The 62815-nt window shown below is 40.5% G+C and overlaps 1 long non-coding RNA gene across 1 annotated transcript; it reads right to left on the reverse strand.

Moving 5' to 3' along the window:
• Positions 1–446: 446 nt before the first annotated feature.
• LOC118170419 lies at positions 447–30392 on the reverse strand. Its single transcript, XR_004752705.1, has 3 exons — positions 30289–30392; positions 19602–19698; positions 447–1816 (listed from the first exon to the last, which is right to left on the reverse strand). It is a non-coding gene; the product is annotated as an uncharacterized LOC118170419 (long non-coding RNA).
• Positions 30393–62815: the final 32423 nt, after the last annotated feature.

Raw genomic sequence — 62815 nt, forward strand, 5'->3', positions numbered from 1 at the left:
CTAAAACTGCAGAAGTGTCATAATCCTGCTCTGGATCAGAGGTTTATATGGTGAGACTTCAGGGTTAAAAGCTGAAATGGTTTGAATTAATGCAAAATCAGAATGAATGGGAACAGCCCATTGAGCCACGGAGCCCAGTCTGCAGCTACAGCATGCAGACATGGTGCTGAATCCCTCGGACAAACCCATTTCCATCACAGAATTAGTCAGAGGGGTTCTCACCACTGCTCCTGTTGAAGACTTTTCCAGAAACTCATATCTTTCATTAGTAACCCTTCTAAAATACAGGGTAAATTACTGTTGAGCAGTTTGCACTTATTTGTTTATGTAACAATATTGTCAAAGCTTAAAATGTTCCTCTTCACTCCTGTCATGTTTATGGCTGTTTCTCTGAAGCCTTCAGTATGCTAAGGCACAATCCATGAACGCACCAAACTATTCACCTGTCTAGCTGAATTTCTTTCAAACAGAGGTGGTCACAGTTAGTCACCATATTCCTGGAGAAGTCTTACCAAAGCTTTCTTCACGTCACTAATTCTTCCCTATCTCGACTAGAAATCCCTCTTTTGAAATAGTGCCAAAATATATGCTATATTCTCCTGTATCAGTTCAACCGACAAGCCTTACCTTATATTAGAAATTGTCATCAGTCCCAAGCTACATGACCTTGGTACTTGAACCGTTCAACCATTCAACCATTTATATTTCCCCAATCCTTGAAGATATTCTATTTTTCTGTATGCTCTGAGCCTCCTTGCTATTGACAATCCCTCCCAACTTCAACCATCAGCACATTTCTCTAGCAGGTTCTTATTCTTTTTGTGCCTAGTTGATTAATGAAAATATTAATGGATATAGGTCCCCAGACTGTGCCTTCAGAAACTCCATTTTTATCTCCCTCTAACTTGGTATTTCTTCTTTCAGCATCATCTGTTATCTGCTTTAGCCAGTTCCTACCCACTTTACAATTCTAGGCCTAATCTTCATCTTTTCCAGTCAAATGATTCTCCGTGTAGCTCTGTGTCAGATGCTTCTCTCACAGTGTATATACATCACATCTATTGCCATTTTATTTGTCTAAAAAGATCAGGATAATCTAAAGAGAGATTATCAAGATAATCCAGTAAATCTGCTTTTGGTAAACCGATACTGTGTTATCCCACTTCGTCCATTTGCTGTGTTTTCTATTGCTCTTCTTTCCAAAATCACTGCAATGCCTTGCATGCTACTGATGTCACGCTAATATGCCTATGCTTAACTAGATGACAGTTTTCTCCTACCTTAAATATAGGAATCATGCCTGAAATTTCACATACCACTCCCACTTTAACATATTCCTAAATATCCTTCAAGCAGAAATGCAGTTTCAAATGCCAATTCCTTCAGACTACAGTGACGCAGATCCCCTGAAACAGCACTCCTTGATTTTGATTTTTACTTCTACCTCAAAAGGCATCATTTCCATCCTTCCAAATTCACTCCCATAAAGCCAATTTTCTGCCATCCAAGTTCAGAGTCATTGTCCAAATTGAACACTGAGGCACAAAATCATCTAATTTTTTGAAAGCATTTATGCTATCCTTAAACTCATCCTCCCTCTAGCCAATGACACGGTGACTTTCCTCACTCTCATCTAGTTTTGATGGCTAAGAAACTCTACTGTTTGTTTCAACTTCTTTTGCAAGGTCTAAGCTGGCATCGATTCTCGTTTTACCTCTGCAGTTTGGGATCTTACGCTTCCTCCCGACCAATGTATTTCCACTTCTTGAAGACTCCGCCATTCTGAAATTTCAGAATTTTCTTTCAGTAGAAATACCTGCAATGGAACAATATCAGAAGAACATTTATTCTAAAGCATTGCCAAAATTTGTTATTACCCATTATATGGTATAACGCAATTTCTTTATACTTACTGACTTCAATAGTGCCTTATATTTGAAAGTGTTGCTTCACAGATTCAGTACAGTAGATTTACTGAAGCCTAACATGCATGTCTGATTGGAAAGCAAACTTCTAACCCTGTAAGCAGTTGATATCGTGGATTCTGCATGGCCCACCCGCTATGCATATTGATTGGGCAAAAATGTAACCGTGCAAAGTGTAGCTGCAGCTGGAAATGTCCCTCAATCAAAACAAAGCTACTGGATCCAGATTTAATCTTTCTCTGACTCTGTATCAACTTTGCAAGTCAAAAGAGGGTTTCTCTAATTGTCACCTTTGAAAGCTCACTTTCAGATCTGCAGTCAAACTCAGCCTTTATTTTCTTCTCCCTAATCACCAGCACCACAGACTGTATAATTAGCAAGTGAATGACAATTCAGGACCTGCTGCAAAGCCCGAAGAGTGAGTTCATTTGATGATCAGGCCTTTTAATTGAAACTGCAGAAGGGATATGGCAATCCATCTCCTTCTCCATAGCAATTTTGATTTTGTATGGCTTTGAGCATAAAAGTATATTATGGGGTTGACTGAAGGAAAAACAACCCTTTAAAATATACACTTGTCAAAGATTCAAGTTAAACCATGAGGCTGCACATTTGTAAGGCCCTTTTTTCAGTCATCTTTAGAAAGGTTCTGGAGCTTTACAGGCTTTCAGATCCCATGAATTCCCAGTTTATTTGTATCACAACAAAGGCTAGACCTTAAAACTTTCAAGTGGTCTTAACTGCAGTACAGATCTCGTTTCAAAGGAAAACTAATGTATTTCCAATATAGCTATTCATAATACTGGTTCATTCTGTTCCTGATATTGGGTATGTATTAGATATGCTCTGAGGTATGATATGCTCTCATTTGCCACCCATTCTTTTGCACTATATATGAAAAAATGCATCCTATTGTACCTGTACTAGGAGGAAAAGCACTTGACTTAAGCTTCTACTTAAATGCAAATCCACCACTGAACTCACATGTTAAACTGAGGATTAAATACTGTGACAAACCAGGGTCTAAACTCCAAATTCTATGTAAAAAGTAAGACTGTAGCTGTTGTGGTCTGTAGTGTCAGACTATATGGAACAGCTATTCACAGTTATCTCCCCCATTAGTTTCTATATGAGTACTGGTGTCACAATAAAGTCACTTTTAGTTATAACTATATTATTTTGGTGTAGCATTTTCATATTTACATAGTATACTGGAATACCTGTGTAATTCAATTTCGTACAGATGATATCTGACTATAACTGTTAGTACCTGTTGGAAGATCATACCCAGGTTTTGTATACAGGAATTCAAACTTACGGGATAAATGATTTATTTCATGATGTAATCAAGACATAGCTGCCAAGTCAAAACCAAGTTCACCCTTCCAGCCTCATGCATGTGGTCAACTCATGTCAATATGATGTATTTAACTCATTTAAAAACTTTAACCGAAGTACTACTCCCTTGGAAATTTAGATTGTAGATTATCTGCACAGTAGATATTAATTAACATATTAAATATAGCTCCAATCATAATTTGAAGTATCTTACAAGTAGTACACAGCAATATCCCTGCTTTGATACCACTGAAAAGGCAATTCCTGTCTTAACTTGTAGAAAAGATTATTAATGTCCTGTATCCCCGGTCCTGCGGTATTGATTTGCTGCTCCAGTTAACAGGAATATGTTACTAAGGTAAGTGACTTATCCCTTTCTTTATTGAAGTATTCTCTAGGTGAAGAAATGTGGCTTTCCTATACTGATAAATATCTTGTTTCCACCAGCAAGATGGCAAAAAATAATACATTATCCCCTGCTTCAACATTTCAAATAAACCTGTTTGTTTTGTTCATTGGCTCAGAAAGTGGAACCTTTATTCAGATAACCAGAAGGCCATATATAATGAACAGAATATTTTTAAATTACAAAATACTGCTTGGATAATGCAAGTTTCAGCAATAACTTTTTTTCTGTCATGGATTTTGCTTTGATTCTCATCTTCTGTTTCATTTAGAATTCCCAGCCCTTCATTATTAAATTATAGCCTACAAACTATTAAAATTTACCAATTAGAACTGACAGATACTTTTTCAAAGTGAAAAGATAAGTGTTGATTTATTGCAAAAAGTATTCACATCCCTACCCTTCACACGCCACCAGCATCTGCCCAGCTTACTCAGAGTTGCTGCCGAATTTACCAGCCCATGCTCCCCCATGATTGTGGATACCGTGAGGTGTCATTGCAATGCACTTGTCAACAAGACAAATGCAGCTTCAGGATGTATCCAGGAAGGTATTTCCAAATGCAAAGAATTACCGTCATTGCACAAGGAACTCCTATCACCTCCTCTCAAATATTGTGAGTAATTCTGCTCCTCTGATTCAAGAACGAAAAACTCAAACAGGTGCAAAGAACAACAAGGACAGGAGAGATGAGGGGGGGAAATAGAGGAAGAGAGGGGAAATTACGGCAGTCAATGAACAGTTTATCATTAGAAACACCTTGGAAAGAACAAAAATCTGTGCTACAGGTCAACATTGCCACTAAAAAAAAAAAAAAAAAGTATAAATGGGATAAGTTTAGGCTAGATATTGGAAGGTTTCTAATCAGAAGAGCAGAGACGTTCCAGAACAACTTTCCAGTAAGAGTAGTGGGGAAATAAAATCCAACTGCTTGTAAAATGGAGCTTAATATAAATGTACAGGATTATATGATTTGAGCACCAGTAACAACAGGGGATTGAACTTCCTGCCTGTTTCCATTGTGAATTAACAAAGCAACAATCAGACTTTTACTTGAACTCTGTTATCAATAACAATGTGTAATTTTACATGGTTTATGTATTGCTAGAGCTGAAGGCCTCTTCCAAACTCCACAAAATAAATGCAATGAACACAAAAGCTGCTAACAAGCTGGTGAGTTTTAAAATGTGGTAAAAGTGGAATATGTTAAGCAGAATGAGGTGGAAAGCAACTCAACAACAGCTCAGTTGAGGTCCAAGTTACAGCAGGTCCAAGCTTGGGGGAATGCAAGAAGCACCAACTACTGCAAAGTAAAATGCTCTCATGGAGAGAACGAGATGGCTCCTAATTTAAAAAGAGCAAATAAAACTATCTTTACACATCATCAAAAGGAAGGCAGAGAGCTTTTCAGCATAACTACCACAGTACTGGGCTGAGAAAGACAGAAGTCCTTGGTCATGAAGCACCTGACTGGGTGGAGACTGCTAGTGACATCAGGTACCTGGGAGGGAGAAAGGGAAGTATTGGAGTTGTGAAATAGGGTTTGCTACTAGTCCTTACAAATGAGTCTAGGTTAGCAGTCTGAGGGAGGAAGGAAACAAGAGGCTTAATCTACAGATCATTACTTGTAGCTCTCTGTGGTGGCTATGTAACTACTGTCACCTAAACGTGAGTGTGGCTTTTTAGAATAAGCATGCAATAACTCTGGAAAGGAACCAGCACCTGTATTTATCTTCTAAAGTTACAGCTGAACTTTTTGAAATAATGACAGCGACCCAGAAAGCCCCTCCCAGTTCTAGGCTTATTTCTACAATTAGATTCTTATACACAAAGATGGAAAAGGCTCTGCTTCTCTCGTTGTATAGGTATGGAAAATGAGAAGGAGTTTGTGACTGAGATCATGTGTATTTCAGTCAATGAAACTGCAAAAGCAGTATAATTAGGAGGGCTGTACTGATGCAACAACCTCATGGTAGTGAGCAGCATCAGTTCCCACTGGATCAAGCCAACATGTCAGAAGTACATTAGAAGGAAGCTGCTTCTTGCTCCTTATTTCCATGCACAAGCTTCTTCTCCATCCTGCTACCAAATTAAAGGAGCCATTCCGGGGTTAGGTTTTTTCACATATCAAAAACGTTTTGTTTTTCCTAATATATATATATATATATATTTCTGTTGTCAACCACTCTGTTTAATGCCAATGAAAAAAAAAAAAAAAAATCTAGAGGAAGGTCACTTCTGCAGCCATTTCTGTGTGGGAGATAGAAGCTTCCTCTCATTTCAGAGGCATTACAGTACTCCACAATGCCCAACAAGTACAGACAGAGCAGTCAATGAGCCAAATCTTAGCAAAATTGCCATCTAGAAGATTGTTATTAATGAATTATTTTGAGAGAATCCACTAGGACAAAAGAAAATCCATATATAAAAACTATTTCTTATGCCAGGCATGAATTTTCTAACTAAAGGTGACAATCCTCATACTCCACTAAAGGTGCACAGAAGTAATAAATCCAGCATTAAATAATAAGTTCACTATGCCTTTGGCTATACAACAGCTTCAGCTGGCTTTCTTTTCCACATTATAACCAGTCACTGATACATATTCTTTAGATCTGTAATGATAGCACAGAGTTAAATTTAGGAAATATAAGGAGTAGTTCTTTGTGATACTTTTTTTGACTAGAAACAGAGCATAAAGGAACTTATATTTCATTGTGACAATGTTTTTCTATCATTTCACTCAAATTATCATTCATGTAGAGTATTTATTTTTAATTTAAAATTAAAACACTGAATAATTAAGTACCATAGAGAATACTAATGTGTGGAACAAAGTGGGACAAATAGACTCTGTCTACAAGATTTCTATGATCCTCTCCCCATTAACATAAGCATGAGTTCTACTGGGTATTTACATATTAGATTTGGCAAGCAATAATACAATGAGAAGTAATTTCTGCATTAATATTTTCTCTTTGAAATAAGACAAGTTCCTGAACTTGTCAAACATAAATGCAAAATTATGAAAAACAATCTTAAGCAAAAACTCTTGTTATTAAAATTCATGGCAACTAATTATTGATCTGATGCTATTCTGCATAAAGAAGACATGCTTGACTGAACAGAAATATTTTTAAATCATTAATATACATGTGTTTATTTTACTGAGTCTAAATTGGAAGTGGTAGATTATTCTTATTGTCTAACGAATTAGGAAGTGTGACAATATGCTGTACCGTGCTGATGTATGATATCTTTCTCCTTATACTTATTAATTTCTGTCAAATTAAAACTAAAACACTACTGGAAACCTTGAACAGCCATAATATGAAAATCAAATGTGAATTGCTATTAGAAAAGCCATAGTACCTTAGATTGCTCCAGGCAAACACACAGAGATACAATACTAAACACTGTCTTTGTATAAGAAAGGAGAGGAAAAAATCTCTTATGGGACGTGCTGCCAGTTGAAGCTGAAGCCCTGTCAAAACTGCAGTTCTTCTGTGGGAACATGGTGAAATCGAAAATCTTTGTGCAGCTGGGGTTTCTCTTCCCTTCAGTTTTCCACTTAAAACAAAAACCTAAGTGAAAATCAGTTCACAGCAGATTTGCCAATGCATCATTTCACTCTAAGGACAGATTAATAATTTCTGAACTTATTTCAACTGAATTTCATGGCCAAGATATCCTGTAATTGTACACCTCCTCACAATGACCTTTATACTATACTTTTTTTACAAAATATCACTGGCAACATTTTTTCCATTCCAACAAGCTTCAGAATACATATATCTTGATATTACTCTGGAATTATTATGGTGTAGAGTGCTCTGTAAATAATCAATGACATGTACTTCATTCACTGTAAAATTCTGAAGAGCATAACACTGAAGACTGTTCATCTTTAATGCACTTTGTACAAGTCAAAGTTAACCTTTATGGAAGGTACAAGCTCATTTTGATGAATCCCTTAATCAGCCACACCAATCTAACTCTGGATAATCACAAATATATATTGTAGCAATATCTGGGTACCTGCTGCACAATGTGACTTCTCCCCAAGGAAGTGCTGTGACAGAACAACTCACCTTTACAGCCTGAACAACCCAAAAGTTCTTTAGTAGCTTCTTTACATGGGGACTCAGAAACCACTTCTTGTAGCATCCTTAGCATGTTTCCCTTCAGTGAATCACGGAGGCAAAGTAGCAAAGTGCTTTCGCAGATGAAATGTTTTATAAGTTTATATCCCACTGCCAGAACACACAAGACACCCAAATGATATGTGATGCACCCAGAGGCATCAAGTAGTTTAACATACTCCCCAGAGTGTTCTCTTCCAGAGAGTATTAACACATTGATACACTGCTTGCATACAGATATCCTATCTGAAAGTGAATTATTATGTCACTGGAGATGTTTTCAACATTGAGACTCCTGTGTACTGCTGACATCTGGGAGAACTAGATACCAGCTAGAAGTTTATGCTGTATAACTCTGAAGATGATTAGGACAGTTATAACAATTTGTTCTTCTAGAAAGTAAAATACATTCTTAGTTATGCTGGTGATCCAGGGGTCAGCTAGGTGAAATATCATCTCTCTCTGTGACACTTGCCTTCACTGCCTCCCTTTTACGAGTGTGCAATGCTGCTCTGGAGAATGAGTAATGATTACCCTAAAGAAAACATACAATGTATGTGATTCATTTGATCTTAACACTTCTTTTGGCAAGGTATTTATAGCTCTAAAACTGGCTCCTCTTTGCAAATCAGGCCTTTTCTCATACTCTGTACCCTATTCTCTGGGGACAGACTGGGGGACTAGAGGCTGAAGAACGGCCCTGTGGAATGAGATTTGGAGGTTTTAGTAGACGTCAAGTTGCATATGAGTCAACACCATGCCCTCGTAGCCAAAAGGACAAAACATGTCCTGGGGTGTGAGGCACAGCACTGCTACCTGATCAAAGGAAGTGATTGTCCCACTCTGCTCTGCAATGGTGCGGCCTCACTTCAAGTGGTCTGTGCAGTTTTGGTCGCCACAGTATAAAAAAGGGCATAAAACTGTTAGATGGTGTCCAAATGAGGGCTAGAAAGATGGTGAAGGGCAAGACGTACCAGGAGTGGCTGAGGTCTCTTGGTTTGTTCAGCCCTGAGCAGAGCAGGCTGAGGGGAGGCCTCATGGCGGCCCGCAGCTCCTTCATGAGGGGAGGCCTCATGGCGGCCTGCAGCTCCCTCACAGGGGGAGCGGAGGGGCAGGCGCTGAGCTCTGCTCCCTGGGGACAGCAACAGGACCTGAGGGAACGGCATGGAGCTGGGACAGGGGAAGGTCAGGCTGGGGGTTAGAGAAAGGTTCTGCACCCAGAGGGTGGTCAGGCTCAGGGACAGGCTCACCAGGGAGTTGTCACAGCACCGAGCCCGTCAGAGCTCAAGAAGCGTTTGGACACTGCTCTCAGACAGGTGGTTTGGTTTTGGGGTGGCCCTGTGTGGAGCCACAGTTTGGACTCGATGATCCTTGTGAGTCCCTTCCAATTCAGCAATTCTATTATTCTTTTCTACGATTCTCTGGTCCTTTGTGCTCTGTCAGTGTTGGGTGTGCAATACTGTGCCACTGTGATTCACTGTGCCTTAGCAAGATTTCTATTGCTCTAGGCTCTCCTGACAGGGGCAAATCACTCTTGAATTGTACTTTTGCACTTGCTGTTCTTCTGTTGAGGTGTTTTATTGTTTTTGTAGATATTGATCTGCTTTTGGAGTTGCTGGACCCAAACATTGCTTTCCATGAAAATGGAATTTCTGTAGGAATGAAAAACTCCAAAACTCTTATCTTACAAACTTCTCCTAAGCTGTGTTTTTCAGAAGCAAAGGAATGATTCATATGGAACATGGTACCAATAAAGACTGGAACAAGCAGTAGTTCCTCACTGAAAACAGGATGAAAAAGGATATACAAAGGTCTAAACCAATATTTTTACAGCCCTTAGCCTCTAGGATATCTCCAGGACCACTATTCACATGTGCAAATATTAAAGCTCTATTAGAGTTCGGGTGAGGCAGGCAGGACAATGATTTTATTTTGGTGAAATCACTTTGCCATGTCAAACATAAAATCAGATTTCCCTGAAAACTGCTTACTAAATCTGAGCACAATTTTATATCTTTTGGTTAAAGTAAACAAGACAGTCAGTGAATAAAGCTGTGGGTAACACCAACCACCTTGGAAGGAATTGCTTCATTTCACTTACCCAGCAAGACTACATTAAGGTTTTCCAGTTTTCACAGTAGAATATACTTTTGGTTTTGCCAAATACAGTTTATTTAAAGTATATCCAAAACTCCATTACAAACAAAAGTAATACAAAGTAATCAACAAAAGATGGTTGATGCAAACATGTCACCTTAGCCTTCAGGGATTTGGGTGAACGATTGCCTGAATTCTTTCTCTTTTCTTTCTCCCCTGGATAATTATTTTTACATCTTTATTCCCTGTTGCTGCTAGATGGGAAAAGTGAGTATATTATTTGTGTCATGGTAGTACATAAAAGCTCATCTTGTAAACAGACCCCACTGTGTTATGTTTTATACACCTTGCAGTTATACATTATTTCTACCAATGAAAACAGTTAAAATTTTAACAATTGTTCTCACATTGATCCACTCCTTCATCTCAGCCTTTCCCATCACTGAAGATTGACTAGGATATAAAAATGCAGAAGCAGAAATAAAGATTTTTAATAGGTCAGATCTCTATGACTTAGAGTAGCTTGGATGAGGTCAATGGAGCTGTACTGATTTACAGCAGTTGGAGATGCATCTCCCATGGCATATTAGTCCCATATCTATATTTGGGAAGAAAAATTACTACCGGAAAAAAAAAAAAAAATGCTTTTACAATGTTTTACATGAATCCTCAATAGCAGCTCAACAACTATTTTGAACCTCCTCACTAAGAACATATTGAATTGTGAAAAATGTGCTGTTCTTTTGATGTAGTAAGTTGAGAGCTCTTAGTGAATCAACTTAGTAATGAATTCTTTCAGATACTGATGAAAATGGTTCACTTACTAAGGAACTTAGCTTGATTTTGAAATTAATGTGGTAATTTAAAACTACTTTGGTAAAAAAGGTTTAATGACAGCTGAAACCGGAAAAGGATAAAAAATGGAGGTTCAATGAATAAAGCATTTGCTGTTTCTGCTCTCCAGGTTTAGTTGATGACTAACATCAGTGTCGTTTTCCAGGACCATTATTTGTTATCACATAACAAATAGTTCATGTCCAGCTCCTCTTATGGCGGACAGACACAACATGAAATCTCCCAAGTAAATTCTGGCTGCATTGAAACTGGTAGCAGAACATTATTTCTATGGTCTCAGCTTGCTTCTAACCTTCATAAAATAACCTTAATGAAACATATTGAGCAACAGAAATTGCAGTAAGCTGTGGATCACCAGTTCTTTGTCATCGTATATCCTGCAATCACACAAAACTACAGTTTTCACCCATGATGCCTAAAATTATCATCTCTAAAGACATATTCCTGATACAATGTAAGAGATGAGGACAAGCAAAGGCTTATTTTCAGTGGCTTGGATTTGGTCATCAATGAAAAGCTGTTCACATGACCAGGAACAGACTAATCTTATTTTCTCAATGCATTAGGAAATGATTCATTATCTAATCTTATTTACATCATAGTCGTCCAAGTCATTCTCTTACTCTTTTTTTTTTTTTTTTTAATCCTTAAATCCCAGCTAAATGATTATGTCAGTTCAAGTTCTGTTTCAAAATCCTACCTCTGATTGCCTTCTGGTCAAAAAATATATACCATCATAGGTATTCAGTCTACACACTGGAGTCTAGTCATCATCTGGAGTAAATGGTCATTTCTTGTTCAGAGGTGTAATCAGTTGCATCCATTTTTGGCGTTCACATCTATTGAAATATTAGCTAATATTCTGGGCAGAGAGAATTTCAGGAATCATCAGGTATCTTCTAAAGTGAATGTGGTTAAGCACCATATTGCATCAATTGGTCCATAACTTTAATACCACGCATTAAAAACAGTTCATAGTGACACTGTGTTGGCACCTGTGCCAAAATAAAAGTAGTATGTGCAGTTTGAACAGCATAAAGGGGCAGAAGAAGGCCGTAGATGGACAGTACAAAAACTTACCTGTTCCAGGATATTTTTTCTCATTAATTTTCCCAGCTTCTTTAAGTAACCAAAGAACCTGTAACATTTCAAGATGCCATATTTTTTCCAAAAATTTTAGTAATAGTTTTGTTCTCAGTGCACAGGGGATATTTCTTCAGATATTCTGTGAATTCTGGCCCACATTTTTAGCCCTTGTAAATCTGGGCTATATATTCTGGCCATAAATGTTTCCAAGGATTCTTGAGAAATCTGGATGTCACATTTTCCTTACCATTAACTGCAGAAGGCAAACTAATTGACCAATGTGTGGCTGTTCCACATCTCTCTACTTTCCCTCAGCACATTCAAAGCCAATCAGAAACCCACCAGGGCTAATGACCAAATCCTCTACCTTTTCTCTAAGTCTAGGTGCTGCATAAAGGCATTGTCTTTGCTGTAAAACAGGGTTAAGATGTTTTGCTGCTTCTCTTGAGACCTTTATATATAGTCTCTATGACCACAGTTTCCAGCGCATCCAGCATTTACAGAGAATTGCTCATCAATGAGAAACTGAGGCAAAGAAAAATTACATGACTTGCCCTGAGACTGAACTCAATCGAACTGAAATTGAACTCAAATTTCCTATGTCCCAAACTGATACTCTAACTACTGAAACCATCTGTCACTGAAATAATAAAAAATTTAAAAGAAAATGGTATGCTGTGCCCATCCTCCTCTATATTATTATAGCATGATTCTCTTGCTTTATTCTGTTACTAAAAATGCACAAGACACTGATCCAAAGGAGGCTTTTTCTTGATTTATGATAAGGCTCATAATTCTAAATCTGTCTAAATATAAGGTTGCATGAAATCCTAGGAAGATTATAGGACAAAATATTGGAGAAAAAAAAAAAAAAAAATCCTAGCTTTGCCCAGAAAATAGGATCATCCATATTTTTTCCTGAACAGAATGTTATTATTTAATTTTGGATTATTCTTTGATTGAGGGGGAGAGGGGAGGGAAGGTGGTTGTTGGTTTTGCTTGTTTGTTTTGGGAGTATTTTGCTTTTGTTATTTTTGGTTTGGTTTGTTGTTTTTTTTCTATGTTTTTTTTTTGTTTTTTTTTGTTTTTTTAGGAAAAAGATGAGGCTGTGTCTCTGAGAAAATCAGAGCATCAAAGCAATTTAGTCAGTTTTTGCAGCATTCACTATATTGTGCAATCCTCAGACTGTCCCTTTTAGGGTTTTTCTCTGTATTTACAAATAATACAAATGACACTAAAGTAGGGCTGATCATTGGAACTCTGAAGGATATAGCTGTTTATAGAATAGCTTTGCTGGCACTAATAGATAGATGAAGGGTATAAAGGAAATGTAATATAATAAGCAGAAGAGAAAATACAACTCCCAATGTAATCATCCAAGTTTTCAAGAAAAAAATCACCGATTAGTGCTGGTATCCTCACTTCATTTTGTAATGTCTTCCTGTTCTCTCCTGTTCACACAATACTAGCATCCACATAGTAAATAATGCTGATATTAACAGAGATGCACCAAGACTAAAATAGGTAAGTTGGTAATGAGGTTCTTAATATGAGAGATGAAAATGCCCTGGGTATATTTGACTGATCCAACTCAACCACCCTCACTTCAACAGGCAGCACTAGTGAAGGTTTGTAATATGCTGGTATACATTAAGAAAGAGGTATATCTGTAACAGAGCCAATAAAATTACATTTTTACTTTATAAGACCCTGTGGTGATAGACCAAATTTGGAATATAATGTCCAATTTTGGTCATAAGAGTGGAAGACAGATGTAGATAAAATGGAGAAACACAGCAGAGGGCAACCAAAATGATTAATGTACTGGAGAAGCTAACATAGTAGCGGAGAGAATGATGAAATGGGAATTATTTAGCCTCAAGGAAAGGTGATTAGGAGGTGAACTGACTGAAATATTTAAACTACCTATGGGTTATTATAAAATTAAGCTTGAAGATCAATTTGAAGTTTCCTGACAGACCAGAAATAGGGGATGCAAGAGTCCATACACTATTCTCACAGGTCACTGTGGTACACAAGGTAGCTGCAGGAGATGCCATTGGAAACTGCAGTACAGATGTGTGAGCCAACATGTAGGTACAGACATTGAATAACCTGATGTAACTGGTGCAAGCTGAATGCTTGACGAACTACAGCATCAGCAGCAAACTCCCTCACCAGCAAAAATCTTCTGGATGAGTAGAAATTGTTCTGTCCAGATCATCTCCACTCAGAGGCTGCCTGCATCTTGTCATACCTACATAATGTCTATATGTCTGGTTCCCAGACGGAGCACCTAGTTTCTCGCCAGCAGGACTAATTTATGAGGTAACATGTTCAGCATCATCTTTGGATGCCTTGTCCTGAACCTGAGGGTGAGATTCATCTCACTTAGCTTTAGCTGGCCAAGGTAGGCAGGGCACTGACTTTAAGGTAGTCACTTCAGCTCCCACTGCAGTCACCAGAGAGAGGAAAAGGTACTGCCCAAGCAGCAGTTCATGCCTATGCTAAGTCATGTGCCTGAGATAGGTAAAATTAATTGCTCTCTGGAGGTGCCTTTCTCTTTCCATTGTCTCTACTGGCAGCCTCACATCTAACTAGGCTTGAATCCCAGTGCTAGGTACATTTTTGGCAACCATTACCTGATGCTTCTCAAGTATAAAATGAATACTGGCTTTCATGAGCCTAGAGAAGGAACACAAACTACAGAGGAGCGGGGGCCAGTCTTTAGACAAGGTAGATGACATTGAAGACAAGATTTAAGTCCCCAGGGTGAAGTGAGAGAGATGATGAGGAAAGGTAAAGAGTTCAAGCTCACTTATAGTCATTCAGGAATCTGGGAGTTAAGCAAAAATTTTTGATGAACAAACAGTTCAGGTTGTCACTGATGGATGAAGGCTGTGAATCTGCATTGAGACAGTCCTGACATGGTACTTAAACAATGCAGACTAAGAAAAATAAACTGTACCTGCACAAAGAAAGGAAGAGGATACCATGGCTATTAACAGTGAAATATGATGTGTTTAATTAGCAAATGCTAATTGTAGGACTGGATATACAGTGGAATGGGAGCATCAAATCTCAGGTGAAAGTATGTGATAGCAAAATACTATTAATCTGAAAAGGTATAATGAGGAAAACAAAGTAAGAGAAAATGGAAGGGCTGATTGTTCCTTCCAGCAAGAAAACGTTATTATCAATTAAAAAATAATGTGGAGACTATTTTTCTCTGTAGTGACATAAATTTTATACAGTGTAAGTCTGTTTGAATTATATTTTCGCATTAAGAAACCTAAAAAAGAGTGATATTTATTTTCCAAAATAATATACACCTGTGTAAATCATTGAAATTCAGCTATGTAGCAAAAAAGCTGGAAATAGTGATGGATTCCACAGCAATGATGTAAATAGGATGGAAAAGGGGAAGGAGAACATTGGAGGAAAGAACGAGGAAGAGACTTAGGTGTGTAATTTGATGTCCAGAGCAAAAGATAAACATGTAAATACATATCCACACAATAGATGTATCAAATAGAATGGCAAAGTTTTATACCTTTAACATTACTTTAGCATTAATTGGGGAAAAAAATCAATAGTGAAAATGTACTTTCTGATTAGTTCAGTTTCTTTCAAAACCTAGTGGCTTTATATACTTACTACCTGTATGAGTGAACCAACAGGGTCATAATTCTCATCGACTTTGTTTCAAAAAAATGAACCAGGGTGGTCAGTAAAGCACAATTTGCTACACAATTTGAATTCAGTGATCATATTATCAGATCTGAAATATTTGTAAGGAAAAGGCTGTAGCTTCATGTATTACTCTTACTTATTGCTCAGACTTTAAAAAATGTAGAACAAAATGTAAAAATATAAACAATATGTGTTAGACAGAAAAGAGATTACGGTATACCAGTAAAAATTAATTCCATTCAAAATTAATCAAAATTAATTCCATTGGAGCCGTCCAGATTTCAGCTAAAGGATCAAGTAGTTACATACAGTTTTGCTGAAGTATAAAAACACTGATATTCAGGAGTAGCCACAAATACTAGAAAAAACATTAACATTAGTCTCTATGCCATACCCAATATATTGATTTTTTATTTTTATTTAATTTAACATCAAATGGTTTGGTCTTCCTGAATGGAAACATAAGTTGAATGGGTAAAGAAATCGCAGATATCAGGACTGCTTACGTTAAAAAAAAAAAAAAAAAAAAATAATGAAAAAAAAAGTTTATGAAAAAAATAAAAATAAAAAAGCAGCTTAACAGTCCTACTCAGATCTTTGTGAATATGCTTGTGTTCCACTAAGGACAAAAGGCTCTCAAAATGCACTGCAGTAGACAGCATATGCAAGGTGACAGCAGTCAATAAATATTTTTTTAATTATAAAAAAAAAAAAAAAAAAAAAAAAACAGTTTTGAAATACCTTGCTTCAGAGCCTGCACCAATCTCCTCCTACCAAGTCTATTAAGAACGTATGACTGGCACCACTATGCCACAGCTCCAGAACTGCACCTTCTCCTGCAGGAACAGGCACTGATTGTTGTTAGAGGCAGGGCTGGACAGCATAAATCCATGTATTAGTCAAACTGTTCTTATTTTTCTGCTTTGTGTGTGATTTTTAGAAAATAATAAAGGACAGTTTAAAAAGGAACAAAAGAAGCCATCCATACTATAAGTACTAAACTTGTACATATGTGGAGGTTTGTAAAATGCATATACATTTGATAAGCAATTGTTTTTTATTGTGGAAACATAATTATTATGACCTTCAATACATCTAGACAGAAAGACATGACTGCTATCCTTACTTTAGCTTTCCTTTCAGAGAAGGAAGATGATTTGTCTCCTATTAATAGCTCCAGAAAAATGGCAGCATGTTTCTGCTCACACTGACAGGGATGAACTTGACTGCTTAAAAAACAGGAGTTGCCAAACGTGCTCTGAGTAAAGCTAGGGCTGGTCTTATAAAGCTGGCAGTCTAAGTGCAAGATCGAAAATAAGCCCTTGGCAATATCATGTAAGGAGCGGCTGAAAATTATTCTATGTGTTTTATCAGAAACGTTGCCTGAATATGTCAGATATCTGCAAACAGTGCAGGCTAATGATGGGGCTCTTCAAACAAAAAGACTCGTGGTTGGGTGGCCCCTGGGAGAGCCTCCGTCTTTCATCTTTCACAGGACCAAACCTGAATAAAGCATTGATTTAATAACAGTTTTCTATTCCCCAGCCCAATTGCTCTATGCCTTCTGGAGAAGCATGCAAGGGGAGGGTTCAGAACTGGAGCCATCACGTGAAATGTTGCTGTGGCTCACAAGGCTGAGCATGCTCATTCACAAAGACTCTGATGCAGGGAGGGATGGAGAGCTCCACGGGCTGTTTGTGCTTTATGTGGTGTGCCAGGCTTCAGGCACAAGCTACGGCATGGTACCAACTACTGGGCTTTGAGGTCCTGCACTGGGCCAAGAGAACACGAGGTTGCTCATTAAGGTATAAAATGGGAAATGAGATTTTTGGGACTCTCCTCCTTCCAATGCCACAAATATATAGCATGGTGGGAAACACCAGCTAAACACTCTGTGCCTCGTTTTCCTACTTACAAACAGGGTTAGTAAAGTATTCCCATTGTGCAGAGCAGGATAACCATCACTATTACAGCCTAGAGTATGCTTTAACATCTCAGGTTGGTTAATACAGCTGAACTGTACAGTATTATGAACCTTACTGATGGCAAGGAAGAATTCTGGCTGTTATGACGCCCTAATTTTTTTCCTCCTCTCTTCCCTTCCCCTCAAAATGCCTCAAACACAAGCTGAGGAGATAACAGTGTGATGGCAGCTGAGTGAGGGCCAGTGGGTACTGAAGTGTGGCTTTGTCAGTTTAATAAGCTGCTGCTCTTGCAAAAATGGCTGCAGTCTCTAAACTTAACCCCTGAGAACTTCAATTATTTTATCTACCAATCTTTTGGATTACTGACACCCTCCAAGGGAAAAGCTGTTGTCTTAGATTAGCCAAAGCAGCTACAATGCTGTCTTCCTTAGAGACGGAGGATGACTTAGCTGTCTTATCCTTGGAAAATCTATATAATCCAAAGATTAATCCAGAAGACCCTGATCTTTTTGCAGCAAAAGGCCATTCCTAACAAACTGCCTTCTCTCTAGCAAAGCTAGCTTTTCACTTTCTCTTTCAGCCTAGAGTAAGAAGAGCTGTAATTGTCCTAATAAAAGCATTTTAGCATCACGGATAGCAACTGTCATAACATAATTTCTTGCCTAGATAAAATTTATCCAGAGAGTGAAATGGTTCATGTATTCCTCACTATGAAAAGAGAGCTAATTGCTATCAGTTAAATGAAAGCACTGAGGAGACTAGATGAACCGCCTTCTCTTGGATCTCCTACAGGTATCTTAGGCTTCAAAATACTCGGTACTGTATGTGTGTTGACTTTAAAATCATTGTGGGTTACAAAATAATGCACATTGCCTCTCCGAGCTGCTTCATTAGCCTGATTTACCTCCAAGGTTCCTGTTTCAGGCAAGTCTGCTGGTCTTGCATACAAAAGGATCAGCCACAGCACTCTGCAGCGTGAGCCGAGTCTTTTGTCCTCCCTGTAAGAGGGAATACAGAAGAGTACAAAACAAAAACAAACCTTCCCTGCAAAAGTGGTCTGTCAAATTAGCAGGGCACTTCAAATACAAAGATCTTCAAATTCTCACTTTTGCTCTACTTTAGAGACAGAAGAAAAACCTCTTTTAGCAACAAAACACAGTCCTTGACATACCGCTTCTAAAATAACTAATCGATCAATCTCTCTCTCTCTCTGTCCATCTATTAAGAGAAAAGATTGCATGTAGTTTGAAAAGAAACGTCCAAGAAAGCTGGACTGTGAGACAAAGCAGAAGCCAGACCTAAAGCAGCCAGAAAAAACTGGAAATGTCCGTGCTCCTCTGAGCAAGGCAGCAAGGGAGGCAGAGTCCCAGCATCAGTGGAGCAGGGTGTGGGAGCTTTACGGGTCACTCTGAAGTCTGCTGTAAATGAAGCCACATAAGTTATCTCACCCACTCTTACCAGTGACTGTGGGACGTTTTAGAGGGTGACCTTTCGAAATGTACATAAAATACTGTAGATAGTCTCTGCTCCTGAGGGCATCTGTAGCATGAAACTAAAGGCAGCCTCACAGTTGGCAGAAGCTCTGTGGGGCTTTCTGTTTACATTTATTTGTATACAGACGCTGGCTTGTTTGCTGCTTTTTCTAAATTACTGCCCTCTGCATTTCCTTGGTTTTACATGCACTGCAGTTAAACCACTTTTTCTGATAAATATGGAAACTTGATGACTTGAAAAAAATCCTTCCATGTCAATTCTGCAGTTCATATTCATGCTGAGATTGTATCTAATTTTGAAAATCTTCACACTTGTGCCCTGCCATCATGTGTAATCTTTTATGCATGGCTACCTCCACTGCTGCTGAAGCAGTTGCTATGCGACAGATGAACCTGCTCCGTGGGGCCCTGACATTAGTAAAAGCAAATTGACCACAGGAGCACTAATCTAGCATGAAAAGCAGTTGGTGCCGTGCATTTCCTAGAGAAGGATTACCTAATCAACAAGCAAAACCTCCTTTTAAACGTGAGCTGAATTACCTGGGTCTGGATTTCCCTGTTTCACACCTTTTTGCTACACCAAATCATCCTGAAGAGTGAAGTCTGTGAAGGTGCATTACTCGGGAGGAACAGGGACTCACCTCAGATCAGATCCTCCCGCCTGCACCCTGGCCTGCTTGCAAATTTGTCGCCTGGGCTGATGGTTGCTGTAACTTGTTTCTCCAAGGTTACCAAAACCTGGTAATGAAGACAAATAAAGATAAAAGATGGCCACACATCAGTGAATGTCACTCTCTTATCACCTCCCTGATATGAACTTTAAGTGTAAAAAAAGGGTTAGATGCGAAAGTGATCACCTAATCCACATGAAACCGGAGTATAATGCCTTCCTCACAAAAAGCACCACAGCACACAGCTGCCTTTCTTGGAGAAAGTGATCCCAGGGGAATTATACTTCACCAGCCGGATCACTACTAACATCATTATTAGTGATTTAACCCTGCAAGTACTGGGCAATTTTCTTTGAATCCATCTCCAAACATATGATTATATTAGAGAAAATGAGTCCTGACTCGCATAAAGGTTCAGCTGACCTGTGTCCTGGGTGTTTCTGAGAAGGATAAAGGCTGATAATCTACTGTTTTCTCCTAGTGGTAGAAAGGCTTTTTAACCCTTATCTTGTCACAGATGACCAGACTTGCTAGAAAAAGTGACTTCAAACGCTACTTTTGAAGTGGTGATAGTTTTATGATGTGAAGCATTTCCTGGAGGTTATAGCTGCTCTGCTCTTGGAGGACTCGTTTGCCCAGGCAAGGGTCTCTGCAACTTCACCACATCCCTGGGAGATACAATGAAAGACAGGTTTCCCCTGCCCTCCAGTTTTGTGCTGTGGTGCACCAGAAAGAAACCTAACAGCCCAGTGTGCAGTATTACTCGTTTCAGAATAGTTTGCACCCAGATATTACAGAGACATCTCATGTCCAGGACCTCAGAGTAGTACCTCTGGGTTAAAGCCATAGCTTGGCTGCCTTTGCGCTACAGCCCAGTTTGTGCCAAGTGCTCAGCGTGTTTAGCTCTCAGTGTAGATAAGGTGGCTCAAATTTCTCAGGAGATATTTGGAACATAACAGGATGAGAATTTGATGACATCTTCATGGGGCTGATACTGAAAACTGATGTATCATAAGGCTCAAAAGGATCTCAGGAAAACAGAAGTCACTTCTTACAAAACCCTAATCTCTTCCTTAACTCTTTGTATGTCTCAGTTTCTGAACATAATAGCAACGGCAACAGAACTTGCTGTCCTTCAAATGATCAGTTCATTTGGCTCATCAGGCAATTTTTATTTCTGGTGCTGCTCCTGTTTATGACAAAATTCCTGTCAAGGCATACAGTACAAGGGTTACTGACTATTCAAAGCGACATGAAGGGACTTAGTGGTACAACTTCCATTAACCTTGAAAGGATCCAGGCAGCTAAATCCCCACCCTGAATATTTAACCTCCACTGTCTCTGTCTCTTCTAGTCCATATAAATTGCCTTGAAGAGTGAAACAAACAGATGCATAGATGCTGCCTTTGGCATCATGCTTAAGCATACAGTGCATAAATTCAGCGTACCTTCACACCGACCTCAGAAGGGTCCTGCCCCCAAGGACTGATCGTTGCCTTGCGCACATCAGCGCAGCAGTGGCTGGCTCACCTTATGGGCCTTGCCCTACACACAGATACAAAGATCTTTGCAGCTGAGCTTCAGCGCTTTGTGGTGTTATACTAACAGCCCTTTGTGCAGGGGTAGCTCCTGCCACAGCTAAGGAGCTGCGATATTCCATACATGTAGCACTCTCATTCAGACCCATCACAAATGAATTAAGATCAGATGTAGAGCTAGTGAGAACTCGGGAGACAGGAGTTCAGTTCCTACGCAAAGAGGAGATATTTAGTTCATACCGAACCAGTGCTCTAGCACAGATCTCAGCGCATCAGCAGACATCAGCCAAGGCAACATGAAGCATTGGTACGGTCAGTGAAGCTTAAGGAATTTCACACAGTACCTTTTTCCAGAAACACCAAAGCAAATTTCATATCAAAGAAACAATCTGGTGATTGGATCTTGGTCTACAAAACATCCTGTCATTCTAGCCAAATGTTTACTTGCAATGTCTAGGCTTTGCAGGAGGTTGTAAATTAGTTGTCACCTCTGAGTTCTCACCCAGAAGTGGCTGCACATTTGTACTGCGTAAAGACGTCTTTAAAAGGAACCAAAGGGGGGGCCCTTATTCACCCTCCCAAATGCCAGTCAGTGTAAATCAGTCACTGGTTTCACTTGGCCCCTTGTAACTGAAACATGAGAAATTTGGATTCTTTTTGTCCCTACTCTACTGTGCAACCACAGCTCTGTCATTTCACTTCTCCATTCCTGCAGGTGAAAATATTTCCCTTATCTATGAGATTCCAATATTCTTTCTAGGCTGCAGTGAGGTCTACTTATAAAACGTTAAAAAAAAAGTGTTAAATGATATCTGTGTTTAGGTGACAAAATGAATCGATGTGAGTTAGACCCCACTATCCAGCCCAGAAGACCCTGTGAATTCTTGGCCTCAGGAGATTTACTGAGCACTCTGGCACCTACAGGGGACATGGACTTATCCAGGAAATGTGACAAGTAACAAACATCAGGTAAGAACCCAGTTCGATACTTTTAATATAAAGCCACTGCAGAACTGCTCCTTTGCCAGTCAGAGCTCCTTCTGTGTTCATGACCACTTAAAGTACATTTATCCTTGCCCCAGATTTAACTAGCTCCTTCCCACTCTCCCTCCTTCACCTACCCTTCCCATAACATGTGTGCACACAGTTCAGTATGTCCTTCTCTCCTCAGAAAGAGAGAAATTATATCCATTCCGTCTTGACTCGAGTAGGTTCAGCAAGCTCTTTTCGGATGTGCCACAACCCAGGGAAAAAAGCTGTGCGAGCTGGCCTCCACAGAAGCCAGCCTCAGTTGAAGTTGTAAAGGTGCTTCAGCACAGCATTTCACCTGAGCAAACAAGCACTGCTGCATTGCAGGGTACTTCAGCTGAGGTTCAGGGCCACACTGATGCCGCTATTTCCACATTTGAGTGCACCATCTGGATGTACTAGCTTGGGCAGGTGCTAGCTCAAGGCTTTCTTTGCCGTACTTCAATACACAGAATAGAGATGTCCCCACTTGTCAGGCAGGCTCTCCAGTCGTCCGCCCCCATCACCCTGCTGTCCTTCCCAGCACCTGCTTCAGCTTGACTTTGTTTTCCTTGAAGGTAAGTGATGAGAATTATACAGATGAGATTGTTCAAAACTCATCAGCGTTTTGTACAATGGTATTAATACTTCCCTCTTTCTCCTGGAAATACCTCTCTTAATGGATCCCAGGATCACATATGGGGCTTCTTCCCATTCATGTTAATTTAATCTCTCCTGCTGTTCATCAGAGCTTTTTTCCTGCCCTAACAGCCACTTCCTTTTTGGAGCAGTGACACAAATTATCATTAAGCAGGGCAATGCTCAAACCCTCAAGGGCTACAATTAGGTTTCGGGGTTCCATGTGGGAGGACTGCACCAGACTACTATAATCCTTTCTTTATTCTTTAATGATCACTGCATTCTCAGTGTATTAATAGAACTCATTTCCTATCCTTCTGGATGTGTAAGACAAAAGTAATTAAAACAAAAATTAAGAAGCTCTTGGATGTAATAACAACAAGGGCCCAAATTCAGCTCTCAGCAAAGTTCCAACAGCTTGATTCTGTGCCCAAAAAAAAGTCACTGGAAAATATCTCACTGAGTGTAGCAGGGTGAGGTCAGGCTCACCATGAAGTACTTGAGAGCTTTGTATTTATATCCGTAGGCAAAAACCTCCCCTCTAGCACTCACTGTGAAAAGAGCCACTTTGCCCTACTCCAGAGATTAGCACCGTTTGTGCCTTATTTCACCTGGATGCCAAATGCTTTTGAGTTCCCGGGTTCCTGATCTCACTGTGAGATGGGAATTAAAATTTTCAGAAGGCATCCCAAGGCTTATGCAATTTCCTTATCTTTTTCATAATAATAATAATAAAAAAATGACAAGATATGCCACAGTTGATCTATTTTACAGTAACATATTCCCCGTTCCAGCATTTGTGACCTTCTCTCTCATATTTTGGTGTCTCTGAGGAGTAAATCTGCATCCCTTACTATGTAGCCCACCAAGGACTGTGAGCACGTCTGGGAATGGAAATGCATGAACTCCAAACACAGAGCTGGGAGAAGAGGAGGGCAGGAAAAAAACCCGATGCTCAAACTTATATATGTTTCATGCGATGAAAACTAATTATAAAATCAGAATGCATTACCATAATTGTTTATATCTGTGTTTTAAGGAATTTGCTGTCTTCTGAATCTAATAAACGAAGGAACTGAAGCTTGACTGCTACAACAGTTTTTAATCTGTTTGGAAATTAGTCCAAACAATGAAGAAATGCTTTCCAGTATCACAAGAAAATGTTACAGTAAGGAAAGAAAATGGAAGGTATAGAGAAGCCTTTAAAAACAAAGAAACAAACAAAACCACTTAATTATTAATTGAGGATAATTAGGGACTGAATGTGCCTGGCTCTCCCGGAGCACAGGACAGGAACCAAGGGCGTACAGAGCATTGCCCTGGGCTCTCTGACCCCACAAAGCCCCAGCAGATGCTGCATGCTGCTCCCCAGGGAAGCCGCGAGCCAGGGCCCTGGTGCGCTGTCTGCGAGGGGCTGGCAGGTTGCAGACAGGGGGCTACGCTCCTAGCCCAGACAAAACGAGTGGTCCTGGCACACTGGTGAGCTCCATGTTCTCCCTGGGGGGTTGACAGCAAATGAAAATGGTACGCTCTTGCCCAGCTAACTGTGAAATATCTGTCAAATGTCACCATCTCCATGCTTGGATCCTGCTCAGCAAGGTAGTCTTCCAGCATCTGCTCATACCTCTGCAGCTGTGGCAGGTTAATTTAACAGATAAAGCACCAGATAGAGAGGAAATGCTTAAGAGTAGCCAAAGCAGACAGAGGTTTAGTATAACTGCCTACAATTAGCATGGATTCTTAATCCCATTCTTGGTCATAAAAGATAAATTAATCTTTTTTCCTTACATCTCACTGCTACAGCTGTTCATCTCATCGTATTGTGCATGTAGTTGTCAGAGTTGCCTAAGATTGAACAAGTTTTTGGCAGAGATTGCCAGGTAGGCAGTTTTCTGTCAGACGGGGAGCACTGTGTAGGAGGTAAATATTATCAGGCAGACCCAGCGAGAGCAGTAATGGCACACCAGCTGATAATGCCCCTAGATTCAACAGCACTTTTGAAATTCATCCCTACGCAGTTTTTCACAGACATGGGCAGGAGGCCTTCGTTTGCTTACTGGCAAGAGCATGTTTGTTTCACCTGAGCTCAGCTAATTTTGCTAGCTCAGGTTCAGTAGAGTCTCCAAGATCTAAATGAGCAAAGACAGTAAGTAAACAGGGCTTTTATGCTACTCACAACTTTCAGGTGCACACAAGGATGCAGCAGTGGGGAGGAGTAGACCAGCTGTTAATGTTGTTACCTGTGTTACACCTGTACCATGCATCAAAAGACAACTTCGGTTCCAGTCTCGCAAAGCACCAAAGCATGCATGGCTTTCAGCATGAGTAAGCCCACTAATTTCATGGTACACCTCATCCATCTAAAGCCGAGCTTCGATGATCCCATGCATGGCCACTATGGGCTCTCAGTCCAATAGTTAGCACCCACTCAATTTTGCACAGAACAATAAACTCAGCACACTGCACTGGAGAATTGCAGGGACTCAGAAGTGCTCCGGAAATGCTCCCAAAACAGAAGTTAAATCTCTGACTCAGAAAGAAATCCTCTGACATTTTGTCTGTGGAAGCCAGTTAAAAATATCCTTTTAATCATGATTTGGCCAAAATAATCTTTCACAAGGGTGAAACAGTGAGCATCCAAACCTTGCTCTAAACTGAATAAGGTCCAATCATTTTGCCCAGCTGAGGAAGCAGGGCTTGCTGAAAACAGAGGTCAGCTTTTTATCCTCAAGGCAAGGCACAGTGGTGTGAATTCCTCACACTCCTCAGCCGATGTAAAGTTCTCTCCTTTTGTTTTTGAGCATGAAAGTAGCATTTGTGGCTTGCTGGAAAAAAAAAAAAAAAAAAAAAAAAAAAAAAAAAAAAAGCTTGCTAGAGGACATTCTGTTTCTAATCCAGTTTGTGTGCATTTTCCACGTGTTACTGAAATTTCTGCGGCAATACGTGACTGTTGTATTGCTGTATGGAGTCCCAAAGAATTTTATAATGGTCTCTGCTGATGCCTCATTACTGTTTAAAGCAAAGTTGTGCTAGAGGTGTTTGCTTCCTTTCCTTTTCGTTGCAAGGCTTGAAAAGGCAGCTTGCTTGAGATTGATTTTGTTTTTTTCAAATAATCCACTCCTAAATAATACAGCGTCATGTGCCTCTCAGATGGAGATCACGCTTTAGCTGTATGCTTAACCGAGCTGCTTTCCTTGGGAAAATATCACAGCTGGGATGTGACCTGCTTCTAGACTCTGATTTCATTTCTGAAAGAGTGCAGCCCACCATAGCTTGTTAGCCCTGTAGGCAGGAATTATGTGCTACTGACTTGGGCCAAGCGCACTGTTAGCCCTCAATAATAATAATGAGTTGTGAAAGGAGTTCATAACTGGATGTGTGAAGTAAAGAATATTTGAAGAGCAAAGGTTGACAATATACTTGGGGATAATGGCATTATTTCAGGGGATTCTCTCTAAGCAGCAAGTATGAGAGAGGAATTTGTCCCCCGTGGACCACACCGCCAGCTTTCTTGCTGCCAGCACATACTTTAGTTTCCCAGCAGTTATCCAAACAAGCATTTCTTCTTCAAACCCTTTGGAACCATTGACTTTTTGAAAACACAGCCTCCCTGGAGGAGTTAGCACACCAAATAAAGTAATTAAATATAGTAAAATAAACTACAAGGGTAACAAAGGTAGCAATTGATTTGTAATACTTAATGCAAACCTTGCTGTTTAAAAAGTGTTCCAGATTTTTATGGTACATTCTTCCTGCTCGGACAGGTACATTACAGGTAATGACAGCGTTGCTGCCTGGAGAATGATTTCAGCTGCCTCCTGCGTGATATAGCGAGTATATGAATCACAGTGGAGAAAAAAAATCAATTAGAAATCCCTCAATTTTCTTAACGTTCTTCCAAGTGCCCTGCATGGCTGCTTGCACAGTTTATTCTGCTGCTGGAGCAAAGTGTTTGTTGTTGCTACAACAGGATGCTCTTGTGTGAAGACGCAAAGACCCCAGCTGCACCCCATGCATGGGCTGAAGTGCTCTTTTGACCCGTTCTTTCATCTTCTCGGTTCTTGTATTCTTCTCATTAAGAGATTTGCGCACTGAAATCGTCACGCACAAACCCAACATTTTTGCATTTGAATCATATTTATACCTCGGCTTTCTTTCCTCCCCCCATTCTGTTTTGTACATCTTCCTGTGCCTGTAAATGCCCAGGAAATGCTGTAGAGTATATCCTTTTGGGTCCCAATTAAGATTCTGAACTGCTGTTCTCTGTATGATAACAACCTGAAGTGCTGACAACACGCTACCTGTCAACAGGCAAATGAAGGCCAACCATCTGTTCTACTATAAATTGTCTCTACTACTCTCAACTTGAAAATCCGCTTTAAAGACTCCCCAATTATCTAGTAACCTGAGCCAAATGATGCAATGTTATTTTAACTAGAATCATCATTGTGTACAAGAAAAATAAACATTAAAAGCCCAGAACAAAGAAAGATTTCTGAAAAGCTGTTTTATATCTGATTTTGTGTGTACGGCTCTGATGTGCACGCGGGAGCAGCCCAGAATCGCAGAAGCAAAGAGTATCAGATTACTGCTGCTTGAAAACCTGCATTTCAATTGATAGAGAGCCAGCTAAACGCTCCTGCTCAGAACCTTTTGTCTCAAAACACTGTAATTACAAACCTCCTGCAAACAACCAGAGCTCCCCAGGATGCGGGTACCCAGCACAGCCCTGGAACTGCAGGCTGGGTCGTGGAGCTCCACGCAGGAGAAGCTCCTTGCACAGCCCCACGAGTGGGTGCTTGGCGTGTCAGTGCAGGATCAGAGGTGAGACATCCAAGGAAAATGCCTCAGACTGGTTCGATCTGGGCATGTTAGCAGCTTGCATTTATTTCCAGTGTTTTCGTGGCCAGAGAAGAGCAAAACCAGCAAAACCAGGCACTACAGCAAGGGTTCAGCTCTTGCTGATGTCTCTGGTTTCCTGCCCCTCAAACACTCTCTAGTCCTTAGGCTGTCTTCAAGCCCTTTTATTGTTTGCTGGCTTTTCTCTTTCATGCATTCCCTGCTTCCCATCTCACTGCACTATAGACTTGCAACAACTTTTGAAAAATAATGAAATTGCAACCTTCTCCTTTCCTCCTACACACTGAGGAAAACTTGACCCGGCTTGCCACGCACGGCAGAGACAGTGAGCATGCATAGCTTGCACCTTTGCATCATAACCTGCACAGAGCAGCAACTGCTGATGTCTGGGAACCAGTTCACCTCTTGTGCACTATCCCAGACGCTTTCAGAACAAGGGTATCAAAGCCCAACTTCATTAGCTTGTTAAAGCCTGCTGAGGAAGGAAGAGAGAGAGAGAGATGGTGAGTTTAGGCCAGGTTTCCAACACCTTGTTACATCACTGACACCTGTGCAGAGTGTCAAATAGGACACGGAATCAGAATTTGTGTAGGTATAAATAAAAACACACACTGCAGGGCTTTATTCCTGTTCAGTAACCAAAACCTGTGCCAGCAGCTGGTTCGAGCAGGCAGACCAGTATTCAGAGCTGGGAGAAGGATTCAGCTGCCGAACAAATCCCCAGGTCCCTGCATGCAGTAGGCCGAGGGGTGTTGACCAGAGGACTCATTACATCTCTATTTTAGTCACAGAGCCAGAAAGCTAAGCAATGGAAGTATCTATCTACATGAAGATATATTTAAAATCTATCCATACTTTTTAATACCTAAAGATTACAGATGGCAATGATATCATCGACTGAAGGGAAAGGAGCAAAACCACACATGGGCTTAGCTTTGAAAAGGCACGAATTAGGATACGGGATTCTATTGGAAAACCTGCAGGCAACTTCAGAACAACCTTCAGATAAATTAAAGCTTCAAAGGCAGCAGAGAAGAAAATCCGAAATAGGGAGGAATGGGCATGTAAATGTTTTCGTTACTCTGATTATTTTCACAAAGACGTTCACCTGTATAATGCCTTATTGACAAGACACCGGTTGCAATTTGCAATACTTAAATGACACAGAAACACTCTGAAAATCTCTATAAAACACTTAGCACCTAAACAAAAGTGCTTGATCCTACGCTACAGGCCCAGCAAAATTAAATAACTGTTTTGAATACAGCCTTGTGTTCAGGAATAACTGTTTGTGCTCTGTGGCACTTCCTGTGGAAGTTAAACACAAGGGAGTTGGTGAGGAGGAATAAGTAATAAGATGGCACTGTTGTCTTCATTACAAAATGCATTTTTGGAGGTTCATATTTCCTCTTTCACACAAAAGAAAGACAAGAATTTATAGACCGTACTAGATATTCCAAGAAATTCAAATAAGTCAAAGGTAAATGTTGGTCTAATGAATCAGAATCATATCAGCGTAGCCGCTGTAATAAATGTAAATGAGGAAGATCGTTGCCCTTCAACATAAGTACAATGCAGCCTTCACCAGTGCTAGGAGTATGCATTTGGCATGACCCTTGAAGCCCTGTTTTCAGCTTATGGACCTTAAATTGTTCCTCCAGCAAATTTCAGTGAGAAGGAAAACCTGCCTCCCACCCAGATTACTGAATTACCGTGGGTGTTGCTGGCTGGCTAACCTGATGGGAGTTTGTTCCTGGGTTAGGTTTGTTGTTCTCCCTCCTGAAACCTGTAGCCAAGATTTTTATCCAATACAGTTCTGTTTGCTTTTGCACTAGCAGCACCATGCAACCTGCTTTTGCTGCTGGCATTTACAACTTCCTACTGCTCTAAATATCCATAGGAGCTAACACACACGCCTCCTAAGACAGGTCTTTTATAAGTAATAAAACACAGAGCTGTCTACAACTCTGCCAGCTGCTTGTAGCATGCAATCTGAAACCATGCAGATGACTTACATGAAATTGCCAGCTCTGGAAGCAATATCCAGTGTGCATTCAGTGAGTTGAACATTACCCTATGCAGAGAATCTAACTGTACATACATCTGCCTCTCACCCCCTCCCTGAGGTCAGGAAATCCTGAGTGATTGGTCAAAGTTGGTGAAAATTCAGCAAATTGATGATTCAGAGAAGAGTTGGTCTACCTCCAAGTAAACTCCATTTTTCACTTGAGCCAAACTGAGACACAATATCGTGCTTTCTTACATTATGATTAAGTCTGAAATAAATCTGGAGAGAATATAGAGAATAAATTTTATTAAATCAGTACTGGAGTACTAAGCCAAGGACTATTTACACCCTCTAAGAAATGGCAGGTGAACAGCATCCTTTTGCACTATCTCAAACCAAGGCTAAATCAGGCACCAGATCTAACCCAGGATAGGTCTCACATTCAGACACCCCCAAAACTGTGCTGTTCCAGCTCTCCATTCAATACACACATCTGTCACCAGCTACTTAGCGGTTTGGTGGGGAATAGGGGTGGGAGGATCGCCAAGGATATGAGACTAAACAGATTAAGTCAAGATCTTGTTTGGGTGATGCGACTGCTTACTCTGTGAAATCCAGCTACCTCATTTCTTGCTGCTCCAGTCAGGAACCGTTCAGAAGGGACCTGGGTATCACCTCCTCAACAAACATGTCACCACGGCATTCCGTCAGTGAAATGCATCGTGTATAAATACCGATTAACTGATGTAACATACAACAAGGGGAGGAGGAAATGTATATTCAGCTATGTGACAGGTATTTCAAAGCACCACATAATTAGCTTTGTTTGGTTATTTTAATTTTGTTTTTATTGGCAAGATGCAGTATGAAAAAATCTACTAATTAGATAGGAAGTTCCCCTGAAGACATCTATCAACTGTTTCTATTAATACAGGCAACTGTGAGTAGGTAGGTAGGAAGAAAAACATTCAGAAACAACTTTTAGTTAATTAAATTGAGGTCTGGATGCAAAATACTTTTCCCCCATCAACAAATGTTCAGTCATGTTTCTCAGCAAATTGGCAAAAGAAAAAAAAAAAAAAGAAAAAAAAAAAAAAGTGAAATATAAATCCTAAAACTGAGGCTTGTATCAGACTTCTAATTTCCATCTACTTTTTTTTCTCCAAACTTCAGCAAGGCACCACTAAGTATATTATCTCTACAGATTGCTGTACTCCACAGAGAAGCCACTGCTGTTCCTAGTGTGTTTATGCAGTTATTGGCATTACAAATGTGTAGGATGGTAGAGCTTTTTTAACACCTGCACTCTGGCTTTACTTAGATACAGAGTAATAGTACGGAGTAGGGAAACATCACCAGCTGACACATCCAAGTCTGCCTTCTCCTGGGCAGAAAACAAGAATATTTTTTTCTTGCCTGAACTCACAAATTTAAAAAGACCTTTTCTCAAACTCAGGCCAGCCAGCAATTTGTCATGTTGCCACCCACGTTTTTATTCTGAAGGCCAGGCTGTCGGTCAGTTGAGGTTAAATGGATTAGGAATGTGTTCAAAGCCCCAAAGATTTAGATCTGATGGGTTTCAGTAATATGCAGCCATAATTCGGAGGCAGTGTTCTCTGCTCCTAATGACGCTGCAGGGCAGCAGGGAAGGAAGCAGGGCAATTGCATATGACTTAATGAACATTAACTCAGTATTTAGAGCCTTTGCTCTGTTGTGCTTAGGCACTGCAGAAGGGGCAGAAAATAGCCACGTCCTCTTCATTGCATAAGCTAGAGCTGGCCCAGTCCCCAGTGGCCCCTCTATGTGCAGCCTATGCAGGTGCTTGGCACTGCGTTTGCATCACCTGTAGAGTGCAGCACCTACCTCTGGGTAGCTTAGCTGGGATGGTTCACCTCTATGTGCTTGATCTGGAAATCTTCCTCAGCTTCAGGAGGGCACAGAAGCACAGAATGGCTGCGGTTGGAAGGGACCCACCATCTGGTCCAACCCTTTTGCCCAAGCAAGACCACCTAGAGCAGGTTGCCCAGACCCATGTCCAGACGATGCTTCCTGATGGTCAGACATGAGGTTCAAGGCAGATAGTGTGAGCAGCTACCTGGCAAGAGAGGAGGTAACATTGGCAAAAACCTAAAAAGCAGAGGTGGTCTTCAATTCCAAGAGTTCACAGAGCCTCATGGCAGGCCTCTGGCTGAGCAGGCAGTCTAACATGGAGTCTGGATAAATCATAGAACCACAGAATGGTTTGGGTTGGAAAGGACCTCAGATATCATCCATTTCCATCTCCCCTGCCATGAGCAGGGACACCTCCCACCAGATCAAGTTGCTCAAAGCCCCATCCAGCCTGGCCTTTAAATGTGAACGTCTGAGGGCATGTCTCTTTCTAACGTGGCGTGGGGACCCCTGTGAGGCAGTGCCTGCTGCCATGGCAAGGGGAGGATGCAGAGCCACTAGCAGGAGATTGGTAAGGCAAGGTCGGTTAAAGGAAAATCAAAAAAAGTCTGTGCTCCCCACCGACATGGTACTGAGTTGAATGTCTGTGATTGAAAAGAAACACTTTTAATTCCTGATTTACACATACCCAGTGCAGGTAGAAGTAAAGGAACAGTGAATTTTCTAAACAGATAGAGCAAACAGAGCTTTGTGCAGGATTGCTCTTCACATTTATAAAATAACTAGAGCTCATGCTTATTTTGCTTCCCTGCTCTATATCTAAATTCATATTCCCTACCACCTGCGTGTGCAGAATGGAATAAATAATGATTACCACTGTGATAAAGAACTACTGCTAAAATCCCAGTAAGTCATCAAATGGCTGTTACGTACAAAGATAATGCAGTCAATAGTGGGGCTTTTTCAGCAGGGTTAGGCAGCAACACTATATATGCATGTTTTATTAGTTACAAAAATGGGTATTTCAGTATAGGCACCACATGTAGATCAAACTGACAGACTCCTTTGGGATTAAGCCCCATCACCTTCTGAATGCAAGACAAGCACAAAACCACTGCAGCAACGGGAAAAAAAAATCAGCTTGAAAATAATTAAACAGCAAGGCAGCCACCCATAATGATATTCAGCAGAACACATTAGGGACAGTTTGCTGGGAATGCACAAGAGCACTCCAGTTGTTTAATTAACATTGAAACGGCGGTTCCACAAGAACTAAAAATCCTGTTAATTTATGTGTCTCTTAATGATGCTCATTTAAATACTGTCAACTTTTCTCTAGTTTAATATTCATGATTTCTAGTCATTAAAACACCAGGCTCAGCTCGTAGATTCACTGAGAAACACAAATTGTTTGATGATGATGTCAGTTCTTAAAAAGTTTTTCTCCCCTTAAAGTGTAAATCTCTCAGTGCTCATCACTAGGGTCATTTTAGTCTGGTCTATAAATATCACTTTTATCATTCACATAATACAATAAACTACAGTGTTCTCTCTCACCTTCAAAGACAAGCTCTGCTTGCATTGTCAGGAGTTATTTATGTAAAGGTAGTTATCTTTTTATGACGGAGCATCTCAGCTGGTTAATGTAATGGCTTTATATATTGGGATACTGGGCTCAAGTCCCACTTTAGATTATAAAAACTATTTTCATCCAGGATAGGAAACATTCCATTAAAAATAATTTTAGTGCTGAAAAGACACTCGCAGCTGGCTATTAAAACAATACTGCCAAGGTAGGCAGAAGTCAAATTTTGACCTCTCCAGAATTAGCATGCACATGGTCTGAATGAACACTTGTTTGCATGAAACTTTTGTTTACCCTGTGCTGTCAATGCTGATCCTTTCCCTACATTGGCAAATTTATATGAAGTGTCCCCACATTGTCTCTTTGGCAGAAACTGTAGTGTAGCCTCCTATGACCGGGACTTCTACAGGAAAATATATAACAATCTTACACTGTCGGAGAAAACCCCTAACTTTTTTATAAATTAAAAAATACAGCTTAATTTTACAGTTAATCTTTCATCTTTAACATAAAATTTTAGTTTTCAAGGAGAATCTGAACACTTTCAGCAAGGCGGAGAGCAGGACATTTGGGACAGGACAAGTACGGACAGTTAAGGAAGGACATTTAATTGATCTTGCTTTACAAGTGCATTCCTTTCTACTATATTTTCAGCTAAGTATGAGGCAATAGCACCTGCTTCATTTCTTGTTTTGTTGGTGTCTTTTTTCCTAGGCAAGATATATTACTACCTTTACTCTTCGTTTTAATACCCTAACTATGGGAAGTCTCTCTTCTTAGATATTCTACTATTTATTCTATGTGGTTTGTAAAAAAATATTAATAAAGGGCACAGGTTCAGGATTCGAGGAGGTTATAGGCAAAGGGCAACTGAAATCTTGTTAGCACACCAATTCCCACTGCATACCTTTAAGACCTAGCTGAGTTCCCTGTCTGAGGTTGTTTTTTTTTTATTCCTGTCAGATTTCCAGTACACATTGAAATGTAACAGTGCCATATAATTTTTCTGAAAGACAGTTTGTTTGGCATTTTAGACAGACATCCAACACAACAAAATGTACTTTATTATACAGAGAGAAAAATATTCTGTGAACCAGGCAGCACAGAACTAACACTACCTGATTAGTAGCAAAGCCAATATTTATCACCTACTTCTGCTCATTTCATTCTTTATATTTTATTCTTTCCCTGATGTTTCATATTTACAATTTGCACTTCATAACTAAATAACTTAATGTAGTTTACCTCTGAAAAAACAGTCATAACTAGATGGTCTAGACATAATCTTAATTACCAAAATGCTATCCTATGTCTGAAATGCTTTTATGCAGTTACGGTTGCTATTTTCTTCCAGAAGTGTTTCAATAAAGCAAGTAATCCATATTAACTTATTGTGTGTGCATTTTAATGTAATATACCTTCTTTTCAGCGTCATGTATCCCAGAAGAGATCTTTGTATTTATTTTAGTAGTCTAAATGTTCTTTTTTTCATCCCAGGAATTTCTTTTCTTTATACCTCACAAAGGTCTAATTAATAAATGCACTTTCCTGGGACCATCATCTTGAAATATGGTCTGATACATCATTCAGCCATGACATACATGCCTGTCTCTGCTTTAGTCCATAACAGATTCTCTCCAGTAAGAATGTATTCTAGTTCCATACTGATCTGTCGCTTCACAAATGAATGATCTATGCAATTCTGCTGTCCCTATTGTTTTTCATGCTGACCACAGAATAAAATACTTATTAACATCTTAATTTTCTTGGGAGAATAAAGCTGGAGCATTATAAAAGAAATCCCTGAAAAAGGGTGCAGGTCTTCAGGCCGAATGTCTATGATTCTGTCTATGGTAACATCCATCTGTTTATGTCATTACAGATAATTCTTGTAACATAAACCTTAAATGATAAAGTATACAGCTCTTCTATTTTGGTATTTATACCCACATATCTAACCCTTTTGACATTGCTTTCAGTAGGCAGTTATCCTCTTAGGCATTGTCTGTAAACTGGTTCCCAAATGAAAGCTTCCATTTCATTAAATTGAAATTTTGTATAGCTAGCATGAAGTAATCATCCTATAATGTCTATTCCCAGTACGTTTATTTACTAAACTTCTTCAGTGTCCCTAATCTTTGGCACTTATAGTTCAATAATTAAACAAATTATAATGAGCAGACTTGTCTTGTTCCTTGTTTTTGAAGCACTTGAACCCAGTGCAAGAAGAAAGAAGTTTCCTATGCTGATACAATTCTGATAACATTTTTCATATCTCTCCACAGAAAAACACAGAAATTTTACCAAGGAAAACACTTTCTCTGTGCCCCACACTGAGAACAAGCCTCTTTTTAGACTCTGTGATGCACTAAATGTCACAGAGGAATATTCTTGTACTTAACCTAAGGGACTTATTTTTCTAAAACACAGTTTGGTTTGCATCAGTTTAAGCTTTCTTGTCTGTAGCTCTGCCAGGACTTAGCAGAAAATACTGCTTTCTATTAACTCAGGAGGAAGGTTGATTTGGTACATCCTTATTTGGATTGAGTTTCAAAAATATTTAACTACAGAAAGATGACTGTTAAGATACTGAGCCCTCCTAAAGAAGACACTTGGGTTCCACACCTTTCAGAGGCTATCTCATGGCTATCTCGGATCAATTTTTAAAAATGTCTGACTGCTAATATGTCTAATTTCTTTCCCATTGGAAAGAAAAAAAAAAAAATTACAAAGGTAACTTGTTTGCAAATACAAATTTGGGTTTGCAAATCCAGATTTGTTTTGGGGCTCTTGTTTTTGTCAGTAGCAGTTCTATCTGAGAAAGGGACTTCTCACATTTATCCTCTCTATAATATCTTTATAGAATAAAGATCCTATATATCCTATAAGAATATTATCTTATGCTTACAAGGTAGTATCCTTATCTAGACAGATGGAATTCTCTCTCATTATATTTCTCCTAAACAGTGCAAGCTTGTTGCTCTAAGTCTACATACTCATGCCTACATCTTTTTTTTTTCCTACAACCACCCTACAAGCTAATATATATCCCTTGGTAATTTCTTTAAAGGCCTCCCTCCAGGCATTCTTTAGATAAATTCTGTAAGTCATTGCCCATCATATAATTATTGTATAATTTTCTGTTTTACTCACAAAGTCTATTTTTAGTGCTATTTTATCTCCACCTTTTCTTCTGACATGGACTTTTTTTTATGAAGACCAGTACATGGGCAGAGACATTGTTGCTCTAATTCTAACATTAAGGATTTCAATTACATCTAAATTAAACCATCTGGGACATGTGTTTTAAGAGATTCAGAGAAATAAATAAAATGTATTCCCTATAAATGTAGGAATCGTCAAAGGTTCATCACCTCTTGGTTTTATAAACTGATTCCAACCTTGAAGCTTTAACAGTGAAGCTTCTGTGCTACTTGTTTATGTACCCTATATTGGGCTGATGAGGCCACTATTATCTGTGAATCCAGATCTGTTGCAACCACTAACCAAACACTAAAAACGATGAGGTCCTCCTCATTTCAGTAATAATTTTAAATGAATAAACATCTCTGACAAAGTCATCTTCCTTCTGGATCTGTTTTGATCCTTTTACAGTCCTGCAGTACTTGTGCAGACATTAATAAACACATAATTTTTAATAGGAGCAGAGCACTCCTTCTGGAGAGAGTTCCCAGTGGCCTTTTGGTGTCATTAATTATTTTTTTTTTCCTTTAGACAAATTTCCTGATGAATTACTAGCCACGCTTCCTTTTTTATTGTTTTGCTGGTGGTAGTTTTTTTTCAATAAAGCATATCTTTTATTAGCTTGCTTTTGCTCTATAGTTAAAATCTGATAACCTTTTTTATTATTGTTCTCCCTAAACAAAATATCAATATTAAACATTATCTTAATTTAGGAGTGTCTCTCCCTTATCCTTATTGTTTGCTTTTTTTTTTTTTTAACATTTCCAAATTTCCTTATCAGCCTTCTTGTGATTATATTCAGCATCATACCCAATTATAGCGTAACTTTAAACCATACACTGGGACTATGCTACCTTTTTTGCTTTGCACTGTATTTTCTGGTATTCGTATTAGTAACTGCAAACTTTCTTAGCATTCACTCTTGTAGTTATTACTTGTTATTTGTTGGAAAATTGTTTCTTAAGCAGTATCTTTATAATTTTAGCAGAAAACTCATTATATACATTTTTTTTGCCATCAAGGCAGTATTTTTTTTACAGTACAAGCACTGTGTTTTATTACATTCAAAAGGCATCCCAATTCCCTTTCTCTTATAGTTAATGAGCCCTCAGGTGAAATATACTTAACTTAGTTCTAATCAGTGCCTATTTGTTCTTGCTTCCAGCAATGAGGTCAGGAACTTTTGGACTTCCCCTGGCACACAGAAAGCGTAGGTTTGACTTACCTGATACATATTTAGGGTTGTTGAGAACTCTGGAGCATAGTCCTCCTATGGAGATGTTTGCAGATTTGTGTTAATAAAGTCCCCTTGGCTGTGCTCCACCGTTGTCTCTTCTGATGTCCAGAAAACTAATCACTATAATAATATAACTCTACAATGCCTGGATGACTTCATTTATTGCATCCTCATACCTTGATACTTTTCAATTTTATTTAACTATATCAATGCAAAGCTTTAGGCATCTGCGTGATAAATAGAAAATGAGGTGTAGGTCTGTGGCCCACCTATCAAACGTTAATGTTATCCTTACACCCCTGTTTTTCAGTTCTAACCATTAAATTATAGACTTCCTCTTGCTTGTTCTATCTCTGTCCCCATGACTCTTGCATAATTGGTTGTACATTGGCCCCGTTTCAATTGGAGATATAGAAGGCATCCCTTGCTACCACTGTAAAATAGCCAATTTGCTGATAGGAAGAATATTTTTATTGAAGGTTGGAGGAGAGTGTTTGAATCTCCTCAGCTGGAGCAAAATTTAACCTAAATTCCTTCTTTCTGAGGAGAACATTCTCATCACAAGCATTTTGCTGCTTTGTCCTCTTCCCTCCCTTGCCCCTTGTACATTTTAAATGCATGAAGGATTATGATCTTTGTATTCTTGTTCGTAGAGATCACTGACTGCCAGGTCTCAAAGAACCCCTTAAATACAAAAGACAGAGGTTCGGATGCTTCCACTGGCACTGCACATTGTCCACTTTAAGTTCCCTCCCATCACTATGATTGTGGTTTTAATACTCTTTAATTCTCATACTGGAAACTCAAGCACCCACCTTTGGCTTGTGAGCTCTATTCCTAGAGCTAAGAGTGCAACACCAAGCATCAAGAACCTTAGTCCCATTTTGGGATCTATTTCAGCAAGTTATTGTCCTCAACAACTAAATCTGTTTCCGGAAACCCTAAGAACAATCTCTTTCCTACCTGACCCAGACATAATGCTGTTTCCAAGAAGCACGCCTCTGCCTGGTTCACCAGGGGACACCAAGGCCTATAGAAGGAATTGTCAGAGTAGCCTTATAAATTCATTTTTTTTTTCATTAAAAATCCAGAAAGAAGACTCCTCTTTTCTTTAAAACAGCAATTAGATAACCATATCTCCTGCCTCTTAATAACCTAAGAACCAATTGAGGGGACATTTAAATAGAACAAGGCCAAATAATGATCCATTGTTCGGCCTGGACAGAGAATTGTCCTACAATATAGGGATTAAAATATCAGTTTATAAGAATGATTTAAAATGTTGACTCACGTAGTAATTAAATCAGAATTGAGCAAAGTTAAGCACAAGCCTAACTTAAGCACATGCTTAAATGGCGTGAACTTTGCAACCCAAAAATTTAGCAGACATATTCCTGTTTGCAGTTTAACATTTTGTATTTCTTGGCTAGTTAGTGTGTTTTAGTGGGTCAGAAACATTGTAGGAGAAGATAAAGCAAGCAAACAAGCAAACAAACAAACAAACAGAAAACAGTAGATTGGTAGTTAGCTTTTTTAAGTAAAAATAAAAGTAAGATTCTAGAATCATAAGCAGGAAACTCAAGAGAGCACAGGCTCCCATCTCCTGACGGGAGGACCAGTAACCAACTTCACTAAGATTTACTTGCAAGCATCAAGTATTTGACCAGCAAATGAATGAACTAAATGAATTTACAACTGCTCCATACTTTGTTGGATTGGAACTTTGTGTTCATCCCATTACAATGCTAAGCATGTTTTGACTAAAAACAGGTTTAGAATGAATTCATAACTATTTGTAGAAAATGTCATGCAAAAAGTCTCAGTGCAGCCTCCTCCACTCAGTGTGAGGAACTGGACTCTCACATTTTCAGGAGATATGCTGCTCCTGCTGACAGCCAGTCAATGCCAAGAAACTGCCTGCCAAGAAAAATTTCTGTGCGGATGCAGTGAAGATTCAGAGACCAGGTTTTATGAGGTTTTCACCATCTCCCTCCCTCCATGAAGCAGCAATGTTCTTTTAGAAGGAAAGGTTCGAGGGAGAGGCACTGCCTTGCAGCAGAGCACCTGGATAGTCGTAACCTAAAATATTCCCCTGATATCAAGGCATGGCCAGACACAGGAGAAATGTCAGTGTCTAAATAACCATTCCAGACAAGAATCTGCAAATTACCTGAAAATGGTAAAACTTCCTAGAGGAAGATCAACAGCAGAGCAATTTACAAACACATTTCATTTCAGTTATTTAGTTAGAAAAAATAAAGTAAAATCTTTGCCCTTCTAATTGACCATAGGGAACAAAATATGTTGTGAATATAAATTACAACTGTGATTAAAATATAAGCTACATTTTCTTAATATTCATAGTGACATCTGCTACAAGCAGCATTAACATAAATTCATATATTTTTCTTATCTCTCCAAAAACACATTTTTATTAAAATGAGAAGTTTATTATTTATGATTATCTTGGCGGGAGTTGGGGTTTATGCCTATATATAAAGAATTTAAACTGTCATATTTTCTTTATCCTATATTTGCCAGGTTGCCTTGTGGTTCATTTGTTTGTTAAATGTATTAACCTACTCCAGCCATTATGCACTTTATAAACAACTGTGGACTAATTGGTATTCATGTGCAGGGAGTATTTTCTCATAGTAGGGAAGTGATACAGTGAAGTTTATAACCAAATGGTAATTCAGTGCACTCGGTTTTTAAGTTTAAATACGAAAAGAAGGCTAAGCTCAAAATGTTGTAAGAAATATTAAGCAAATGTTTATAAAGCATTTTGTTCTGTTCGCTGAAAAGGCAAGCAAAAGAGCACAAGAGCAAAGCTTTGCTGATCAAACCAGTCATTCAAGGAGTACATTTTGCATACACATAGCTAGAGACAGGAAAGAGCTTAACCCTTCCTTGAACTCCCTGTAATGCCTTAAAATTGCTTTAAACAACTTCTCTTCACAAAGAACGCTAACTAACTCACTTAAAACTTAACTCCAGCCTGGATCCCTTGCCACTGGGACACTGCTCAAGGCCACTCCTGACTCTGAATCGATCCATGTCAGCCAAAAAAGTAGCCAAGACTTCAGTTCTCAGCAAAGAGCAATCTCTTATTATGGTGTTTTTCCATGAAAGTGTTTTCGAGCAGTGGTCTCTAACAGTCCTGGCCGAAGCCTGGGACTTGGACCGATCCAGGCTGTGAGTTAAATACTTGCATATACTGAGAGATCCTATTTACATGCTTTTATGAATATACTGTTTGCCTGGGGCCCAGCAGTGTCAGCAAGCAGCAGGAGCGATCAGTGGCAAACAGTCTCACTTTAGGAGAGCAATGTCTGCACTCAAGCCCCTGAAGACACTTTATTTTGGTCCTACCTTGTGCCCTGGCAAGCTGTTCATAAGGCTCTCCAGCCTCGTCTCCTCTGCTGCCACGGGAATTTTATTCTTACTCACGGAAATAAACATCCCCACTCCCTTCAAACAAGTGAGATAAGGCATGCTGTGGGGACTTAAAGCAATTGCCCCCCTCCTTCCCAACAGCTTGAGCAAAAGTAAATGTGTTGGAAATGCCAAGGTGAAGTCCAGTGACTTCTTGAACCACTTCTCAGCAGCAAAGAGAGGATTTCCATTAAGGGGCAAGTCACCCTTCTTTCTGGTGTCAAGCGATGGGTTTCCTGAGGGTGCCCACGCTGACATTTACCATTTCCTAGAGAAAGCAGAAACACGGAATGGAGTCAGAAATTGCCTGTTGGCTGAGTTCAGTTTTGCTCCCTGTCAACTGTGTTGTTTTGGCTGGTAGAAATTACCACTGAAAGCTTTTGAACAAATATTAAACATCAACAAGTTTCCTGGTGCATAAATAAACCCTGTGGTTACCAGGAAAACCTTACATCTGTGTGTACTTCTGCTCTAAAGACAGCTTCACTAAAATTTGAGAATGAAAAAATGTTTTCTGACTTTTATTAACATGATAGGGTATGCAGGGGTACCCACTGCATTGTGTGTACTTTCCTCTAAGAGGAATATATGAATGTTGTTATTTATACAATCATTATACATAACAGCTTTAATCACGGACTAACAGTCCTCTGTATTTTTGCCATACAAGCACAGAACAAAAACCATTTCAGAGTTTACAGTCTCTCCGTTCTACAACTGCTGAACCCGACACAAAAAGGCAAAGAGAATTTCCAGTTTAAAGTGGTGCACTTATTTTTGCATCAGATCGGTCACAAGGAGTATGCTGATGTTAAAAATAAAATATTAATGCATTAGGTGCCTTCTTTTTTTTTGTCCTCTGGCCTCAAAATGGAGCTGATTAGTCAGGTTCACCTTTGTTAATATGTGGGTTCCAGTCTTTCGGGTTTTCCCAAACCAAAATGATGTCTGTCATGTCCTTTACTAAGGGAATCTTTCAGCGTTTGAGTGACTCCATAGAGATTTAAACAAAAGCCAGCAATCACAGTAACGTTACTTTCATTTTAGGACTCTGTGAACCTTATTAAAAGTGATAACACATCTAGAATTTAAGCAAAGGTACGTGATTTGGAGCATGGACCCAATTTCTAGATCCTGTTCTGAGCCTAAAACAGAGATGGTGTTTCACTGTTTTCCTATTCTGAGAAAATCCCACAAAAATGGTGTCACTGTGCTACAGACTTAATTAATCCTCATCACCACTAATAGAGGCAGGGATGTTTCTCCATGTGACAAGCCCTGCCGTACGGAAGAGATAAAGAGACTGCAACAAGCTACAGGTAGATTTTAGAGACACTCCACACAAAGAAAACCATTGATTTTGACCCAGATGAGGTGTTTCATTTAAAAGCAATACCAGCACAAGCACCTGATTCACAACTAGAAGTTCTGCAGCTGAAATCCATTAACTGAACTATGACTCAGAGCCTCAAAAGTGTTGAGCCACCTAAATCCCACAGAAATCAAGGCAACTAAATACCTACCAGGGCAGTGGCCTTGTCACCCCTTAATAAGACAAAGGCTCATAAGGCTGCTACAGGTTAAGAACAACCAGAAATTGCAAAAACCACAGTCAGCTAATTAAGAGCTGTTTTCTGCAAATATATTAGTACTCCTCACACCTTTGCTCCCAGATCTGCTCAGGCTGGTAGTTTCAATCATCCATGCACTCATGCTATGGCTGCATTAGCAGAGGCAGCTTGCAGCTGGGGCCTGGATTCTGGACACATTTGGGAGCATCCATACCCGCTGGGTGTTTTATCTATAGGTATCAGAAACACCTGACATTTTACTCTCACATTTTTTGAAAAACAAGAACAGGGAACAATGTAACTTCCTCAAATCCCTTACAAGATCTCCACTTCTTCCCAGTATATCATCTTCACAGCCAGAACTGCAGAAAGGGCTGCAGTACAACTCCAAGATTGTCCAGATGAGCCGATGCAGAGAGCACGGCCACATGCCTTTCACCAGAGGTTGTGCCAGTGTTTTGCATGCCCAAGATTTGACTTGTATGAGTTTAGAAAGTCATCCATTCCTTCATTTAGGGAGAGCCTAATTTATCTTTGTACTTCTCCTGTGCCTCGAGTTAAAAGACAGACACATTCATAATGCATGGCCTTGTGATGTGTGCTCCATGACAGCTGCAATCTGTGAACCAGGCACCAAAACTCCTTGAGAAAAGCACTTGCTGAGAGCTGAGTCCATAGCCAGTCATAGGCACCATCCCTCTCCTCTCTGTGTGTTCCAGTGGTGAGGGTACTCTTTTCTACACTCCATCCCATAGGTTTCTCTGCTGACAAATTCTTCAGCATCTGCATATTCAGAAATGATACGCCAAGACACATCTGTCCGCAGCCCATCACTCCATACGCTCTGAAATGTTATTTTTGGTTTAAATGAACTTTTAAACAAAGGAGGTTTGGAAAGCTTCCCATCATCTTCAAAGTCAGTGAAAAAATTAACTGGCAACTACATTACAAATGCATTTAGTATATTAGTCTATACCTCATGTAACTGAGACTAATAAATGCAAGCCTTAGACTTGTTCCTTCAGCATCTAGCCGTTCATATTTTCTGACAAGTTGTCTTGCTTTTTTGATGGCTCTCATTACAAGCTCAGGAAAGAGCACAAGTCGCTTTTTAAAATGTATCCACAGCACTCGCACGCTTTCTGACATTCATTTCAGACCAGCCGGAACAGCAATCCTCCTGCTTGAACAAGCCACAGCTCCCTGAAACGCGGCTCACCAGCTGGCTCAGGAGCACACACCACAAGCCCCTCTCCTGCCTCGGGGGTGCTCCGGGACAGAGACCAAGCGACCCGCCTGGTCCAGTGCACTGGTGGCATCGCTGTAGGTGAACAATCTGTGATCTTCTCCTTCACTGGCTCTGTGTCCCTTTCTGGTCGGCTTGGAGGCTGCAGCTGCGATTAAGACCTTGAAGGGGGTATTTTTCCCAGCACATCACAACGGCTGAAATCAATAGGTTTTACAGTAATGCAGTAATGGTCCATATAATGAGGCTCAGGCTGGAAAATTCCCAGTGAAGGCCTGTGCCTGAGGAATTCTGTGTCTCTGGTTTTATAAAAAGTGGGGTAATATGCCTCAGATTTACGGGTTTCATGGTTCAATGTACACTGTTTCTCTTAACTTACACATCTCCTTACTGGAAGTAGCTACGGCATTTATCAGTAATCATAATACTGTTTACATCGTGTGCCTCCATGACTGATATTATTGTGATTACACATTATGTAAATGACCCACCTGAGAATGTGACTTTTAAAAAGAAGCAATGTGAAGCCCCTTTGGATAGAAGAGATGTCCTTCTTGGTTACGCACACGGCACTCCAGCATTAAGATTAGGGGCTCCATGCAAAATACATTTCTCTCCAGTCTCTGCCCTCTCTGCTAGGGCTTTCAGAGAGGGTTTCATTTTTTGCTTTATGATACCCTGAGGAAATACTTCCCATGTTGGGTCAGCATTTTGAGCTGTCTTCAGCGTTTTCAAGACTAGCTTCCAAGGTTTTGCCCTCTGAGAAAAGCAGTAGGAAGGGAGGCATGATGTGAATGTGCATTAGCGGCCCACAGCCCACTGCCTCCCTGTGTGGCTGCTTGGGGTGCACAAGGGGTGCCAGTGAGCTGCCCTTTGTGAGCAACAAGATTTACTACAGAGCAAGTGTTGCACCACAGATTCACCACACACTGGCTTCCCTTACCAAGGGGTACTGAATGAATTGAAAATTGCTGCCAAAATGCAGTGCCTTGGAGTTCCTTCCCTGTTTTCCCCTGGCTATCCCTTTATTGCTGGCCTACACCCATGTTAAGCACCTGGCTGCAGTCCAACAGTACAAACAGAGAAAAAAATTCAGCCAGGGTTGCCTTGAGTCCTCCAAGGTTTATGTCCTTCTATGTTGGTCTGAATGTTCCTATAATGCCCAGGTCTCAGGGCACAGCTATTTCATGCAGAGGTGTAAGAGAGGTCCTAGTGCATCCCTATTCCCTCGACTAACCTACAGGCTGAGCTACGAGGTACCCTGCGTAGTCTGAAGGGAACTAACGCAGGTGGGATCTTTCTCACCTTCTTCCACTAATTTTTAGTTAGTGAGATCTCCCGAGGATTGTTTGCAATAACTCCCCTCAACAGATGAGTCCATGGCATGGTACTCATGCCTGGGTGATCTAGGAAAGAAAGGAAAAACAAAGCAAAACCCGTTCCCTGAGGTACCTTGCCCACTAGGCAACCCTGCACAGGGGTGGAAGATTCCCTTTCTGATCTCCGCAAATGATCCGCTTGTGCCTTGCAGCGCTGGGTTGGATTCGATTACACTAATCATTATTTCAGTTCGTGTAACTCCAGACTACTAGTGATACCCAATGACTTTGGCACACTGGGAATTCAATCAAACGTTTATTCTAAGGGGGACTATTTACTTCAGCCCCTAGAGGTACCACTTTAAAAAATTTCTCTGAATATCGCTGAAATTAATATTAAGACTTTATACCCTCATGTATTTTTGAGGATTTATATATGTTGAGATATCATTTTTCCTACCACTTATCCTGTTACATACTCCCACAATATCTCATCTGTGGCATTTTCCCAGATGGGGCCCACAGCAACGTTCTTGTAGCTTTTGGCTCACTTAACATTCTCGCTTAACAAAATCCTTGCTTTGACGAGGTCTTCTCTGCTACAACGCCCGGCTCTACAGAGTGCCAGACACTGCCTGGTGCTGACACGCATTCCTCTTTGCTACATCCTCTGTGCACAGCACACCCCAAAAGTGGCCACAGGCCTGATTCTCCCCTGCCCCACGGTGTCCTGAGCGCAGGGGAGCAGTGGGTGCACCCACACAAGCCACCACCACAGCAACAGCAGAGCTCCGATCTGGCACCCTGCATCCGTGTGGGCAACAAGACAAAGCTAGAGGCAGCAGATAACCGAGCTCTTTAGTGCTTCCCTACCGCCATTCTCCACTTCCCAAACGTGTTCCAAATGGAGCGAAGGGCTGCCAGCCTGTGACTGGCTTCCAAGGGCCCTGCCTCAGATTTCTATTTCTGGGTGTGAAGGCCTAATTTTCAGAGGTAGGTCTCTTCTGAAACTGAGCCGTTATCCCTTTCACCACTCTTCATTTACAGGGGATTTTTCAAACAATAACAACGTGCGTATTGGCACCACGAAGCCAAAACATCTCCTCACCTCTTCTTAATATTCATTTCCCTGCAGCACGATTTTTTGGGAAGTGAGCTTGGCATCAACAAAGCCTCCTTGCCACTGCTGACTGCTGGGGCTTCCTCCAGTCACCCTGCAAATGTTCACATGTGGTGTCTCATCTGATTTTATCTTTGTATACTCAAGCACAGCCTGGCGTTTTCTCCTTCGGTTTCTTCCTCCCATCGTGAACTACTTCTCTCCATAACTTGTGCAGGCTCTTCTAAGCCACTTGCTCATTTCTCTTTGAGCCGAGCACCAGACATGCGCTCTGTGACATACACATTTCCTACAGGTATCCCACAAGATCGCAACATTTCTTCCACTGCTCAAGTCAGCAAACAGGGCAAAAAACACCTGCCAATTATTTCCCTGAGCCAAGCCAGCTTTCCTAAGCCAGTCGGTGCATTCCCATCCAGATATGTAATCATTCTCTCCTTATCTCAACCTGCCAATTCACGCTGCACTTCTGGCAAACCAAACTGATATTTAGACACTATTGAGCATCTCTTCACACAACTGTTTGCACACAGGTGTGCCAGGAGATTCTCTTCACTCGTTACATGTGTCAGGGACCTCAGCCCCTTGTCTGATCCCAAACCTTTGCACAGTGGAGAAAAACACATCACCTGTAACTCTCCTAGGAAGAACTGTAAAAAATGTATTGAATGAAATACAGGTTTGTATTGTATGCTGCCACAGACCCCATAAACACTGCACTGTAACAGTAGTTTGAATAGTTTTTCTTTAAGGGGAAAAAAACAAAACAAAACAAAAAAAAAAGCTAAAATTTTAGAGAATCGTAAATAATTTTCTGAATATTAGGTAATGTTCCTTTTACTCTATATCCAAGTTATTTTTCAAGGAAATGTCAACATACAAGTGATTGCCATGTGTTCCCTGAAAATTGATACTATACTTAGGAACACATGAATTAAAAAAAAAAAAAAAAAAACCTGCTAATTAATCAAGAGCTTCCACTGCCAATTACTACAGCTGAGTTCTTTACCTACAAAAGTCTTCTAGGATTCTTTATTTAAAAATAAATAAATAAATAAACTAATACTAATGATGATAATAGCAGAATTTTGCAATGTCGGAGCTCTCAGAGGTGCAAAATAGCCATTCATTCCCAGACTTTATCTTAAAGGAAGCAGCATTTCCTGTAGTTCATTCAAGACAAAGCTGGCTTCTCCATCCTTAAAATTTTTCTACAAGTCTATCTTCCATCTGTGCCTTGGCTTTGTCCTACAAATCATAGGCAGTGTGAGGCACTGAACCTCAAAACTGTGATGCTTTCCTGTTTAGAGGCTCTGTGTAAATATCCCTTCCCTGTCCCTCAGTGATGCTGTGTGCGGCTCCAGAACAGAAATGGAGCAGAGAGGACAGTGTCTAGGTAGAAGCTATCAATGCACCCCCTTTACTGAGATGTGTTTGGAGTGCTTACAGACAACTTCACTAAACACCACTTCCTTTCGTACGAGGTGAACGCACTGTCTGAGTCACAGACGAGTCCCCCAAAGCTGAGGTCATTGCTACACCATGCAGGGATGGTGTTCCAGCAGACCTACGATATAGCCCCTACAGCTCACATACTGTCAAAATTCAGTCTCATCCCATCTTTTTATTTCATAAAAAATCACTAAAAAATTACTTGTCTAGACATTACTTTCCAAATGTGCTTGGAAACTACTCTTTACTGGCACAGGAGTATAACCTTTATCTGTCTCTGGCTAGGGAGGGATTTGCTAAAAGAATCTAAAAGAATCCTTCTGCACGTCCACTGGGAAGGGAGCTGTTCCAGGAGAGGTTGCCATACTCTCTGGACATGCCCACATTTCACTAGCAATCAATGTAGAAAAGTCTAATCTCATGGGTGTGTAACCAGACCGCATGCGCACAAGTTCCCAATGACCTCAACACCATTTGGATAAGAAAAAAATCCGTCATGGCCAAGCCAAGCAACTTGATATATGTACCGCAATACTTCAGTTTTCACCTTCCACCTAGACACGGAGCACCATTATTATAACAGGAACATGGTTCTGCAAAAATCCGACATGCTGGCTCCAGGCCACACCATGCTGTTTTGAAGATCTCTGCTAAAAACCAAGCTTATGCCTTTGGTTACCACATGGCCACACTGGAGATAGTACAGCCACCTCCCCGATACTTGCAGCAGGATACTCCCTACAGTAGTTCTGGGGACAGATGTTAACCTTTCGGGATGCCCGGCTAACACTCTGCCAGGTACCATACTGTACCACTACTAAGAAAGCATCAATAGTCTCATGCACTGATTGCTGCCCGAGATGTCTTTGTCAAACACTTAACGAAGCACATATTGGGGCTGCTGATCTGACTGTCAATTTATTCTAAATTAATCCACATGCCAAAGGATTTAGGTGCCAAAAGCTGGATGTGCTTTCGAACTGTTGTTTTGTTGTTTTTTTTAGCCCAGACCACGATAGTTGCACGGCAATGTGCCATCTGAAGTTAGTTGCCTGAAAATTCAGAATACCAGGTAATCAAGGTCACAAATTTCTATGGCTTCCCCTGAAATCACTCTTTGGCTCGACCACAACACAAAGAAATAATAAGCCTACTGGATCTCTATTTGTAACACAGAGCAGAGGTGTTAATTTTGTGTTGTAAGCATAACCTGTGACCAGTATGGAAAAATGCTAATTTTATTATTTGTTTGGGTTTCTTTTGCTTCTGTCCCTGTTCTGCACAGCCCACACGCAGCTGAACTAGCAAGGCTTAAAGAATAAGAAAATTCAGAGTAAGGAAAAAAAGGTTGTGTTTCATTGGCAGCAGATCTATTTTAGGACCTTCCCATTCCGCTCCCGATCTTACAGCCTGCTAGCTACTCAGTTATGTGGCACACCAAACCTGCCTCCTGACCTCGCTCTGACTGAAGGACGGTAATGGGGGAGAGGGCAGGGAAGGGCAGGAGCGAACAAAGGCAGCCAGGAAGGTGGGAGGCCAGCCTTTCTTAAAGCAGAAATGAAAAGATAAACTAATTATCCTGTGTGAAATCGATACATGATAAAGCAGACATCATTTAAAAGTCCCAGCATTGAGCACGAATGTTCTGTACGCATGCATGAAGTGCTTCTGCTGGGCTGCTGCTCCTGGCTTTGCAGATTTCTGCTGTAAGCAAGGGCAGGACATTTATCCCGGCCACTGGCCTTTCCTTTCTCATCGATTAAGGGCAACAGGGTCAGCCACCCCCATCTGGCCTTTAAAGCAGAACTGCCCATCACACAGAGCCTCCAGAATCGTAGGACAAAGGTCTTTAAAGTCTTCTCTGAAACAATCAGGAAGGCATTTGTACATACCCATGTTAAGATGCGGGGTGGAACAGGGACCTCCAAGTACATTAACTGATCCTGGCAACTACACTCTTAAAAAATGCTGCCAGAGAGCCTCGGCCCAACAAGACGTGATGCAGTTGTGCATGAAAGAAGATCTCCCTCTGCATTACGTCACGCTTGGCTTTATTGCTGCTGAATGGAGTGGACTCCATGGAGACAAACGCCAGAGAAGCTAACGTTGCATGGATCGAGCCCAGGGCGTTTAAAGAATGCTTCTAAAAATTATTAAATACCTGCTCAAACGACGATGAAGCCCCAGCTGCATGTTTAACATCAGCCCATAATTATTCCGTATCTTCATTAAAGTACTTCAGGGGAAGAACAGCTCCTCTGTAGCACTTAGGGCTGCTCATCACAGTGACCCTGATAACTCAGGCTCATAAATAGATGGAAATAATAAACACTAAAAAAAAAAATGGAAAGTTTGTAAACTAACGTCAATTAAAAAAAAAAAAATCCAACAGGGAGATTCAGTTGAAGGACAAACCTGCCAAAATAATATTAAAAAACTCATTTAAATTAAGCAAAGTCAGGAAAACTCCAAAGTTGGGTCAAAACACCATCGTTCACTCAGGCTCTTGTCCCTGCACCCCACAGATACTTGTGCCTTCTCTCAGCCAAAGCTCCGAGCAGTGGCTGACCTCCTGCACCCCGTGTGCTGCAATAACTAAGTACAGCAGGGGGGAATTGAAGATGACATTTCAGCCTTTAACTGAATTTCCCATATTCCTTCAATTTACGCCAGACCCTTACGTTATTCCAACTCATCTTTCCTCTGACAGCACACCAAGCTAGGGGTTCTGACACTGCTCTTTGGACACACAGCCAGACGTGCACATGCACACATCCATGAATTACTGCATTGCAAAATTATCTGCACAATCTCTCATTATCTGTTCTCAGGAAGATTACAGAAAGGCTCCTTCCCACGCAGCTCCCCTTTGCAGCCCGTGACCAAGGAATGCTGGCAGCAAGCACGCGGGCAAGGCACCTGGATGGGGCTGACGCTGCACCCGTAGGAAGAGTCAATAATCTTGAAAATCCAGCAAGCAATTGCAAGTCACTTTGCTCGCAAATGGCTTTTTGAAGGATTTTTTTAACATTTTTAATGCACTGTTTTCCAAATAGCTCGGCTCTACAAATGTACAGAAAATATTGGCAGAACAGTATATGAACCCTGAAGTACTTGTGAGACTGGCTTTCTCCAAATACAGAATAATAACAAAAGGCACAAGAGAGATTTATTTTTCAGATAACTGCTTCAGGAAACAGCCTAATTTTTACAGAAATGGTTGAGCACTGTTAACATATATGTACAATACACACCTTGGCTGCACATCAGCTGTTATTGGATAGCAGAAGCTGTATCCATCTGTAACTTTCATTAAAATAGAATGCCACTGCATAATTATATTTGGATTTTTTATTTTTATATATATTTTTTGCATGGGATACCAGCAAATCTTTCTTTCTCTGTCGGAATACACACAATATGTGAAATCTGCGCTTACAGCTGAAAAAATGGGTGCATAGTGTCAAAGCATTGCATATAAATTCAGCATGGTAAAAACAGAACAGGAAGAAACTGAAACATCAAATGGCTCTTACTTGGTACGTCTGCCACTCACAGCATCTCCAAATTACTAAAAAAATAAACAAAAACAAAAACAAAAACAAAAAACTAACTGAAAGAGATATCAAATCCCAAAGCAAAGGTGGTTTCTCTCTCTCTCTCTTTTTTTTTTTTTTTTTTTTTTGCATGGGAAGAGACTGCTCTAGGAAGGCTTTAAGTGAACAATTCAGAATAAAGCTCTCTACTTCAGGTAGTGCCTGGTTACTAGAAGAATTGCCTTGCTGCCTTAGCCTTGATGACCGAGGAGTAGCAGGCAGACAGCACTTCACATTTGGAGCTCCAGTCACTCCTGGAGCTGGCTCAGCCACAAGGAATCATTCTGATTCTCAGCAATTTTTACACATTGCCATGCAAGAAATAATTTACTCTGTTGCACCCTCTAGTGGGATTACGTTATAGTAATCAGATTCTCCCGATTTTGTTCGTTTTCTATTCATAGTACACATGTTAACTAAGCAGAGTCACAAAAGGATGTGTTTGTGTTCCCAAATTAATTTACTTCAAGGTTAACTGACATTTCTCTTTTCTTGTTGGTGGTTTCTAATAGGGACTACTGGGGCATGTAGCACTCTGCGGTACACACCCGTTTGAAACAATCAGGAATTTCAGTTTCTGTTTTTTTGAGCCAGGTTCTATTTTCAGTTTAAACCCAAAGCAGAAAGATTTTCCATTCCAAGAAAATATTACTCATTCTTTTTTTTTTTTAAGGTCAGGCCATATGTGTAATAAGGAGAGATCCAAAGACAGGAGGAGAAAATGTGGTTTTGTGCATTAACACTAGCTATCTTAGGAGCGTTCGGTAAGATTTGTAAATTGGCAAATGGCAAAAAGTCACAGTACTATTAACATCACCTGACTTACTGACCATGTTGGTTCTACCTCAAAGAATTTACACTGGAAAAAAATCAGGCCCATAAGAGAAGCAAAAGGTGGGAACAGAATTACCAGGACTCTGATCCTGGAAAGATTTAAACACATACCTCGCTTTGGCTGTTGGGCTGATCATGTTCTCGCTGCAAAGAGATTTGTCAGTCATGTTAACAGGAGCCAGCACGGCTCACAGATTCAGCGTGACCACTCCTAATGCTTCACGCATGTTTATAAAGCATTTGGGAAACTGGCCCAAGCGTTGCGTTCAGACGAGCTACGTCTGGGTGGGACACAGGGCTGGTAACAACAGCTGAGAACTTCATCCTTGCTCCAGCTTCCCTATGGCAGACAGAGAAGAGGCACAAGCGTGTCCCGAAAACTGGGAAGTCTGCCAGCACAGGAGCAGCGGAGCACAGACATGTTTCCCTTCACTGGAGACACTCGGCTGCCCTGGCCTAGACAAGGTGTTGCAGGCAGCTGAAGCGTGGGTGGAAATGAGTGATGGAGACGGTCCCCAGTGGCTGCGGGCGGTAGGCACGGGACCACGGGGCTGCTCAGAAGGCATCTCCCCCTTCCTGTTGGCTGAGGACTGTGTTCAGTCTTGCTACAGCTCTCACCCTCTAAGGTTTTTAAATACAGACATAAAGATGTATAGACAATCCCAGATTGCCTTCCTTGCTGCATTATGATTTAAAATATCACGGCACTTCCAGCAAGTCCTGACATCAGATGGCACGAAGAAGCAAACAAAGAGGTCTAGCTTATCCTTTGTGCTTGGATGTATTTTATAACAGAGTATAAAGGAAATCAATATTCCCATCATAAATCTTGCTTACTCTCCTTATAGGGGTGATGGCTGACTTCCATGTGAAAATGTCAAAATAAAAGCGCTTTGCTCTCCAAGAGACTTTGGTTCAATCAGGCATAATACAGCACAAACAACCCTAATGTAAATAAATGCACTGAAAACACAAACGTCCACAGGAGACAAGACTGTCAGAGCCCCCATACTTTCATGGGGAATATCTCTCTGCTGCCTAAGCAGACGTAGGAACGTCTTCTTGCTGCTGCTCACCAGAATGAGCGCGGGCTTTGTAATCTGATGAGCGGTGATTTTCCCTCATTCATTAATATTCAAAATGGTTTCTTTCTACTTCCTTGCATCCCCTCAGATAGTTGACCAAACCGTTAACAAGAAAGACCACCCGTATTAGTCAGAGCGAGCTGACTCTGGCTCGCTGCCTGTGTAACTATGATAATAAGCCATTCTTAAAGCCTTATCAATGTAAGTCGCCTTGGAGTCCACGCGCGCGTCACAAGACACGAATCCGTGCTGGCGAACCCTCATGATGCAGCTCCTGCTCTTCTGTTTCACTGTGGCTGACACAGATCCCGACCACACAGAAGACAAAAAAAAAACTTCAGCAGTTCTGACAATAAAATGTGTTAATGAAACTACTTTTATGTGCTTCAGATTAAAAAAAAAATCATCACTAACAAATAAGCTGAGAAGGTCATTACCACTTCACATTAATGAATTACCAATTTGGAGGAAATTGCTTCATTGTGAAACCAGGACACTGGAAAGAACAATATTATGTATATAAAATTAAATCCAAGCAAATCTATCTGACAGACAATAGACCCAGTGAGTATATATTTCCAATAATGGGCATTTGCAGTTCACAATAATTTGTCTGGGTATGTATCTGAAAGAAGAAGAAAACAGGAGCGCAGATTTTGTAGGGAAGTGTTGATAACAGAGGTAACAGGATGAATAAAAGAATAAAAATAAAATTGCTTCCAGTAACCTGGCGGCAAAAACTAAAACACAGTGTCATCAATATCCATGACATCTGCGAACAGAGTCATCACAATGCTAAAAAAATCATATTGCATTTGCTCTGTTAAGGTAAGCCCTAAGATCTGGCACCTCTGTTTCTCGTTATAATGCTGTCAGAAGGTGAAATTCACAGGACAAGTGCTGCGTGTTACTTATGTCCTACTTAAACCTGCATTTACCCAGTGTGTGTACTATCATCTGTTACACATGCATGATCCTTTGGAATATAGGCTTCTTGTTAAACTTGGTTTCTATTCAAATCTTAGAGGTGTCTTATGATTTCAGTGATGCTCATGTGAAAGTGAAACATTACAATATCATAAATTTGAGCTTAATTTTCCATACAGAGGGGGTTTCTTTTAATTTTAGAAAGCATTCCCCGTGTCCTTACAGTCATGCTGATATTAACACCTGTGCAAACTCGGAGTAAAATGCGATCAGACCAGAATTCCCCAATCACATCAGCAGTGGCATTTTGCACCCACTTGGCACAGATGCAATTTATTATATGAGATTAAACACAGTGGTGAATCAGCGCTTCTGTATTTAAAATAACAGCACACTCCTTCACTTACAGCTATCATCACTGGATTTAGGCACAAATGGAAAAATAAAAAAAAAATAAAAAAGTGTCAAGTTCATCTTAAATTCACGGATTCCTGTAACTATTAGCAAGTAATCATGTGGCTGGAAGGGCTGGAAGGCACTGTTTAGGAGCAACCCAAGAATAACAAAGTTGATATCAATCAGGCTAGAAATGTGCAGACATGGCTGTGTCAGAAAGATGTCACAGTGCACAGCTACTATAGAGCTCTTATTGTTCAAAATATTGAATGAATGCAAAACATAGTGGAAAAATATTCCTAAAGTCCTGAGTCATGGTGGTGTATCCATAACTCAGAAGGGAAATGCTGCAACCCCAAGTTTTAATGCTTCTTGAAGATTGCCAGCTCAAAGGAAAGAAAACAGGCGATTCCCAGCCCTGAAGAAGACACCGCATAAAAGGGTTCCCTGTGTTACACGAGCATGGTCTGTAACGTGGAAACTGTATGGCGGGAGAATAAATTATCAGCAAATTAATTGGACAGAAATAGAAAGCTCTTGTGTGTTTGGTTTTAGCTGTCAGCAGCTCAGCACTCCGAGCTGATCATGGGTGTTGTTTTAGTCAATCAAATAAGACCCTTTATATTATATAGTGTTCTATATTCTGTAACTAGGACTATTATAATTTGAGCTGAGGCAGTTATCTTTACTACCTTGTGAATACAATCTGAAAGAGTTACAGAAAATGCTGATATACTTAGGATGACCTTCTTTGGTTCAGTGGTGTTACAGGCATACGTTTTTTTTTCTTTTTTTGTTACTAGGAAGGAGAAAATTACATTGGGCTAAAATGAATACTAATGAAACTCCTTAGTTAGCTTTCTTTGTGATAAGAATAAAAAATTGGAGCTATGTTCCTCTAGAATCTCAAGCAATTTTTGCCCTTTATTCTGATAGAAAGATTACTGACAGTAGAGAAGGAGAGCAAAGTAATTTCATAAAATATCTGCATTTTTAAGAATGCTTTTGTTGCAAAAATGTTGGTGTGCAATTTCTTCAATCTACTTTTAAGGCTGTAAAGAAAAAGTACCTATTTGTTCTGCACTGCAACAATGCCAGCTGCATTCAATCAACTAAAAAGCTGCAAGCCATAAACCTTCCTCCACAGCTATAGAAGAAAAAAAGGCAGGGCCATAAAAATTCATCAGGATAATGTAGAGATGAGGCGCGTTTGAATCACCATCCCTGCAATCAACCAATCACTCATCCTGTGGCATTTACAGCACATCTCATTCCCCTGTTCCTTAAGGACAATTGATTTTCCTGATTCCATTAGCATAACGGCAAGGAAAATGACTGCAGTGCAATATTTCTGGAAACTTCCAACAAGTATGCTGTGTGCTGGAGTGTGACCATAATAATAAGCTACCTAGCTAGCAACTGCGTGTGCTTCTGGTGCTGCTGCTATGGTATCGCATCCGAGGGAAAAGGACACAGACTAAGCAATTTTGGGTTCAAGCACAGAAAAAAAAAAAAAAAAAAAAAAAAAAAAAAAAGATTGTTTTCACAGAATATAAACCAAAAACTCACTTAAGCAAATAAACATAATTTCAAGGCGGGCTGATCAGTAGGCAACATCTAGCAGGCCCTGAGCGTTATTGTGTTATGGTTAATAATTCCATTTTCTGAAACATTAGTAATACTTCTGCATTCCTCAATGGCTTTTATACTCCTGTTTTTGCTTAGGTTTAAAACAGAAGAAAATGAAACTTTAATACCACAGTTTTCTTATAAATATACAAGAAGAATGCATCAGTGGATTCCCCAAAGGACTTACAACCATTCACAGCATTACACAGTCATCAGCACTAAGCAGGGGTCTCCACATTTTTCAGTTTTCTCTTTAAGTTCAGTGATAATATCCACACTGGCTTAAATTATTCAAGATGATGAAACTTTATTGGTGAACATGCACTGCCTAAATTTAAAACTGTACATTATTATCTTCCCTTGTAAATGTATTTTAAGGATGTGTTAAGCTTTTTGAAGTGTAATTCAGAGACTACTGTATCTCAAACAACATAAAATACTTTTCATCTTGTGAAGGATCCTTTAGACTTCTAAGGTCCTATCTGTTGTACATTTTTAAGTCCCTTTATAGTTTCAAACCCAGTGGGTTACGCATGTTAAATTCAATCCCTAAATTGAATTCAAAGTTGATACGAGCCTGCCTACAGAACTAAGAAAAGTCTTCCTATTATGAGTACCAAAAATCAATACTTTTAACCCCTCATTGACATGCTTTTTTTCTTTATTCCTAGAAATACTACAGCATTACTCATGACAATGAAAAGGAGAGAGAAAGAGATGATTTTGATTGCATCCTAGGACATGTAGCAGCACGGCCCAAATTCTTACAAGACTGATTATTTTATTACTAGTGTTTTAAACCTATAATCCCTATGCAAAAATGTGTATTGCTTCTTCCTAGGAATGGTAGAAACACAGAACCATTACTGAGAACCCAACATTTACATAAATATATATATAAATATATATTTTTTTAAAAGATATAAGCGGAAGATGGAAATGTGTTGGCGCACAAGACTAAAAGCGTTTCAGCACAACACCAGTCTCCCTGCTGGGAATGGTTTCTGGCACTTTGTTGGGTGGATGGAAATGGACAACGTTTGGAGCACAGGAGAAGATTCAGCATGGAAATGGTAGCTGAATTTTTGCTCGTAGATGGTAACTTTGAAGGGCAAATTCAGTCACATAATCACATAGAAAGTACCCTGAGTACTTACAGGCACAAAACTACTATGGGTATTTCAGCGGCACACACCGCAGCCTGCAAAGCTGACCATGTGCAACAGAACAGAGAGCACCAAGGCCTCATCCTGACACGCTGCAATGCGGCAGAGCGCGGAAGCACAGCCAGAAGGAGCACAAGGACCAGCACACCACAGCACCTCACTGGGAAAGCCAAAAGGTTCATCGGGGTTAAGCAATGAACACCTGACAACCCCACCACCTGCCTTGGTAGGACTCAACTCATAGCAACTGTTAACGAGCTTAAGGATGTCAGAGATCCCCAACAGTGACTCCCTCACACAGAAAAGCAATAATAAATCTCCATCAGTATGAGGTGACCAACAGAAATGTTGGACAGAGCACCCCACCATCCAAGTGCCAGGAGGACATACCAATTTGAGTGCCCTGTGAGGTACGCTGAGGACACTTGGAGCACAAGTCTGGGCTGGAAAGAAGGGGGCCTGGCAGAGGTCCCAGGACTCTGTCCCTGTGACCCTGGTGGCACCAGCCTCTGAACAGCGTGGGATCTCAGGCTCTGTTTCTGTTCCACCACAAAACTTCAGCAGAACCAACGTAGTACAACAGTACCTGCTGTTTCCTACCTGACTGGCTTCCATCCTGTGACTAATACTGCAGACAAAGCAAGCACAGTTTTGGCTATCCTTGAAACAATTAGCTTTCAGGAAATACTTTTGTCATCAATTTTGTCTATCTTACAAAGTTAGAATTCCCTTGATACACTGCCCATGTCATTATGCTAAATAACAATTATTCTTAATTAAAAATGGTCACTGGGTGTATCTTTCCACTGTCACAGCAGTCCACAAAGAACCACAGTATGGGCACCTCCATCTCCTGGGGATCACAGTGAGAGGAATAAGCCCAGAGCTCCGAGTGTCCAGTTTCCTGCAGCCCCTGGTACAGGAAATCTTCTGTGTATCTTCTCTTAGATACACAGCACAAATCAGTGTCTCCAAAGACCAAGAGCTCATTTCCATTGCACACAGCGTGTGATTTGGGCCATCCTTATCAGCCCATCTGGGGCCAGGGGTTTAGGGGTTTCATTTCTCTTGTTTACATTTCAGCCTGATGCTTTACATATTACTTTAAATCTGTCAGGAACCAATGCATTTTGCAAACTGAAAGCAGACTTCAAATAACCTTTTTAGCAGAAGCAAAATGGTCTAACAGACAGGTCATGGGTTCCTATTCCCAGCAGCTCTGAGCTCACACCCCTGTCTGACACTTGCTTAATGTACAGACTTAGGCAAATGACCTAGCTTCTGCCTGTCTCAATTTTCTCATGTATATAATGAGAATAATGATATACCGTAGCTTTTTCCAGGAGCCTCATCAATGATTAGTTGATATTTGGGCAGCAATGTGGCATCACGGTTAGTCTCTTTAAGAGATTGTCTGGGGCAGGAGGGGAGGGTGCAGCCGCTGGTTGTCTTTGACGTGCACATCTAAAAAACAAGGTACTAAATAACTGCTGAGCATGTATTTGTCGTCACTGAGAGGGCCATCCGGGAGTGTGCTTAACATAGAACAGCAGAGCAGCTACTTGATACAAAAAAAAAAAAAAAGAAGGAAAAATATGGGCTCCGACTCTGTCATCTGGTGTTGCTTTACCCCACCAAAGTATCCCCAGCTCACTGGCATCAGTACATTACACCCATGAGATGCTGCCAGTGACCAGCAGGATGGGACTTCCACGGGAGTGCTCTGCAGTTACAGCAGTGGTCTGGGCAGCCCCACAGCCAGCAGAAAGAGGAGTCGTCTGCTACAGAAGGGTCGTAGCATGGAATCGGGCGTGGAATTAGCACAGCACCTTTACACTTCTTCCTCTTTTAGAGCACGCTCAGCCTGCTGAAGAGGAGGATGAGGTTCATCTTCTCCAGCTGCAAAGGGCTGTTGGCAGTACGCATCACTTAGAGCCATTGGGATGGCTGTTACATAGGAGTCACCGCAGTGCTATCCCTAGGGTGGGGCAAAGCACCACAGAAGTGGCTTAAGGCCGTACTTTCAACGTCCTCTTGATTTGTGGTGTGCACTTGTTGATCACCATGAAGATCAGGGCCACAAGCACAAAGCAGATTCTTTTGATTAAAATTTTAGGCATACCAAACACAGTTTTTATTCAAAATAGAAGCAGGCCAACATAAAGAGGAAAGAGTATTAAGTGGGGTTTTACAGTTGGTCAGGAACTCAGCTTTATAGCTCCTCTGAAAAACAGCACCATCAGCAAAGGCACCCTACAGTGTGAGGGCATCAGCTCTAAACTAACCCAGAGGAAATGCAAATCTATTAAGTCAACACCAGTTGTCTCTGACCTATTTAGTCTTTATCTGCCCACAAGCTTACTCTGATTTACTTAAAGGAGTTTATCGAGGATGAGCTAAGCCCCTGTTACTAATTGGGAAGCACCTTGTTTCACGTTGGCCTAAATGTTTTAAACTCTGCTAAAAAGTCTAGTTTAGAAAGATCAAAGTGTCTACACAGCTATCCTCATTGCTTTAACTAAGCTCTTTTTAAATTGAATCTTAAATTAATCTACATTAATTGAATCATTTTAATTAAGGTGCATGCTTGAGCCAAAGATATTGCCTATTTGTGTGCTGACCAAAGACCTGGTTAACCAGCATGATCCTAAGCAAATCCATTGGGCAAGAGACACCTTGCATCCCGACTGCTTCTCTTCTGTTTTGCTGCCAGACATCAGAACCATAAAGCCTCCAGGTCCACTGAAGTGTGCTGAACCTTGATCCTGGAAGTGCTGTCAGACACAGTGAAAATGAGGTACATGAAAGCATGAATAATGTATATCACGTTGCACTACATAGCTCCTTGGCATGCAAATGTCAAGAACTGGATCGTCAGCACAATATTTCGTCCAGTTCACAGGCTGGATATAATATTAGTTACTGTTGGTATGGGTTTTTTGGGGGGGGTTATTTTTTTATATCAAAAATGTCCCTCAAGCAAGCTTACAGCTAAGGTCAGAATATGAAAAAATACCCACTACCTTCAGGACCCAAACCTGAGTCTGTTCTGACAAGGCCAAGGACTCCTGGCTCCAGTATAAAGGCATCTGTCTCACCAAGACTGATGGTGAGCAGACATAGATTCACATATTTCTTTCTGACCCCTTTACTTATGTTTCCCAAAGGTGCTGCTAAGAGCTTCACAAATTTCTGCATGGGCTTTTCCACCACAAACCAGCCCCTCCCTGAACCTATCAAATCCCCCAGCAAATACACTCCAACCCACATGAGTTTTCAGGGCAAAAAAATAAACAACAGAGCTGAAAATTTCAAGAAAATAATGTGGCAAAGGGATTAGGAGAGGCTCCACATTTTTGCACTTGCTTGTTTCTCTGATCTTATATCTTCTGACTCCCAGCATGTCTTGTCCCTCATCCCAGCTCTCCCTGTAATCATCACTTACTCCTTGCTCACATGAGTACTCCCAGCTTGCAGGGAAAGCTGACTTTGAGGCAAACAATATTAAGGCCCACACAGTGAAGGATCCCGAACTGTATAGCTACACAAGCCACAATATGACAGTGGAAGGAGAAACAACCCACATCTTAGCCCTTGACCCCTACAAGTTTAATGCTACCTCTGGTTGCAGCAAAAGGCCTTTCCTCTTTCTGTGCCGCCTCTCAGCCACTCTGTGAACAGCTGCTCAGATTTCTTCCCTTTCTTTGGGAATGCTCCTAAAACCAAGGTTTATATGCACGATTACAGTCTGAAGCTCCAGCAGCTACCACCTCCTTTCAGCTGCAGAGCCCGATTCCATATTCAGGGACCAATTCTACCTGCTCCTCTGCAGGCACCAAGGGAATCCAGGACGAACAGCCAGTGGGGTCCCCTGTACATGTGAGACATGCTTTGTAAAAGAGCAGGGCAAACTCAGCAGTCTCCAACCCTCTACCACATTCTGTATGTGGCAGCAGGGTTTGTCAGATCACTGTGCAAAGAGGAGGCCAGGAGAGGCACACTGCTGAGGTGCCCAGGTCCTTCACCTTCTGCTTTGTCTTAGGCAAAACTTCTCCATTTAGAAGGTGTCCATCCCTGGAGAACAGATACATTCTTCAAGAAAATGCCTCTTGCTTTTCCATTTATAATGTGCATTTTAACAGCTGCAAATTGCTCTGCACATTAGTCAGGTGCATAATTAATAAATAATAATAATAACTTGATGCTGGTTCCATCTGGCATCTGCTGGAGAGCTTGGCCGTCGGTGTGGTTTGGTAATGCTCTCAGCACTTCCCAGACAGACACCATCAGGCCACCCTAGGGCCCGTGGTAAGAGACAGTCTGGGCAGCACAACAGGCAGGAGCAGGGGAGGGGTTTGTTGTTCAGAAGGCTGCTAGATTTATTTAGTATCATATAAAAGCCCTTAGAAGAAGAAAAAAAAAAAAAAAAAAAAAAAAAAAAAAAAAAAAAAAAAAAAAAACTTCTTCCTTTCTCTTAACTGCCTGCCAAGAAATTACTTGGGGGAATGGGGAAAATGCTCTTTAAAAGGCTATTAAATGTTATTGTTAAAAGAAAAAGGTGCCCATAATGTAATGCCTTCCCCAGAGCAGTTTTCCTCTCCCAAGAACAGTATCTCAGCTCTCTGTTTGTTTTGCACTACCTAACTGAAGTTGACACTGTGGCTTCTGATGAATTGGTGCTTGATGTCATTGCCAATGCTAATAGTTATCTAAAATAAGACAATTTGGTGTTATAATTGCAGCAGCAGCTACCCCAGACATTCACAAAACAAGAACAAATTAACCCTTTGGGTATCTCAGAGGAAGACAACTCCCTTTTCCCTTCAAGTATTTGGGTTGGTTAAGTAACACCGGCCTGCTCCTTGTTTATGGCTGCACCTCCAGGCAGGGTGATCACATCACCTGTAGGCTGACCCCATGGAGATCGAAGTTTGCAAGAGTGGTTCTGTGTACTGTTCAGGGCTGCCCGAGATCATAAGCATTACAGATAACGTAGACCAGGTTTCCAGTATCATCTTTAATCATTGCCTCACCCCACCACCATTACTGGGGAAGTTTGAGCCTGATCTGAGGACTGTGTTCCTAGCCAAATCTACAGAGCAAGCTGCATCCCATGCTGATTATTCAAACTACTATGAACACTGTAAAGCTCACCAGTAAGAGAGCAAGCCTGGAATTTATAACATTTGGCAGCTTTTGGCACCTGATATATGTGTGCATAAGCACGCAAATAGCACATATATAAGCTAGAAAAGTTTTTTTCTTCCTAGTTCCAGAGCTCAGTGCCCACCCCACAGCAATTGGCGAGCTGACACCAGCTCCAACACTTGACTCAGATGGGATCTGAATTTATTAAACTGGTTTCAAGCAGACCAGAAACTATAGCAAAAGGAAAGAGAAAAAGAAAAAGAAAAAGAAAAAGAAAAAGAAAAAGAAAA

This window comes from Oxyura jamaicensis, chromosome 8 (assembly GCF_011077185.1).
Source record: "Oxyura jamaicensis isolate SHBP4307 breed ruddy duck chromosome 8, BPBGC_Ojam_1.0, whole genome shotgun sequence".
NCBI classification, from domain to species: Eukaryota; Metazoa; Chordata; class Aves; order Anseriformes; family Anatidae; genus Oxyura; species Oxyura jamaicensis.